The 72,089-nt window shown below is 37.7% G+C and overlaps 1 protein-coding gene across 5 annotated transcripts; it reads right to left on the minus strand.

The window, feature by feature from the left end:
• Nucleotides 1-240: 240 nt before the first annotated feature.
• EED (embryonic ectoderm development) lies at nucleotides 241-31,248 on the minus strand. Of its 5 annotated transcripts, XM_057749912.1 has the most exons (13): nucleotides 30,461-31,244; nucleotides 25,155-25,307; nucleotides 22,989-23,081; nucleotides 19,333-19,398; nucleotides 18,158-18,283; nucleotides 17,418-17,499; nucleotides 15,157-15,248; nucleotides 13,191-13,324; nucleotides 10,872-10,977; nucleotides 9,621-9,695; nucleotides 1,782-1,940; nucleotides 985-1,058; nucleotides 241-571 (listed from the first exon to the last, which is right to left on the minus strand). In XM_057749912.1, exons 1-13 carry the CDS (start codon nucleotides 30,572-30,574, stop codon nucleotides 445-447), a joined length of 1,401 nt encoding a protein of 466 aa, XP_057605895.1. In that variant the 5' UTR covers nucleotides 30,575-31,244; the 3' UTR covers nucleotides 241-444. The 5 variants fall into 5 exon arrangements, with proteins under 5 accessions (XP_057605895.1, XP_057605897.1, XP_057605896.1 ...); XM_057749914.1 differs by lacking the exon at nucleotides 25,155-25,307 and having other exon boundaries at nucleotides 30,461-31,248; XM_057749913.1 differs by lacking the exon at nucleotides 9,621-9,695 and having other exon boundaries at nucleotides 30,461-31,241.
• Nucleotides 31,249-72,089: the final 40,841 nt, after the last annotated feature.

Below are 72,089 nucleotides of genomic sequence, written 5' to 3' on the forward strand. Positions count from 1 at the left end.
TCCCTCAGTTATTAAATCATTTATCCTCTTACTTATCTAAGGTCAGTTAGTGGCAGAGCCAAGATTAAAACTGAGTTTAGTTCTAGTCTATACACTTAATCACTATATTATATAGCTTTCTCCAGTTACACAAATAAAACAATAATAATCACCGCAAAAAAGATAAGGTGTAATTTTATTACTTTCAATTTTTTTTTCATCACAATGAACAAAATAAACTAAAATAACACACAGCTTTAGAAAAATAAATTTTTATTAAAAGCAGTAGAGTCTGAGCAGGAAACAGTACAAAGAGTGTAAACAATGTAAACATCACTACATTCAGCTCAGCCTGATTGAATGCTGAAAGACAACTCTAAATGCTCTATGTGCCCTTACTAGCAAGATACATTAGTTCTATTGTACACAGAAAACACACTCTAACTTTGACTGAGAAAAAGTTTTTCATCGAAGTCGGTCCCAGCGCCAAATACTGGCATCATCACAAACAGCTATAAGAATGCTGCTATCCCTGCTAAAACTGGTTTGTCGAATAGCAGCACCACATTTATGATGAGTCAGTGTTGTGCACCTAGGGAGAAAACATGACAACAGGTTAAATATCATACACATATAATGCCGTCAGTATCTAACTTAAAACAACGGATTAGAAAATAGATGGTCCAAGTCACATAGAAAACACCTGAAACCAGCATGCTCTTCACTAAGATCCCAATCTCAAGTTTCATAAAATTTGGGTATATTTTAAATCCAAGAGGCACCATATAACTAATATTAAAAAAAAGAGAAATAACTTATAACCAAAGTACTTGGGAAAAACAATCCTTATTAGAACAGAAAAGAAATACTCTACAATACTCTGAGAATGTAAATGTTACAAATGATTTAAGGATGGGATTGCAAGTATCAATTACTTCCTCTATACTGACATAACACTTTGGAGAAAAAGTCAGAAATTATGAAGAGGAATTTCTAAATACTTACTTGGCTTTATGTGGATCTTCTACTTCTAAATCCCAAACATAAAGTTTGCCAACCTGATTGCCCAATGCAAGCATCTGTATAAACATATTTTAAAAAGACATCAAACTATTAAAATAAGATATAAAGATTTCAAGCAAACTTAAGACATCTTTCTTATTTCAGAAAAACCTCAGCTCCAGCCTAAGATAATGCTCTTGGTTATTTCTTTGCATCTTATATTACTGATTTGTAAATGAGGATAAGAGCAACTAGCACTTCACAAAGGTGTCTTGAGTAAAGTAAAAAGGTATTTTGCAAATTTATGAAGGACTTTACAATTTGCACAGTTAGTGTGTACTCTTTATTCCATCTTAAAGAACTGTCGTAAAAGTCACAGGAAATTTCCAAAGCTTTCATGTAGAAATAAATACCTAAGTAACTTGTTACCACAAAATTCCAACACCAAATTTCTTTAAAATTTTAGATAACTAATATTTTATTTCTATCTTCCATATTGGTTTTCAATATAAAAAGATTAACACTAATCACCAAAACATTAAATCTTATTAACAGATGTTATGGAAAGTAAACACCTAACTGCCACCATTGACACCTGTCAATTTCACTTGTAATAAGCACTGCAGATGGTGTGCAGAGCCACAAGGGTAGAATAAATATCAAAGGCCAAAGCAATTAATACAAAAAAAAATCAAAGTAGATTAAACTTTGAGGTAACAGAATACAGATGCACTACAGAGAAAACTAAAATTGCCATGGTTTTAAGTAAAATAATTCCAAAATGTAAAATATTTTGCTACCTTTTGCCAGAAATCCATAGAAAACCTCATGTACCAAATGTCACACTGGCTGTAATCAAATCGCCCAAGAATAGTCACATTAGACTCACTGGGTTTAATTTTATCTATATCATCTTCCATTTTGCCAGGTTTCCAGCATACAATGGCATTTTCACAAGACTTTAAAAAAGACAGAAATGAGAAAAAAAAGAAATGTTAATCATAGAACTGAATTTTAAACATTAAAAACAAAGCTTTTTCTCTACTGGCATTTCCGAATTCATACTACTGAGTCCAGCAATATACATTCATTTATATTTACAGAGTCAGTATTCACACTAATGGACAAGAAGTCTAATTATTAACAGATTTTAACAATACAAAAGCATTACACTATCTAGAGTATTCACTTCTGAAGTCACAACTTCTCTTCCAAGCCAAAACAAATTCAGCTTTAGATACTTCAGCATCCTGAGACTTGAAGTGTTTTATAGCAAAGGTAAAACCACAAACATTGCATTAGAATACACAGCTCTTCAATATGGCCCCTGCTTACTCTGCTAGTTTCATCTTTCCCCATTCCACTTCTAACCCCTCGTGGATCCCTTTATCTGGTTAACTATTCATTCTTCATCCCCAGTGTTTGCACTACATGATAGGTGCTCAACAGATATCACAGGAAAGCTAATGAATTCACAGAAGGGGCCTCAGAGATCAGATTATACAGAAGGCAATAAAAGCAGTGGTTCAATATCAAGACATTGATAAGGGGATGGGGTTGACATAGGCCGAGTTATGCCTTCCCTATCCTGCAACACTGAACTTTTACATACATTCTACTTAAGCAGCAAGTGGTAAAGAATAGAATGGGAAAAAAAAATATGCAAAACAGAGGGCACTATTTACATTACTGTGTAGGTCAATGATTTGCTGGTTAAGGGATATTTGGCAATGTCTCTGGCTTCTAGTTAATAGAGGCCAGAGATGCCAAACACTTGCAAAGCACAGAACAGCTCCTCCCACAAAAAGGAATTGTCTTACCCCGCCTCAACAGGGCCAGGATTGAGAAATCCTGGTGTAGGTGAATAATGCCTTCTGGAACTTTACTGGACACAGCCTACACAAGCACATGTGGTAGCCCTGTGGGTTAACCAGCATTTAAACAGTTTAACAGCAGAGCCATAGGGAGATTAGGGAGTGGACAACATGCTTTTTTTTCTTCTCTGCCTGTTTTAGATTATATAAAATCCCAGGACTACAGATCTGTTATACAAGTTCTTTATTGTAAAGTAAGTATCTTAGAGATCACCTAGTCTGATGACTTCTAAGTGCACAATTAGATCAACATAGACTGTAGAACTTTCTATAAAAACTCATCTTGGCCCCAACCCTACTGAACCTCTGAAAAGGGAGGCCAAAAATTGTAAAATAGTTCTTCAAATGCTTTTTACTGACTATACTGGTAAAGGATCCTTAATCAGCAGAGTTCCCTCATGGAGAACTAAAGCATAGGGAGGTAAAAAGAATTTACCCACACTAATTGATGGCTGTACTCGAAAATCATCTACAGTTTTTAAAAATTACAAATTCCCAGTTCCCTGTGCCAGATTTAGAACATCTGGGGATGAAGCCTAGGAATTTATTTTTACCATGTCCTCCCAATAGTTCTGTTGCAGAGCCAGATTTGAGACCTGCAATATTCAGTTCAGCTTTCCACCTAAAACACAGAAATCCTTTCCTATCATCTGATTAAGTTCTAAGAGCAGAAATTTTAGAGCTACTCCCTTTTTAATTTCTGCTTCCAAAACAAATGAAGTAGAAGTACTTTTCCTTATTTATCTCACTAAGTACAGCTTAAAAGACAGAAGGGTAGGGAGGATGCTCAGTGGTTAGGGACCCTGTGACATGAAGGACATTGAGTTCCTTGGTTTCTGTACCCCAGACTGGATGCTAGAGAGGGTATCAACTCAACAAAGCTAACAAGTGAAGACAAAAGAAAAGGTGAAAAAAAAAAAAAAAAGCCCCAACAAAAGCCTACTCTCTGCAAAAGGACCAGGAAACTGGCAACCTAGCATGAGAGAGAAAATTTTCAGGTAAACATTTAGTACCACAGAAAAAACTATGGACCCATCCACATGTGAACCAGCAAAGTCCCAGTGGGGATCCCTTCTCAGGTGGTAACTAAACCCTTCAAGTATATAATTCCCTGACTCCTCCCTACCCCTCATGGTAATGAGGTGACTCTCCTCCTCCTCTCGGGCTGGGGTGGTATTAGAGGAGGCCTAGCAGAGAGTCAGAATGTTCACAACCACCCACTACTCTCAATGTCAGTGAAGAACACGTAGCGGGGAGCAGTAATGAGGACTCCCAAGCCCTCCTGCCAGGGTGGTTATCACCTGAGGCCCAGTGAAAAGCCTGAACTGCCACCCCAGTAGTAAAAAGACATCACCACTAAGTCAGCCGAGTGGAGAACCTGAACTTCCCTTGTCATCTGCCAATCATGAAGCAGCACTCCCCTTCCCCAGCAGAAATCATTATCAGAGGAAGCCTGGTTAAATATCAATACAATCCAGAGTTTCATAATAGTACCCAAAATATCCATGTCTCAATCAAAATTCACCTGTCATAACAAGAAATGTAAAAATCTCAACTTTAATGAGAAAAGATAATCAAGAAATACCAACACGGAGATGACATAGATGTTAGAACTACCTGACAAGGATTTTAAAGCAGCTACCATAAAAATGCTTCAATGAGAAATTGCAAACATTTAAAACAAAGTCTCAGCAAAGAAATAAAAGATAAGAATCATGGGGAAATTTCAGAACTAAAAAAACTATAACCAAAATATAAAACAACAGAAGGGCTCACCAGCAGAGGAAGAGAAATGAAAGAGTCATTAAATTTAAAGTTAGAACACGGAAATTACCCAATTTGAACAAAAGAAAAGAGACTTATTAAATGACAGATTATCAGGGACCAAACAAAAAAATCTAATATTCATATCATTAGAGTTCCTAAAGGAGAGGGGGAAGAAAGTGGGGCTAAATAAGAATGTGAACAATAGCTGAAAATTTCCCAAATTTGGGACAAATTATGTCCCCCAAAGACAAACCTACTACAGATTCAAGATGGTAAGTGAACCCCAAAAAGATTAACTCAAAGAAATCAATATCAAGCATATCACAGTCAAACTTCTGAAAACTAAAGATGAAGAAAAGTAAATGCTGAAAGCAGTTAAGACAGAAAGAATACATTACCTATAGGGAAAACACAATTCAATGATGGCAGATGTCTCATTACAAATGACAGACCAGAAAGAGGGGGAACAACATTTTTCAAATGTTTAAAGAGAAGAACAGTCAACACAAAATCCTATTTCCAGTGAATATACGCTTCAGGAACGAAGGGGAAATGAGGACATCCTCAGACTAAGAAAAGCTAAAAAAATTTGTCACCATTCTGAAAGAATGGCCACAGGAAATTTTATGAACAGAAAGGAAATGATATAAGAAGGAATCTTGGAATATCACAAAGGAGGAACGAACAACAGAAAAAGCAAAATGAGTAAACACAATATTCTTCTTCTTGAGTTTTAAAATTCTGTTTGATGGTTGAAGCAAAAATTTTAATACTATTTGATGAAGTTCTCAATTGTAAAGGGAATATTTAAGACAATTACAAGTGGAGGACAAAGAGACAGGTAAGCTTCCTATACGTCACTGGAAGTGGTAAAATGCTGATATACTGACAACATATATATATAGTAACACCCAGAGCAAATACCAAAACAGTTACACAAAGAAATATACTCAAAAGTAGTACAGATAAATCAAATTGGAATTATAAAATATGTGCACATAATCTATAGGAAGTTAGGGGAAAAAACCCAGAGAAATGAAAAAATATTAAATGGTAGACAATATAATAATTGGTAAGTTAAGGCTCAAATATAAATGGCCTGAATATACTAGCTAAAAGACAATTTGGCAAAGTGAATTAAAAAAAAAATATGACCCAATTATATCCTGTCTATGAGAAACTCACATACACAGCATATAACAATACTGGTAGATTAAAGGTAGAAGGTTTGAAAAAGATATGCTATTAATTAAAGGAAAGTAGGAATGGCTATAATACTATAAGATAAATGTGACATAAGAGCAAAAAAACTTACCAGAGAAAGAGATGGACCTTACATAATGATAAAAGGGTCAAGCTACCAAGACAAAGCAATACCAAATGTGTATACACCAACCAACAGAGCTGCAAAACGTCACAGAACTAAAAGGAGAAAGGGAAAAAGCCACAAGTATAGTTGAAGACTTCAACACTTATCTCTCAATAATTAATAAAACAAGTAGACAGAAAATCAACAAAGACATAAAAAAATGAAACCACACAGTCAACCAACAGGATCTAACTGACATTTACAGAACACTCCACCCAACAGCAGAACCCACATTCTTTTCAAGCTCCCAGGGAACATACCCAAAACAAGGTCATAAATCTCAAAAAATTTTAAAAGAATCAAAACTATACAGAGTATATTCTGACCAAAATGGAATCAAACTAGAGTCAATGAGAATGATAACAAAAAATTTCCAGCACCAGAAACTAAACAACACACTTCATATCAAAATTTTTGTGAGGTACAGCTAAAGCAGTGCTGACAGGGAAGTTTACAGCACCAAATGCTTACATTAGAAAAATCTCAACTAAATAATCTAAGCTCCTGTTTCAAGAAACTAGTAAACAGAAGAACAAAATACACTCACAGCAAACTAAAGGAAAGAAGATGGGAGATAACAATAACAAAAAAAATGACAAACCCCTAAAAAGACTGACAAAAGAGAAGATAGAAATTACTAATTTCAGGAATGAAACAGGGGCTACCACTAGAGACCTTCCAGAAATCAAAAGGATAATAAGGGAATACTAAAAACAACTTTCCACACACAGATTTTACCAGGGTGAGTCAAAAATTACCCACACCCCGGTTATATTAAAACTTCTGTTGGCCACACTGTTTTATCAGCGCTTTCTCTTCAAGGCTACTGTCTCCCCAGTCACTGCTGTGCAGATGTGAATGTGTTACATCAGTCTGTGGCACAAGCAAAAATGGATGCCCCACTTGTGATTTGTATGAAAGAAGAGGAGTGTGCAGTGATTTGTTTTTTGTGATCTGAGGGTGTGCACGTCCACACACTTCTGCCCACAACCGACACTGCAAAAACTTCATCTTGAGGTGTTAAAGCATCCTCTCTATAGTGCTGATCTTGCTCCATCTGACTTTCACCTGTTTGGTCCCCTGGAAGCAGCCCTATGAGGATGAAGATTCACTTTTTTTTTTTTATTGGCTGTGTTGGGTCTTCACTGCTTCTCAGACTTTCTCTAGTTGTGGAGAGCGGGGGCTACTCTTCTTTGCAGTGCGTGGGCTTCTCATTGTGGTGGCTTCTCTTGTTGCAGAGCACAGGCTCTAGGCATGCAGGCTTCAGTAGCTGCAGCACGTGGGCCCAGTAGTTGTGGCTCGTGGGCTCTAGAGCACAGGCTCAGCAGTTGTGGCTTGTGGGCTCTAGAGCGCAGACTCAGTAGTGGTGGTGCACAGGCTTAGTTGCTCCTCGGCAGGTGGGATCTTTTTGGCCCAGCGATTGAACCCAAGTTCTCTGCATTGACAGGTGGATTCTTAACCACTGTGCCACAGGGAAGTCCCGAAGATTCACTTCTGATGAACTGAAGACAGCAGTACGTTCTTGGCTCGCAGCTCAGGCTAAAACATCTTTTAATGAGGGAATGTGAAAGCTTGCTGACAGATGGACAAAGTGGATTGAAAAGCAAGGAGATGATGTCAAAAAATGATGTATTTGTCTTTTCTAAAAGTTAAAATAAACTCTACAGCCAGAGCGTGGGTAATTTTTGACTCACCCTCATATAGTAGATAGAATGGATCAATTCCTCAAATAGCACAAACTACCACAATTCACCCAGTATGAACCAGTTCATTTGAATAACCTTTTCACTTTTAAGGGAACTGAGTGTTTAATTTTTAAACTCCTCCTTAAAAATTTCTAGGCCCAGAGGCCAGTACTACTGATACCAAAATCAGACAAAGACAATATAAATAAGAAAACTTCAGACCAATATATCTCATTAATACATATAAAATCATTAACAAAATATTAGCAAATAGAATTCAGCAACATATAAAAAGAATTACACAGCAAGACCAAGTAAACTTATTCCAGTGATACAATATTCAAAAACAATCAGTGCAATCCACTGTATTAACAGGCTAAAAAAGAAAAACCAATGATCATATCAGCTGATGCAGAAAAAGCATTTGACAAAATTTAACACCCATTCATGATAAAACTATGAAAAAATTAGGGAAAAGTACAGCTCTCAACTTGATAGAGACCATCTACAAAAATCATACAGTTGATATACATAATTGTAAAAGACTGAATCCTTTCCCCCTTTAACATCAGAAACAAGCCTAGGATGTCTGCTCTTAACACTGCTGTTCTATGCAGGACTGGAAGCTTGCCAGCAAAATAAGACAAGAAAAGGAAATTTTAAAAAACATCCAGATCAGAAAGGAAGATATACAAATTGTCCTTATTTGCAGATGAAATGATCTATGTAGAAAATCCCAATTAACCAAACCAAAACAAAACAAAAAAAACCAAACAAGTAAAAAAACCACACACACAGAAAAAACCCTTCCTGAACTATAAGCAGTTCAAACAGACTGAAGGATTCAAGATTAATACACATAAATCAAATTATTTCTATATACTAGCAATGAATGCAAAGAAACAGAAATCAGAAATACCATTTATTACAGTCACTCTAAATGAAGAGACATACCATAGTCAAGGACCAGAAGACTAAGCAGAGTAGAGATATTAATTCCCCACCAAACTGATATATAGGTTCAACACAATTCCAATCGAAATCTTCCCCCCGCCAAAAAAAAATCCCAGCAAGATTTTTAGTAAAGGCAGACAAGATTATTCTAAAATTTATATGGAAAGACAAAGCAACTAAAATAGCTAAAATAATACTGAAAAAGAATAAAGTGGAAGAAATCACTCTACCAACTCCATGACTTGTTACAGAGATAGAGTAATTAACCCTGTGTATGGAGTACTGGTGGAGGGAACAGAAGAGAAAAACCAGAATTAGCCTCATACAAGAATGGCCAAACAATTTTGAAAAAAGTGGAAGCCACTTCAAAGAAGGAAAGATAGGCTTTCAACAAATGCTGGAACAACTGAATAACTATAGGCAAACAATGAACTTTCTACCGAAACCTCATACAAAAATTAACTTAAAATGGACCATTAAGTTTAATATAAAACAATATTATAAAACTTTTAGAAGGAAACACAGAAAATCTTTAGGACCTATGGCTCAGTGAAGAGCTTTTAAACACAATATCAAAAGTATGATCCATAAAATAATAATGCTTTAAAAAAATCAATAAATTAATTGAACTTTATCAAAATAAAAAACATTTGCTCTGCAAAAGACCCTGTTAAGAGGATGAAAAGACAAGCTACAGACTGGAAAATATCTGGAACTATTCATCTGACATAGGATTCATATTTAGAATATGTGAAGAACTCTCAAAACTCAACACAGTAAAAAACAAAACAAAACAAAAGCCAATCCAATTAAGAAAATGAGCAGAAGATATGGATGAAGAGACATCATTGAAAGGATATATGGATGGTAAATAAGCATATGAAAAAGATGTTCAACACCACTAACCACCAGGGAAATGCAAATTAAGACCACGATGATGTATCACTACACACCTATCAGAACAGCTAAAATAAAAAATAGTGACAGTACCAAATGCCGGCGAAGATTCGAAGACACTGGATCTTTCATACATTGCTGGTGGGAATGTAAAATGGTACGGCCACTCTGGAAAATAGTTTGGCAGGTTCTTAAAAAACTAAATGAACTTAACCATGACCCAGCAATTGCTCTTCTAGGCATTTATCCCAGAGAAGTGAAAACTTAAGTCCACACAAAAACCTAAACACGATTGTTCAATAGCGGCTTTGTTTGTAATAGGCCAAAACTGGAAAGGACCAAAATATCCTACAATAGATGAATAAAGTTAAATAAAGTGTGGTACATCCATTCCATAGGATACTACTCAGCAATAAACAGGTAGACCTACTGATACACACAACACTTGGATGGCATTACACTGAGTGTAAAAAAAAAAATCTTAAAAAGTCCCATACTGTAATATTTTTTTTTTTTACTGTAATATTCTTGAATGACAAAATCATGTGATAAAATGACCTAGAACTACACACACACATTGTACAATGTCAATTTCCTGGATTTGATGTTGTATTACAGTTATGTAAGATGTAACCAATGGGGGAAATTGGGTGAAGGGCAATATGGAATCTCTCTGAACTGTCTTTGGAACTTCCTGTGAATCTAATTTCAAGATCAAAAGTTAAAAAATAGAAAGGTGAAACTACACCCTCATGGCCAAGGAAAAAATAAATCAGGCTCTGCCCAAGAAAATGTGAAATGCCCTGAAACCTATATCAAGAAAAGAAACTAGACAGCATTTCTCCAAATTTGACAGTCTTAAATGTTCAGATGACATCACCACCACCTTCTCTAAATTATCAGTAAAAAAAATATATATATAAATATATACATCAACATACTAGCACAGAGGTTGGCAAAGTACAGCCCATGAACCAACTCCATCCGTCTGTTTTTGTACATGTAAATTTACTGAAATGGACACAAACATTAAAAATAACAACCAACCAACCACACTACTGGTTTTAGATACTGGTTATTTTACAATAACACTGGATATCAGAGAACAGTATCATCTTGCAAGTTAACATTTTTCATCTTATTGGAACACAAATTATAATTTATCAGGATGTTTTATGCCTAAAGCAAGTTTCTAAATCTTTCAAAGTAACATGAGACTCAAAAAAAAAAAAAGGGCAATTCCCCATCTGTCATCCAATTTACCAACTACATAAAACACTATGCTCCCTGCAAAGTTCCAACTCACACAAACAATGGAAATACAGCTTAACAGTATTACCATACCTTGGAAAGTATCAAATCACCTAACCATCGCACACAATCGACATAATTTCTATGTATGTCTCTGGTAGAAAAGTCAGGAAAATGAATTTTCTGAGAAATAAATGGCCTGAAATGGAAATATCAAAAGTTAAGAGAAAAACGTGTAGCAGAAGCTCACTAATTTTCCTTTTTGGATTTATAAAACTGAAAAATAAAATATATGAATATGAATTCTTCTGTGTTCCCTCAAAACTAAATACCTTCTTATCTCTTTATTGGGAGCTAAAAATCTCACCCCATTTTTGTTTCTACATTTTTACTCCATTATTAGCTCTCAACTGAATTTTGTATTCATCCTATTAAATTTCATTTATAAAAACTGCAGCTTCCTGCCTTACTATATATAAGGCAAAATTAATCACTTCAATTCTGGCTATCCTAACCAATAACCAAAGACGTTTGATTACAGAGCTGAAAATTTCTCATAGAAAACATATTTAATCCTTTAAAATTAAGCATTAATGGTCTATGAAAGTAAACACATCTAGATTATTTCAAAGATAGTCATCTTAAAAAAAAAAAAAGATAGCCATCTTTTAGGAACAATGACGTGTCATTTCAAAGTCTGCTAAAGATAAAGTTAGGTGAGAATCCTGCCTAGAACAACAGTTTCTGAAGATGATATCTGACAGGAATTTGACATTTATTAGTTAGAACTTTTCCTGTATTTAGAAAAGTAAAATATGGCGTAATGTTTCCTTAAAGATGTTTGTGGAGAATACCATAAACTAGAGAAGTTGGTACCAATTCTGAAGTTAATTAAATGTATACCTAACATTTCTAATCTAGTAAGTGATTCCGTTTTTAAACTGAAGTAACTGCAGTAGTATCACATGCCATGAATTAGTTGTGTCTTGGGCAACTCACATGTCCTCTCTTTGCTTTTCCCTCATATGTAAAAACGATGTTGGGCTGAATCATTTCAAATACTCTTTCCAATTCGAATTCTGGGATCCTTTCTTTCTTTTTTTTTTTCGCTGTTTGCAGGATCTCAGTTCCTCCACCAGGGATTGAACCAGGCCACAACAGTGAAAGCCTGGAATGGGAACTCCCAGATCTTTTCTTTATTAAAACATTAAAATTCTATTAATGACCTGATATAAATTCTTAACTGCTATGTTTTATTAATTGCTTTTTAGCCAAATATGTATTATACTCTATGGTTAAACCTCTCTCAAGACCAGCATAATTCACTGTTATTTTCTATAAGCTGTAAAATATAACTTCTATTTATTCCAGAGCTCTAAAAAATATAAAAACATAAATTTAATATTGTACTAACATCTGGTGTTTTAAAATAAAGTTTGAAAATCATGCTAATTCTTAGAGGCCTGAGATCTGATGAATGTCCATGTATTAAAATATTTACTGATGATTACAAATTCAACTGGCAATCTATTAATAAACCGGCTTGATAACCAGAAAATTAACTCTGCTAAAATGAAAAGTGCAAAAAAGTTAACATTTACAAACATATAATAGTCACAGTGAAAGTGTTAATAATAGCTTGATAAAATTCTGAAAAAGATAGTAAATGAATTAAGAATTGAGGTTTTTCAAAACTAAATTAAGAAAACTGCAAGTTCCTACACCTAGTCCCTTGGTTCAAAGCTCATGCTTTTGAATTTTCTCCATTTAATGAAGTTAAGTATCACTTAAAGGAAAGTATTATGTTATCACGAATTAAAGATAAGAACCCCATTTAAAATGATGATTTACTTCTGTTTATATAATCATCTTACACAGATGTGTGAGGTTTCAAATAATTTACTTTCTTAGAAACATAATCAATATGTTTCAAGGCATGTGAAATTTAAGGAATGAAAATAAAGTTCTTTCGTTATTAATTAAAAAAAATAAAAATTATGATTTACTGTCTTGAATTACCAAATTGTACACTCTAAATATATGCAGTTTATTGTATGTTAACTGTATCTCAATAAAAGTTCTTATAAAAAAAAAAGACTTTAGTGTTCACAAGCAGTGCTAATAACATTAGCACATGTATACCTAAATAAAAATAAATGAAATGTGCTACTAAATTAAGATAAAAATACAACTGAGAGGGATTTTGAAAAATGAGCCACAAATGTATTCGATAAAAATGAAGTGCTTCCATTTAAAATCAGTGAATTTTATGGCATATAAGTTATACCTTAAGATTATTAAAAGAGGGGATTTCAAAATCAATGTTGGAGACTTCTATAACAATTCTGAAAAAAGTAAAACGCTATTCAACAGCATGAGATAGCAAATTGTTTTAAATACTACAACTGTTACCTGTTAGTTTTATTTGGGTTATAATCATAAGATTCCTTAATTGCATTCATCATTCTCTTTGAATTGATCCTCCAAAGTTTAAGAGAGTGATCCATACCACAGGACATTATTTTTTCACCCAAAAGATCATAATCCTGTATGTAAAACAGAAAAGCTTAAATTAAATATATAAATTATTTCCCCAAATTATGCTATCTACTTTTCATCTGATATCCAGTATTGTTGTGAAAATTGTATTTCAAACCACAATACTAACATTTTGGGTTTCATATCTTTAGGCCATAGTCACAAAGTTTTTACTGCTTTTGAGATTTATTTTAACTGATTTGTTACCACCACAATATATGAGCTTATATAATATGGAAGGTAAGAATTTAATTTTATCTGTCTGAATTTAATTTTATCTAGTCAATTATTATCTTTATCCAAATATTTCCTTTGCTTGATTTTGAAGGTGAATTGAATGTTGAGGTAAAAAAATTCTATGACATAAAAATCTGAATGGCTATGTTACTTTTCCTTGTCTAACCCTGATTAAGCAATGAAACTGACATCTTATGTGAAATTGTGAGTCCTTAAACAACTGAAACTTTATTTGTACATCTAAGTCACAACACTTCAGGTACCTTGGTTTTAGAGTTCACTTTCTAAATGAATAAAAGAAAAAAATGTCTAAAAAGGAAGTAACATATTTAAACTTCTTCATTTATTGTTTACTAATTTTTAATAAACTCCTAACAGATCATCCAATGCAACAATCTTGTTCCACCTCATTTCACAGATGAGACACTGAGGTGCAGAGATGATATTTATGGTACATCTGTTAATGAAAATCTCACACATCAATCCTTCTAGCAGTGACCTATTGTTACAGAGAAGAGATACAGACTATCTCCTGGTCTCATTTTAAGAAATAACAGTAGAGAGTTCTATTTAAGGAGGGCATTTTCCTCACTAATCTAGACAGTCTATGTTAATCCAACCTTTGAATTAATCATGAACCCTGTTTTACAAGAGTCTGAGAGCTTTAGGTTTGGTGTTTATTGAAGCCACATGTCTGGGAGCTGCTACTTTCCCTAATAACCTCAATGTCAACAGCAACAAGACACCCTTAGAGCCAGGGGCTCTCATTAGAGTTTTTAAGGGAAGGACAGTAGTCAGCTTTTTCACACATAGAGCCAGGTGGAGGCTGCTATTGCAACTTGTAGAAAATCCAAGTTGCAAGCTCTAGAAAATCCTTTAAGGTAAGTATGATTCTCACAAAAGCATACAAACCCTAACTATAGGAATAGTTACTACCTCCAATTAAAATGTCACATGCTTCAAAATATGGTGCACCTTTAAATAGTTTAAAAAAAAAAGGAAAAGAAACGAAGAGCTAAAAGACTACTACACAAGTAAGCTATACACGGAATATAAGCAAATCTGAAATAACACAAAATCTGAAACTTTACTAAAAACATTTATATATTACAATAGATCAACAGATTACAATACATAAGTATAAAGATAACACCATGACATCAAAAGGAAGAGTTACCTAAAACTCAGTATGAGCAACACTTCCTAGAAATGAGTAACTTATATTTCAACTTCAAATAAAAGATGAAAAAGTTTCTTAATTGCCCAGTAAGTTAACCTTTTCCTTCAATAACTGAGAAACAACAAAAGTTAACTTGGTGATTTTAGATTAAAAAAGGAAAAGAACAAGTTCATAGCATTCATTCATGAGAATCCAGGCACGGGTAAAAAAAAAATGTGCAAGAGTACACATAAAACACAAAGAGCCTACTTGCTTTATTTCTTCACCTGAAAGTTAAAATCTCCTCTGTCACAAGTAAATGAAGTAACTGTCTGCCAGGCTAGATGAAACAAACCATACACTTTCTTGTAAGGAAAGAGTTCTATGGGTATTGTTCACAGCTTTGTACACCTGAAGGTCACTGCCCTGTAGCTTTCAACTTACAGCACTTAGAACTTCATCTCTGTGCCCTTCTACACCTCCAAATATTGCCACCAGAGTGTCCGTTTGGATATTCCATAATCGTAAAGCATGATCTAGTACAGACATAAAAAAATTAATATGAACTTTTATCATTCATTTAGTGTGGACTTTCAAAAGCTCTTTAAAGAAGAAAAAGCTACCAAAGTTTAGACTTAACTTATTCACAGTAAAGACTAAGAAAGAATCCATATCATATAGGAACTTAAAATATATCACCTGTAGATTTAACTAGGTATGAGCTCAAACTTTCAAGACAAGAAAGAAATATTTCTGTGGTCCTAAATTTGATTATTGCACATGCCATAGAAAAAGGTACTAGCTCTTCCCTCCACCATACCCACATTTACAAATTGAAGAGGACAAAGTAGATTTATAAGATTTCTACAGTAAATTCCAAAACAGGACTGAAACATGCATACATTGTGACATAATTTTAGGATATTATGGACCTTTCAAAATTCAACTGTAATTTGAGCAATCTAATTTTCCATTAAACATCAGCAACAAAATAGATAGCAATATTCATAAATATAATACCGTGAAGAGCTTGAAATATAACAATGTCCATACCATACACGAATACTAGCATATTACATAGGTAATACTAAGACGCAGTAATATATTGTATTAGTTGTAAAAATTAACATTGCTACAAAAATGATTTCTTGATCCCAATTTCTGTCCAAGTTTTTGTGTGGACATTTACTTTCATCTCTCTTGAAGATATACACACCTAGAAGTGGTAATTCTATGTTTAACTTTTTAAGGAACTGCCAGACAGTTTTTCAAAGTCCCTACATTTTACAATCCCACCAGCAAAGGATGAGAGGGTTCCAATTTCTCCACAACCTAGTCAACATATTTGATTGTCTTTTTGATTATGGTCTTCCTAGTAGGTGTAAAGTGGTATCACTATGTCTTTGATTGGCATTTCCCTAATGATTAATAATACTGAGTGCCTTTCCATGCGCTTACTGGACATTTCTGCATGTTCTTCGGAAAGATGTCTATTCAAAACCTTTGCCAGTTTTTAATTCGGTTGTCTTTTTATTACTGAACTGTATGACCTCTTGATACAAGTCCCTTATTAGATACATAATCTGCAAGTATATTCTCCTGTTCTATGGGCTGTCTTTTCCTTTCTTGACAGTATTACTTGCAGAAAAATTCCTATTCATTTTGAAAAGCTGTTTGAAAAATGCTCTTACTGACACAATGCGGGAACAGCAGGGTTAAAAAGTTGTGACACTAAGAACAAGTAAGGCATTATGGCCTATGTTACTTGTAAAGGAATACCTGAGCGGAGCTACTGTCATTAAGAGAAGAGAAAAAGTTACCAGTTCTCTTCTTAGGTGTCCATTTCCAAACAAGCCTTGATAGTTAAAGAAAAATCACAACAAAACACTTTTCATGTAAGAGTTATAATTTGAGGACATCTTTTAATATGAGCAGATTGTGGGGTTTAGGTTATAGGTGTGACAAGCTGTTAAGAAAAGAATAAATTTGACTAGAATAATAATGTAGAAATGAAAAGAGAAAGGGCAATTGAAAACAGAATGTAGAAATAAGAACGCAAATTATTTTAGAGAGCTCAGAAATGATTAAAAATGACAGAGAGGACTGTCTGAACCCAAAATAAACTTATAATGCTGACACAGGCATACAGAGCAAGGCAATGCGTTCTCTTTATAAGGAAGGGAAACATTTCAAAGAGCTTATGCTGGATAACTCAGTATTTTAAAAAATTCTACAGGGAATCCTTTATAAAACAGAAGTTTTAGAGAGACAAAAAAAGCAATATGGATTTTCAGATGCATAGTTTCTTATTACATGATTGGAAAGAATAGTAAGATGATTTGCAAAACTGCCTTCAAACTATTAAAAATGTCCTAACTTTGGTGATCTGCCACTTAAAATTAATGAAGCTTAATATGATAATTCAATTCAGGATAAAGTTCTAAAACTATCATAATGTAATATGATAAATAAGGGTAATACACACTTAATCCTCAGTACCAATTATCTTATTTACATCTTATGTTAAGAGTGTATTTCATGGTCCCATCCTCCAATCCTTCGACTGCAGATGCTAACATAGCCTAATATTTTTCTAAAACTTACTTCTTTTTAAATTTGGCTTTTTTCCTCAGAATAGCTTGTCCCTAAAATAAAAAAATTCACTCCCAAATAAATAGAACTAAAGAAACATTTGCTTCTCTTACCTTTACTTACTGACAGGAGAAGATTTGGATCTCTTGGGTGGAATTTCAGCTCATTGATAGCATTTCCATGGCCAACATAGTGCTATAATAAATTTGAAACATTTCTTCAACTTTCATATAAAAATCAATAAATTCTTTTTCATTAATCTTAAGGGAATGGAAAAATAGTTTCACCTTAAGTAGTAGTTCTGAACCTTGGCTGCAAATTAAAAGCACTCAACTTGAAGGAAAAATAAAAGATGTTCAAGTCCCATTTGCAGATATTCTGAGCCATAGCAAGGATTTAAAAGAGTCTCAGGTGATTCTAATGTGTCCCCAGGGTTAAAGTGATTTGTAAAATTTCTTTTAGTATCAACTTCCAAGGCTTCACTTTTTAGTTCTTTACAAGGTGCTCTTGAGTCTATACTCCTATTTAGGGGATTTTGGAAAATGAGCTCACTCTTTTATTTTTGCTCATTTAAAGCCTCTCAGAATAAAGCAAGACAAAAGGACAAATAATTTTAAAAGAAAATAGTGCAAATGATAAAAATTTTCCCATTTATTCCTTAATTTGCATTACCCAAATGTGACAAAGGTCTCAAAAGACTTGTCTAAAGGAAGCAATAGGCAAAGTACAAACCAAATTAGAAATTGTACAGACACTGACTCAGTTTTAAATTCAACATGTCAAGCTTTTTGCAGGTGTGCATTAAAAAAAAAAAAGCAAAAAAGCGGATCTATAATTTAACAATAAAACCTACCTTTATGCACTGCATTGTTATGGGATTAATTATCCTAATTATGCCTCTAGATCCAGCTACAGCCAGCAGAGGATGGCTTGTATTGCTATCATACGTCCATGCACAAGTGTAAAAGTTTTCATCAGCCTAAGAAATGCCAGTTAAGAAATATAATTTGTTTTTGAAAAGTAAACACATCAATGATCACAATACTATACACAAAAAGCTCCAAAGAACTGCTGAAGTTTTTGACAAAGAAGTTTCCATTTTTCTTTATACTACCAGGTTTAAACAATGGAGATTTTAAGTTTAAAATCTATAACAAATGATCAGACAAATCCAGTTCTTCCACTGTTCTGATTACTATTTTGCTGTTTGCATAACTATTTACCTCTGTCTTTTGAAAGCAGCCATAGCCAATATGTAAATGAATGGGCACGGCTGTGTCCCAGTAAAAATTAATTTACAAAAACAGGTGGCTAGCTCCACAGGCTGTAGTTTGCTGACCCTGGCTCTATCTCAGTAACTTTATGTGCCTCTAGCTAAAGATCAATAACTATTCAGTTTTCCACCTTTTCCTGTGTGAGATCTTCCCAATACGGCTACAGGTCACTTCTCTCCTTATCACCAGTAGGAAGACTAAATGTTCTTGCTTTCTCTTATTTGATAGCTTTTCAAAAGTATCTGGAAGAAATCTTATCACCAAGCTTTAACTGTTGTACCCTTTGGCTTTTTAAAGCTCTCTTTTTCTTTATAAACCCATGTTTTACAATATTTTATTTCCTAAACAAACTGCACGTTAATTTTGTTGACCAGATACTTGATATAACTGCCAGGCACAGCTTCTGATCAACCCAAGTTCTCCAATATAACTGCCCTGACACAATAAAATTCAAAGAAACAGGAAGTTTTAGCCACTTTCTGCTATCACTTTCTATTACTGGATTTCCAACACTCATCTCTGCACTGTCCTCCCTCATCTCCACCCTGTCCTCCCTCATCTCCACCCTACAATGGCTTTCCAGGGATCAGGAAAACTAGATACCAGTAATCTTCTGGGTGACAGTTAAAGAAGAGCATTGGTTAACATTAAGAAAGGGCAATATAACTTTAGAGAACTAATTAATTTACAGAAGTTCTGGGAGTACTTATTCAAGTTCTTTAGCCAACCATATTGAAAACCCAGGAAAGGATACATCAGCATCCACATAAGATTGCAACAACCGGATTTCTCCTTGTGAGTGACATTCATATAAGGTAACCTAATGAAAACAAAAATACAGTAAATTTCATCTCAAACATAGAAACACACTCTTCAGCTTTTGAACTTTAGTCACAAATGTATCTCAAAGATGCTACTTTGAGAAGCAACAGAAACTAATACTTTAAAAGAACTCCTTTAAACTTAAGGAAGCCATTATAAAGCCTAGTGCATCTCATAATTTCCAGAGTACATTAAATATTATAATCATAAGTTTCTTTTTCCAATGTTTTCAACTCATATCTCATCCACACAATTGCACCAACTCTCCCAAGAAAATAAAGTTGAATATCTCCCAGTAAGGTATAATTACTTCCTAAAATTGTGATTTATCCTCTTTTTTTTTTGCTGCACCGCATGGCTTGCAGAATCCAGTTCCCTGACCAGGGATTGAACCCAGGCCCATGGCAGCAAAAGTGCAGAGCCCCAACCACTGGACCACCAGGGAATTCCCATGATTTATTCTCTTTTAAACTCTGAAGTCTTTGGGTAGTTTCAGAACATTTATTAATTACATATAAGAAAATCTAAAATTTGCCTAATAATAATTTTCTCATGGACACTGTTCACCAAATATTAACTTTCTGATGTACAGTGTTCTTTCTCATTTGTCACATAGTCTAAAATTAATAATATACACACTTTACTCAATTATGTACAGTTGTCTCTCAGTATCCGCAGGGGATTCGTTCCAGAACTCCCCACAGATACCAAAATCTGAGGATACTCAAGTTCTTATGTAAAATGGCATAGTATTTACATATAACCTCACACATCCTCTCATATACTTAAGTCATCTCTAGACCACTATGACATCTAATACAATGTAAATGAATGTAAATAGTTGCCAGCACAAAGCAAATTCAAGTTTTGCTTCTTGGAACTTTCTGGAATTTTCTCTTCTCAATATTTTTGATCCGCAGTTGGCTGAATCCACAGATGTGGAACCCACAGATACAGAGGGCTTACTCTGTAATACTAAATTTTTAAACTTTTCATTTTTCTTACAGCCTAGTCATGTTAGCAATAACCTGCTGTTAATCTTAATAAGAGTCTATAAGAACTCTATAAAGATCCTTTAAATCATCTATCATCACCTATTAATAAGATAATCTACATTAATATTCTAAAAATATTCCTTATATGGATGCTAACTAGGTTGTCTTAGGTTATTTTTATTTTTCTTTCTTTTTAAAGAAAAAGAAGTCCAAACAGCAGACCTTTTTATAATTCAATAACCAATAATTCAATGTCATTTTAAATGAGAACAGGGATTCTTTTTGTTAGAAAGCCTGGAACATCACAATAAGTATCCTGGAGCACAAATTATAGTAATTCTAATTACACTAATACGATGATGAAGTTAGTGAAGTATAATCAGGTTTATAGTAATGTCTTAAAAGTGGATTCAAATTAATTAATGGATTTTGTTCCCAAGTTTCAGGAAAAATAACCTTAATGTTTTCTTCAAACTCATCAATTTCCCTCTGAAATGTTGTTTTCAAGCCACATATCATAACCTACATTTGGCTAAACACCAAAAAAAGCTATTATCCCAGGTTATCAACTTCAGAATTTCAACGACCAATAAAAGTACCAGAGCCTTAAATGTAATTAAAACTTCCTTAAAGACTTCCAGGAAATTACTTAAAGCCAAATTTACTTTTTAGAAAACAGGAATAGGAAGGTTCTAGCCCAGAATAGAAGCATGTGTGTTTGTATGATTCTCAGCTGACAATTCCCAAGTTAATTTTGACTGAGAACAGAATACTAACACTAAGAAACAGAAAACAAATATAGGAAACAGAAAACAAATATAGTGTGCATTAAAAATCACGGTCTTTTATTTCTCTGAAAAGCTTGGCACAGTTACTAAAGAAGCATAAAATTTAATTTCACTCAAAATAACAATTCATGGAACACCTCTCAGATTCACCTCCTTCCCTTCCCCTCTGTGCTAAAGGTAAAAATAGTGACTTTTATTGTCAACTCATACGAATTCATCAATGTCCTCCATCTTTCTTTTTCTAAATACACCAATCTGTTTCTCTGTTATTCTCATAACTCTTAGTACACTATTAATGAATAACCGGAATGTCAGCTAATACAGTAAAAACTTATTAGGAGGACAATTTTTCTGAGGTGATTTCAACTTAACAGAAAACTCCTGAGACTCCCTAGTAAGCACTAGGGAATCTCCCTCTTCCCCACTCATTTAGAAGTGAATGGAAAGAAATAAACAAGCTTTTACAATCCACTTTTTCAGCCCCAAGTTTAACTAAAAAGTTAAATAATGGTTTACATCAAAACATGCCCAGCAGAAGACCTAAACAGACATTTCTCCAAAGAAGACATGCGGATGGCCAACAAACACATGAAAAGATGCTCAACATCACTAACCATCACTCGATGATGGGTGATGACTTAAGAGGGCTGGGACAGGGAGGTTGGGAGGGTGTTGTGGGAGGGAGGGGATATAGGGATATATGTATAAATACAGCGGATTCACTTTGTTGTACAGCAAAAACTGGCACAACAGTGTAAAGCAATTATATTCCAATAAAGAGCTTAAAAAAAAATGCCCAGCATGGTTTTTTCCATGCATTCTCTCAGTTCAAGATACTCTGGCTTCCTTAAATAAAAACAATTCAAAACGAATGTTTATTGCATGTAATTAAAATATTTTCAATAACTATTATATAAATCCACTGGATTTATGCTTTACATTTATTTACAGAGAGCAACTGATTACATTTATTATTTTTAAGAAATCACACACTTCTTGCCCTAAGTTCACAAACAACTATTAAAGTCACCTCTAAAAAGCAAAGTCAATTTTTTTAGCCACTCAAAACAAAATAGTTATGAAGACAAAATATTTACGAAGACAAAACCCATTTCATGAACAATTGGGAGTATATATCCGAGTGTGAGTCAAAAATTACCCTCACTCCAATTATATTAAAACTTCTGGGCTTTCTGGGTGGTGCAGTGGTTGAGAATCCACCTGCCAATGCAGGGGACACGGGTTCGATCCCTGCTCCAGGAAGATCTCACATGCCGCAGAGCAACTAAGCCCGTGCGCCACAACTACTGAGCCTGTGCTTTAGAGCTCGTGAGCCACAACTATTGAGCCCATGTGCTGCAACTACTGAAGCCCACACGCCTAGAGGCTGTGCTCCGCAGCAAGAGAAGCCATGGCAATGAGGAGCCTGCGTACCACAATGAGGAGTAGCCCCCACTCACCACAACTAGAAAGAAAGCCCGCGCACAGCAAAAAAGACCCAACACAGCCAATAAAATAAACAAACAAATAAATAAATTTATTAAAAAAAAAAAAAACCTTCTATAAATCCTACAGCCAGAGTGCAGATAATTTCTGACTCACTTTCATATGAAATAAAGATGTATTTTCAGTCATGAATATCACTTTTAATTTTTGACAGTTTGTAGAACGCTTCACTTTTACATAAAGGAACAATACTGTCAAACCAGCTATATAAAGTTTACTTCAAAATCACTGCACTTCAATGTTATATTAACATCAAAGTCTGATACACCAAAATGCCAAACAGGCCCCTTAATACTCACTCTGTTGCTTCCTACAGTTGCAAACACTAATGGATCTCCTTCTTTACTGTGCCAGTTAAATTGAACTCCAAACAATGGTTGATTATGATCTTCCTATATAATAACCAAGAAATAAGAAAAATTAATATATTTTAGAAACCAAAAAATGGTATGAAACTGACCATTCCCATTATAACTTTTTTCCAAAATGCAAGCTGCAATTTTATATGTCATACATAAACTGACTTTTGACACTTAAAAGATATGTTAGTCCAGTTCTTACATTTTAAAATACTAGTGCATGATAAAGTTTTATAACTATTAAAGATTTAAATCAAAGATTAGGTAACAAGTACTCATCAACGAAAATACTTTGATAGTTGCCTTTTATCGTCTTAAACCCAAATGCACGCTTCTGAATCAAAATAAAATGGATAATTGTGGCAAATGCATTTAATCTCTTAGGACATAAGGACACAATTTATTTTTCTAAAATAACAACCTAAGAGTGAATACAGTTTCTCCAGTACTCCATTAGGTTTAATTCCCCCCGTAAAGGGAAGCGTATCAGACTCCATTCAAATCACTGCTTTCTGTAGTTCTACAGAAACAATTTTTTTTTATTTTTTATTTTTTTTTATGGGATCTTCCTGGAGCAGGGATCGAACCCGTGTTCCCTGCATTGGCAGGTGGATTCTTAACCACTGCGCCACCTAGGAAGCCCTACAGAAACAATTTTAAACAACCTTGAATTTGGGTTCTAAAAGAAAAACAACTCAAGAAATTTTATAATGAACAAGAATACTCGAACAGTGGGGGCCAGAGGAGGCAGTGGGCTGTAACTTCACAGTTACCAGGAGGCTATAAGGAGGTGTATAGAAAACAAGTATCCAGTTTTTTGGTTTTTTTTTTTTTAATTTTTATTTTATATTGGAGTAGGGTTGATTAACAACGCTGTGTCAGTTGCAGGTGCACAGCAATGTAATTCAGCCATACATATACACGTGTCCATTCTTTTTCAAATTCTTTTCAAATTTAGGTCACAGAATATTAAGCAGGGTTCCCTGTGCTACAAGTATTCAGTTTTGTTCACAAAGTTATTTTTTAACCTTAGGATTTTACTGGCAATCTGGTATTTCCTTAAAGGCATTGTTTTCACTTCTAAAGTATAACAACATTCATTTCTTATCCTTTAAAAAGCCACGGCTTTGGAAATATTTAATCAAAATATTTAAATCGCAGTTAAAACCACCTTCCAGATATACTATGTAAAAACAGGCTAATATACCTAAATATTAATATGAAACTACAATGGACACTTTGCTTTAGAAGAAGGGGAAAAAAAAGCCCACTGAGACTATTTCCCTCCTTTTAAGAGAGTATAATCTGACACACTGAGCAATGAATTCTGCTACATAGACAGGAAAAAATAATTTCCATATAGCCATAGCTTCTTACGCTTTCTGAAGACTTTAAAGTATATTTAGGTATTTTTAAAAAGAATCTAACAAGTGTAAGATAATATAATATATATTCTTGCTCAGCAAAGGAAAACTACCCACAAATTTAAAAAAACAGGAAATGAATATACACAAAACATTTAAAATAAATATCAGTAAACTTTTTTAAAAATAAAAAGACTATTGAGGAAGGCAGTAATAGAAATAACTCCAACCTATTATTTTTCCCAAATATTGAATATTCAAAACAAAATTTATACCTTTTTCTTTGAAGACAATTATAAATAAAAGAATTAAATTTTTAAAGACTGCAGAAAGTAAGACATCTGTTTCAATTTATGTTAACTCAAAGTTAATGAGTCACATTCAGTTCTTTTCAGTAACACGTACCAGGAAGTGCCTTATGCTTTTAAGTTTTACCAAAATATGAAGAGTAACATTTCTCAAAATCAACAAAAACAATAGAGAAAAACCAGATGCAACACTAGGTACTATCCATTTAATTTCAAACAAACAAAAAAAAACTACACAAATGTGGAATGGATTATAATAACCATGCAGTCTGCCCTACAAAAAGAAAAAACTTCAAATTATTATAATTTTAAAATATTCTTGAGCATAAATATTTTAAAATATTCTTGAGTATCTTGAGCATAAAATGTTTACCACTGAGAAATAACTCTGGAGCCCAGCATTCAGCCCACAGACTGTATCTTTCTGTACATACCTTGAGACTATTTACACACTTGAAAGAATATTTGCATTTCTTTGACTTCCATTTTCCCTTCCCCCAACTTTTCCTTCCAGGCGCATTTGGCGTATTTGTAGGTGTATCAGGGCGTTCAGTGTTTGTACCACTTTCTATACTGACAGCATCATCCTATGAGCAGCAAATCAGAAAAAATTATATGAAACAGCAATACTGTACTTAGGAAATGACTTCATACTGGGTAGCTGCTGACTGACCTAAAAGAAGTAATTAATAAATTCTGCAAGAAATGAAAAAATTTATTCCTGTCTCCAAATAAGAATAAAACACAAACACACTAGGATTTGTGGATATTTGATATTTCACCAAAAATATAAACAAAAAAGCTAATCATGAGGATGACAATGGTAAGAATAATAACGCCTTTAAATAACAAGGCACTGGTCTGTGCCAGCCACTTTACTACATTGCCTCACTTCATCTTTACTGCTATTCATACAAGGTACTGCTAGTTAAGGAAGTGTTGCTTAGAGAGCTTAAGTGGTGCCTTGCTGGTTAAGAGCTGCTGGGATTCAAAACCTAAAGCTGTGACTCCTAAATTTAACTGACCTGCATGTCTTCACAATTTATTTGCCTGCTGCTCAGTTTGGAGCATGGGGGTGGGTGGCCATTTGAGGCTAGAGTGTTAGTGCTTCCTACTTTAGATGAAAATCCTGATTACCATTCAAACTCTGCTTATTTATAACACTTAACCATTTAGAATGTTTTTAGGTTCTACATATGTGTGATTTCCAAGTGAAATTTGACTCATAGCTCTAAAATACTCATATAATAGAGCTCCAGAAACTCACTGTAAAGTAAAAATCCTTCCAAATGTAGAAATGACTGCAGGAAACCTTGAAAATTCACCTGATTTATACCCTGTCTCCAGTCCACAAGCTACACTAATGGTCCTCTATTCCCAGAAGAGGATTTCACTAACTCTTTCGATTACACATTCCAAAGTGTTCTTTGGAATAAAGAGATTTATTTAAACCTATATCACCTTAGGGCAGTAGTTACTAAATTCATTCCAGAGGAAGCTTTTTTTCATGGAGTGCCTATTAACATCTATGAGAACACATACTAGGAACCACTACCTTAGGGGGTATTTTTAAATTACTGTTTCCTAAAGCTGGTTTTATGATATTACAGAAGGTTAAAAATTAACTAGGGTATCAAAAAGTATATTAAAAATTCACATTAATTCACTTAAAAACTATATGGCATTATACAGTAGTTCTCAGGGGTGGTTTTTCAAACAAATGGTTCCTAACAAAATGAAACACTTTAAAAAAATACACAAATTATTCTAAAATATACTGGTTATCTAGGGTGAAAAAAAGAGAATTAAGTGGATAGATGGCACACAGTAGTGCTCAATATCTAGACTGTAATTTAATGAAAATATAATCAGCTTTCATAGACACAGAAAATGTAAAACTTTAGAGTTCAGTTCCTAGGTTCAAATCACTGTTTTTTTGTTGTTTTGTTTTTTAATATTTATTTATTTATTTAGGCTGTGCTGGGTCTTAGTTATGGCATGTGGGATCTTTAGTTGTGGCATGCAGGGCGAATCTAGTTCTGCCACCAGGGATCGAACCCTGGCCCCCTGCATTGGGAGCGTGACGTAGATTCCTGCCCACTGGACCACCAGGGAAGTCCTGAAATCAGTTTTTTAATCTCTATTTCTCCCTACCTTTCAGTTGTATTTATACAGTTAAAACCTAGTGCATAAAACAATTTTGTGTTTTCACTGGAAAACTATATATCTACCACATACTCTTCCATGTTATCAGATTCTAGCCCCCTTCACTGCCTTTGAACAATCTTACATCTCTTACATTGTGAATAATCCACAGGTAGAGGTTCAAAATGTCTTCCCTTTCACTCTTCCTTTGCAATTTCATCTCTACATTCCTTTAATCCATATACATTTGTACTGTTTGACTTATACTTGCCCAGTTCCCTCACATAAGTAAAATGTCTCTGAAAATTACCTTCTTTTTCTGAAAATTATCTTTTAACACTAGAGAAACGAAATAATAAAATGGTTAGATGTATTCACCAGCTTCTTTCCACTCTGGCTAAAAATTCAACTGCTAATCAAGAAGCCACACAAAACACTGTTAATAATTGGAGCAAAAAAAAAAATAATTGGGGCACATTACATATATATAAACTTTCAATCACTTAATTTACCCATCTCCTCAAATAGGCAAATCCAGACAGAATCAAATGGAAATGCAATACAGTCACAATGCTTTCATTTCATCTTTAAATTCAAACCTTTCCTGAGTATCTAATATGTGTACAGGCTGATTTCCACCTTGACCCCCCCTCAAAATACAGAATGGTACTATGCAACAGATATGGCACTACATCTTCACTTGCACAACAAGGAAACAGGGACAGTAATTTCTCCCTTAATCTTGCCACAGATTGCTTAAACAAAAGACAAGTCTCCAGATTCAGCCTTCTGATCTTACTACCAGACAACAATTAGTATTCTTTCAGAAGCTAACCACTTTGCAGTTATATGAAAAAGTTAATAAAATGGCAGATATGTATACAATAAACTTAAAATAGGTCGGATGTTAACTAAATTTATTGTGCTGATCACTGTGCAATGTATACAAATATCAAATCATTATGCTGTGCACCTGGAACTAATAATATGTTATTAGTCAATTATACCTCAATTAAAAAAATTTTAATGTCCTTTCAATTCTGATTCACTTTAAAAGTAGCAACTGCTCAGATTACTTTCATTCCAACTCAAAAACACCACATTCTTTCCTTCACTTGCTTTTGACCTTCCTGTCATTATTTGGCTCCCTCAAGAGTAAAACCACCGCTCTTGTTAGCTTTTTCTAAACTCATTTTTATACAGTTGTCTACTCACTTCCCTTTACCTGGATCTGGGTCCCTGGATGAAATTCAGAGGGCCTGTGAACTTGACTGGCAAAATAATTAAAGACATGAATTTAAAATTGCATTTTAATTTTCACCATCTTTACGTGAAATCTATTACTTCCTTCTATAATACATGCTAATGTTACTGTCGCTGCGACTTCCTCACCAATGGAAATCAGGTGATTTTATATCACATTACAGTTGTTGCAGCTCTCAAAAATTGTCTATGCCCATCATTACTAACAGAGGCACTGCTAGATCTAGTTACTGTGCTAATAAAGAAGCACTTTACATTAAAGCACTTTCTTATAACAAATCTTAAATTTGTTTTAAAAAATTTTGTAACTTTTTAAATAATTTTATCACTGATTTTGTTTGTAATCTTATATATTGTGTTTTATAATTTGAAAATACTATTCTGAAAAGCTTTCACGGATTCATTATGGTGTCCAAGGCACAAAAAAGGTTAGAAGTCCCAGCCAAATGCAGGAACACAAACAAAGGCTTAGTCCAATCTTCTAGTTCTGAACAGCTTTAGGATGCATCAAAGGGTACTTTCCTCTTAAGGGTCTATAAAAAGAAAATACCCTTTCTATTTATTTGGTCCCCTGAAATCTTCCTCAGTCTAAACAGGTTATCGACATTTTCATTACTTTTCTGCCTGATTAATATGTGGTAGGGCCAGAAACGTAAGTCTAGACAATGTGATTACAAAAGAAGTGATAGTAGTTAAATAACACTCGCATGGTACTTATTAAGAGGCAGGCACTCTTCTCAGCACTTTACCTATATTACCTCATTTAATTCTCACAAACATCCCATGAGGTAAATACCGTTATTATCCACATTTTTAAGAGAAGAATCCAAGACAACTAGGTCAAGTACCTTGCTCAAGACCAAGCAACCGGTAAGCAGTAGAGTCGGGACTTTAACCTAACAGGTTAGATCCAGTTTGTGCTCCTAGTCACTAACCTAATCTACCTAGAGAAATTTAAGAAGAGGTCAAAATCAAAGACACTAAGGGCTGGAATGAAGAGGGTCAAAAATGTTAGATCCCAATATATAATACGACAAACAAGAAAAAAAAAGATTTAAAGTAACATTCAACACTTTCCAGAAATTTCAAGTCCAAATCCCGCAAACTGACAATCTCCCAAACACCTTTCTTCTTTCTGCAAAAGGAATTCTTTCCCATCTGTTCAGTGAAAATTCTGGTCTTGACACCATGCCATATATATTCTTCAATCGGCGATGTAGGATATAAAATTTGGGAACCGGCTGTGTAACATACAACAATTATTCTTAAAACTAGCCAAACTGAGAAAAAGAACTTACACCACTCTCCTATAACACTCCAAAGATTTTAAAAAGATAATCAGATATTATTACCTAGGAGGGTTCACATTTTAGAATAATTCGTTGAATGAACTGTCAAGACAACGTGCTGACTTTCTTGAACACAAACTTAAAACATGCGACTGAAAGCTAATGTCAATTCGGTCATTACTGACGTCTCACCTAAAAACAGTGTAATCATCTGTTGGGACAGACTAGAGTATTACCAAGACCCATTCCAGAGTTTAAAAAAAAATCTGATTCCAAAACACCTTACACATGCGAGGCCACGAGCCCACACCTAAAGACATCTACCTTTACCCCAGCTGCCTAAAATGTTCCAAGTCATGCCCTCTACCTTAGTGAAAACTTACAAAAGAGTACCCGTCCCTTCTCATTCCTTCCTCAAGGGTCGTTTCCCCCTCCAAGTCAGCAGACGACCCTCGCAATTTTCCTCCTCCTGAAGAGAAGCCGACTGTCAGGCACGCCCCTTCTCCACGGACAAGACAGGAGCAAACACAAAAGCCCCTTTAAAAAGAGTCATCGAAATCCCTCACGTCTAAGAGCTACCCATCCCGGACGGTCTGTAAGGGTCTAAGAGTGACACGGCCCCCAAATTCCTTTCTAAAAGTCCATAACACACGCTAGCCCCTCCTTCCAACTGTCTTCGAAAAACCTCTAACTTGCCTTTTAAACGACTGGAATCTCAGATCCGCACTCTCCCCCAATCTCCCAAAGGCCCAAACACTCCTCATCCACGCAAAAGGATCTCAGAGCAGACCTCTCCGACCCTCCGCCCCCACGCTCTCCCTTGAACCACTCTCCTTCGCCAAGTTTCCGCTCGCTCACGGCCCCAGCTCAAAACCCCTCAGAGACAAGTTCGATTTTCTCCTCCACGCCCGCTTTTTCCTGAGTAGAGGGTGACACCTCTCCCTCCCCCCACAGCCGCCTGCCCGCCCCCGCGTCTGCAGTTTCAAAAGAACTTGAAACTTTCACTCCAAAGTCCCGTCCGGACTGCTCAGGGCTGAACTCACATTCTCGTCTCCAGAGAGGTCCGGGTTGCTGTTCTCGTCGCTGCTCAGCTTCTGCTTCTTGGCCGCAGGCATGTCCGTTCCCGCCGGCGCTGTCGACACTTCCCTCTCGGACATATTCCTCCGCCTCCCTCCAGGTTCCTGCCGCCTAGGGCGGGGCCTCCGCCACACCGCCGTCAAGCAAGCCCGGCCGGAGCTTGCCGCAAAGTTGCCACTGCCGCCGCCACCACCCCCGCTCCCCCCACTGTCGCAAACCGCGCCCAGCCGCCGAGGCGGGCGTGCGTGCGACCCCGCCACACTGCTGAAAAAGGGGCGCGCGCGCGCGCCCTCCCGCGCGGCTTCCTGGATCCTTCCCTTTCCCCACTCCCGTCTTGCCCTTTTCCCGCCGCTCCCCCCCGGCAGTTTGCTCGGAGAGGTGTGCTCCGTTCGCTTTCGAGGGCAGTATTTCGTACGTCCCCCTTCCCCACGGCCGCCTCGAAAAAGGAGAGGCGGAACTCAGAGGGATGCCCCCTCACCCCCTTCCTCCTTCCAAAGACGTTTCAGCCGCAATTGGCCCAATCCTTCGATCCCCGACCCGCTGCGAGGACTCGAAAGTCTGTGGAATGGACTAGCCTATCAATGTCCCAGAGGACGGGGGACGAGACGAGAAGTCACCTCTTGGTTGAGCGGTATATGCCAAGTGTCCTTAATCTTGAACTCGGAGAATAACGCGCTCACATTATTCAGGGAGCTGATCACAATCTAATTTTCGGTTGAGGAGAGAAGTTTAAAAATTGAAGACTGCTTCTCAGTTGCCTTCCCTACCTAGCAAATGGAAGTTACCCGCTAATAGGTGCGCATGCGCTGGGGCGTATTCTCGCGCTTGGTTGTCCGGACCCGCCTCCTCCAAGCCCCTCCTCTCCCAAATCTAGTTTGCGAACCAGGTAGTCTTCCACCGGGTTTCCGTAGTCCAGGATGGATTTCAAAGCGCTACCGAATCGTAATCTCTGAATGCGTCCTAATTTCTTGATGAATATTTATTCTAGTGAATACTTATTGCAATGAATGATTATTCTCGTGCAATTGGTGCCAATATTGGGTAGGGTTTAGGTAGGACTATCCTAAAATTGTAATTCTAGACTCCAATGAGTTACATCCCAAATTGCTTCTTTTACCTGTTAAAGAATTATCAAGAATCTGAACAACGTCAAGGCCTAAAAATCAGTGGTCATCTCCAAGTATGTATGAGACTGTGAGACAAATGACGGACAATATTTTTTAGCACACCAGAGACAATAAAATTCGAGGGGAAGGCAACAAAACTGTTAGTGTTTCACCAAAATGTTTGGGTTACCATGTCTGGGTGCTTGACAGGTGCCAAATGCGTTGGTGAGCCTCGTGGATTTGTTAGATGGGTCATTAAGTCACTTAACCAAATGAATAGCTCAGAAAAGGAGAACTATGACAAGAAATAAAAGCCAGTTCCCCCACCTTCCCCCTTTTTCGGAACTTAGCTGTGACGACTAATATTTCTGGGCCTTATTGTCCTCATCTATAAAAATGAAGATGTAGGAAGGGACCTAACATTTCTTGAGCACTTACCTGATATTATATATATTTTTTGTCTCTTAGACCTCATTACAGCACTCATCGGATAATCAGTATAGAGTCCCCATCATAAAATTCTAGTGTACTTGAACTACTTCTGCATGCTGTCTTAACATAGAGAATATCATTATCTCTGTTTCATTAACTGCAGACTGCAAGTCACTCTTCCTTTTGGAGATAAGGAGAGAACTCAGTTGAGAATGAGCAAGGGAAGGTAAAGGAAAGGCAGGGCAGAATAAGAAGTTTTTGCAATGAAGACTCAGGAAAAATAAGGAAGCTGGAAAAAATTAAAGTTCAGATTTGGATAATAGTAATGGCACATATTTGTTGAACTCCTAATGTGCCAGGTGCCGCTAAGCACTCCTTAGTTGATGACAGAGAGGTGAGACTGGTATGGAATCACCACTGAGAAAGTGAGATGTGCTTTGGTATGACATTTTCACGGGCAAACATACCCCACTTATCTGTTGATAAGGATGTTTGTGAAGTATAGTTCTACAAATAAAGGATAATCGACTAAAGCATTTCCAATCCAAATTACTCTGTGTATTGGGGATCAGTGAGAGTCACTTTCTACTCATAAAACTAGAAGAGTGCTGAATATTTGGATAAAGGACATATGGAATGAAAATGTCTTTCAGCATTCATGTTTTGCATGACAGCAAAGATATTTTTTTAAAGTTTTATTAAAACTTGGAGGGATATTTTAAAAAATTTGATGAGTCAGGGATAATAGAAATTAGTTAATATTCATTATTGTGAGTGTTAAAAATTATTCTGACAGTTGTTAAAACAATAAGGAATTTTATTCAGGACTATTATAATAACTGTCAAGACTATCACAGTAGGGGAGAGAGAGGGCTCAACTCTGAATACAGCAAAGATTAGGTGGGGATTTATAATCAAGAAGAAGAGTTGGGGGGGTGAAGAAGTTCAGGACATGCCACCCACAGTATGTTGCTTTGGTATACTGGGGGTGGCATGTCCTGAATTCCTTCACGCCCCCAACTCATTATTATTTTGAGCTGAAGGCACCTGAAACACAGACTTCTCTGAGCTCCATTTATCTGCCTAAAGACAGATCCTCCAAAAGGAACTCAGCTGTCATAAATCCCCCCTCCAAAAGTTTCCTCGACCGGGGAAGATTGACTCTTATCACAGAAGAGACTAGAAGTCAGAACTCAACATCACACCCAGAGAAAATTTGTCACAAACTATCACTATCTGCCATGTATCCTAAGGGTCCATTCATCTTTAAAAAACATTACTCTCCCCTAAGCGGCATACATCCTCCTTCCCCTTCCTCTACTGAGATGATATAAACTCTCAAATACTGCTTTTTTTGAAAATTAATATTTTTAATTTATTGGCTGCATTGGGTCTTTGGTGCACGTGGGCTTTCTGTAGTTGTGGAGAGCAGGGGCTACTCTTCATTGCGGTGCATGGGCTTGTTATTTCGGTGGCTTCTCTTGCTGTGGAGCATGAGCTCTAGGCCTGTGGGCTTCAGTAGTTGCGGTGTATGGGCTCAGTAGTTGTGGTGCACGGGCTTAGTTGATCTGCCATATGTGGGATCTTCCCGGACCAGGGATTGAACCCATGTCCCCTGCATTGGCAGGAGGATTCTTAACCACTGCACCACCAGGGAAGCCATCACTGCTTTTTTGAATGTTCACTCCCTCCGCCCCCCCCCCCCCCCGTAATGCCCCTGTGCATGTAATATTAAAAATTAATAAATTTTTATACCTTTTCTGCAGTTAACTTGCCTGCTTTTAGTTTATTTCATAGATACAGCTATCAAACCTAGGACAGTAGAAGGAAAGTATTTCCTCCCCTACAGGGGGGTTGGTGAATGGAAATTTACTAGAGGAGACATCAAGGGTAGCGGGTTTCTTCCTAAACCGACTTGCCAGGGTTATCAGATATCAAAGGTGAAGGATGCTTTCTAAACCGACTTAGCAGAATTCTTGCTACAACTGAACTAGGCAGGTCAAAAGATAAGGTCTAGTTGAGATCAGGGCTCAGAGGAGCCTAACTAAAGTTTGGTTAAGGAGTCTTTAGTCAGGCTCCCCTGAGCCCCCTTCTTCTTCTTCTTCTTCTTCTCCCCCTCCTCCTCCTCCTCCTTCTTCTTCTTACTTTTCATTGGAGTATAGTTGATTTACAATGTTGTGTCGGTTTCTGGTATACAACAAAGTGAATCAGTTATACATATACATATATCTGCTCTCTTTTCGATTCTTTTCCCATATAGGTGATTAGACAGTATTGAGTAGAATTCCCTGTGCTATACAGTAGGTCCTTATTAGTTACCTATTTTATATGTAGTAGTATGTACATGTCAATCCCAATTTCCCAGTTTATCCCTCCCCCCGAGCCCTCTTCTAATTTAACATATATAAAACATCACAGGTATGTTATTTAAAGTGCTATTTTTAATGTATTAGTTTAATAAATACAAAAGACTAGTTACCTATTAAAAGTCACACTTTTGCAACACTGAATTCTCTTACTGTGAAAGATTTCTGAAACCATTACAGTTGGAGAGCTCCTACCACCTCCATTTTATAAATGTGGAAATCATTGTGTAGTGTAATTAAACAATTTGCCCAAAGACACACAACTCTTCAAAGTGACAGAGCTGGGGATCATATTCAAGTCTGCTTGATTGGAAAGTACTTTTGCCCCAAGATGAAGGACGGAGGCAGCTCTAGGTTTATGTATTTCTACTCAGAGCTTGATATTTAGAACACACAATCTTTTATACACCACTGAAGAACATCAAAAAGGAACCTCACTTGGGACAGAAAGAGGACATAACTGGAGAAATGGGAAATCCAAATGAAGTCTGGAGTTTAGTTAATAGTTATGTGTTTCAATTTCTTAATTTTGACAAATGTACCATGGTGATGTAAGAAGAGAGAAAATCTGCAACTATTCTGTAAAATTATCCCCTACGAAAAATCTTTTCTAAAAAAAATCTATTTCATATTAGACTGTTGAGAACTCAAGTCAGAAATAACCCTTAGCCCTCAAACAAGTAATTGATTTCTCTTGGAAAACTTTAAAAGATCATCTATTTTTAAAGAAAAAGAAAATTCACAGCCTCCCTTTGTATTGTCCTCTAGTATCTTGTAAGCGTCATATCAGGAAATGAGTTTCAAAAGCTAAATTAAATCCTTACCATTTCAATTGAAGTCTATTTCTCATTCACTCAACAATCTTTATCCCTTCTGCTTCATAAATAGCAGCTGTTCATCATCACTCAGTCAGTGTGTAATCATATGCTTGCAGATCCACTTTCTGTGAACAGAACATCATATGGCCTCTCTGAACATTTTTTAATCAATCAGGAGGAATTTACTGAATGCCATTTATGTGCAAAGCAGTATGGTAATTGTGAGGGATAGGGGCGGGGAGGAGGGAAAAAGGGAAAATAAGATATAGACTCTACCTTCAAAAAGCAAAATATTCTCCCAGCAGTAAAAAATGTCTCATGCATTTCATAAATATTTACTGAGTACTCACTCTGTGCCAAGCACTGTTCTAGGTGCTGGAAATACTTCATAACAAGCAAAACTAGAGCTTACTGTCTAGTGGGGGAAATAAACATTGACCAAATAATCACACAAATAAATGTAAAGTTACGACTGTGCAGTACTATGCAGAGGAATTACAAGGCCAGGGCTGCTGCTAGCCTGCATAGTACCCTTGTGCTATCTTTAAAGAGGCACTTCTATAGACAGAAACAACCTAGAGTAGGCACAGCTTGACAAGCAGACTATGCCTTTGATGAATTAGAAAAAGGCAGCCCTTCTTCCAGGTGACACAGCCTTGCTCCTTGTGCAAAGCTTTGCAAGTGGAGTGCAAACTAGATTTCAGCCACTATTACCTCAGCTGGGAACCACTTTTTAGATGAACAACGTGCACAAGTATATACAGCAGCCCTGCGAAGTTTCCATAGACACAGAGTGAAGTGAGATTTGGTAGGGTTTCCCTGAGGAACAGACAAAAGAATGGGAACCAAAGACGAATAGGAGTTAACCAGGTGAAAAGGAAGAATGAGAAACATTCAAGGGAGTAGTAACAACATGTGCAAAGGCCCTGGAGCAGGATAGGAATATATGCCATTGGGAAATTGAAAGGTCAATGCTGGTGAAGGACTGAAAAAGTGACAGGAGCAATGGTGACTGATAAGGCTAGAAAAAGTGGTAGGAGGACTTCCCTGGTGGCACAGTGGTTAAGAATCTGCCTGCCAGTGCAGGGAACAGAGGTTTGATCCCTGGTCCGGGAAGGACCCACATGCTGTGGAGCAACTAAGCCCGTGTGCCAAAACTACTGAGCCTGCGCTCTAGAGCCTGTGAGTCACAACTACTGAAGCCCACACGCCTAGAACCCCGGCTTCACAACAAGAGAAGCCACCACAATGAGTAGCCCACGCATCACAGAGAGTAGCCCCCACCCTGCAATTAGAGAAAGCCTGCCCACAGCAACGAAGCCTCAACACAGCCAATAAATAAATAAATTTATTAAAAAAAAGAAGAAGAAAAGAAAAAGTAGGTAGGGGGTCAGATCATGCAGGATTCTGTAGGCCATCTTAAGATTGCAATGTAAAAATAGATCTCCTCCTGATATGACATACAGAAAGAATGTAAAGGGCATTACTTTATATTATTTTAATTTTTTTGTTGGCATTGCATTTAAATACATATAGCAAAATGCACAGGTCTTCAGTACACAGTTTGATGAGTTCTGACTTAGGCATACACCCCTGCCATCCGCATTCCTCATGCCTCTTTCCATTCAAACCCCCGTGCTCCAGGGCAACCACTATTCTGGTTTCTTTCACCCTGTATTAGTCTTGCCTATTCTAGAACTTCATGTAAAAGGAATAATTTTTTTGTCTCTGACTTCTTTTGCTTGTCATAATGTTTTTGAGATTTATAAAATGGTGTTAACTGTCTGGTCAGTGGTTCTCAAACTAACAGGCATAAGAAGCAGCTGGATAGCTTGTTAAATCACAGTTTGCTGGGCTCCACCCCAAAACCTCTGATACACTATGTTGGGGTGGGGCCCCTTCATGTGCATTTCTGACAAACTCAAGGTGATGCCCAAGCTGATGATTCAAGGACCATACTTTGAGAACCACTGCTCTAGATGATAAACTTGGAAATGTCTTATGAACAGTTTCTAGAAATTCATCTATTCATTCAGTAAACATATTTTTAAGGATATGTGCCAGGTACTTTCTAGGTTCTGGGGATTAAAAACAAAAACAAAAAACTATGTGCCAGGTACTTTCTAGGTTCTGGGGATTAAAAAAAAACCAAAAACTAAAACATCATGCCTCTCCTCTAGTAACTTACAGTCTGGTAAGAAGACGGAGGTGAACTGAATGAATATTTCTAGCTGTCTGAGAAAGTCTCTTCACTCAAGAATGGACAAAATATTTTAAAAGACAAAGTGCTCTTGCTTTCCCAAATTGATAAACCACTAAAAGTAAAAGCAACGCTGTATAACCAATCCCATCCTAGACACAGGATTCCTCACTGCCATGATGAATGCAAAGATGACCAGTAAGATCAACTTTACTGAGTGTGTGCCAAGCATCCAGCACTGTGAAAAGTGTTTTCCATGCAGCTTGTTCTTTAATTCTCTTGATAACTGTATGAAGCTAGTACCACATTATCTGCATTTTATTCATGAGGGAACAGTAGCTCAGAGAGGTTGAGGGACTAGACAAAGGCCACTCAACAAGTAAGTGGGAGAATCAGAATTCAAACCCACATCTGGATGACCCAAGTACTAGTCCTTTTCATCACTAACACTCACAACTTCCTAAAAGAAAGCATCCTTCATAAATAATCATAGTGATAAAAATACTAATGAGTCCTATAGAAGAAATACCCAACACTGAATAAAGAACTGGGATAAGATGGGTAGGGGAATTTATAATTTTAGCTGGGTGGAAATATGAAAAGGCTTCATAAAGAGGTGGAAATTAGCTTGGAAAATATGTTTTTTATCAGTCTTTCCTGAGAGGCAGAGACAACACAGTGGATGCAAATACTGTATTCCAAACACTAGAAAAGCACATTCTATGTGGATAAAGGAAAGTTTATTAGGATCAATTATAGCCTGAATGAAATCTCCCTCGTGATTAAGCAGTGACTTTGCTTACCAAGTACTACCTTATGATCGCTAGTTCAATCTTCTGGTTTCCTTGATAACAGGAAGCGAGTGCCCGAAAGAATGGATATTTGTATTTTAGTCATTGGAGAGGTATATTTCACAGCATAACATTAATACTTGGGCGTATGCTTTATAAATAGGTGCCTTGTTAGTTGGGAAGGGGCCGGATTGTAAAAAGCCTTCTGCCATTAGTCTGTGAGTAATGGGTGGTCAAAGAAGAGTTTTCCCTTTGGCAGATATCAGCAGGTAAGACTGGAGGCAGGGAGGGGAACTCCAAAGTCACTGCAGCACTACAGACCTGAACTCAGACAGTGCCAATGAAGATGGAAAGTAAAGGGTTGTTTCCAGAGGTATGTAAGAAATATAATCAACTGGACTCAGTAATTCATAGAATGTAAGGGATGAAGAGAGAGGAGCCTAGAGTGACTCAGGTTAATAGTTTGGGTGTTTTCCTGGGTGGTAGTATCTCTAAAAAGGATAAGAAAAATAGGAGGAAAATCAGGTGGAATTTTTAACGTTTAGCATTGAGCAGAGAGAGACATGTAATTTTACTTCTCCCTGTATCTAAATATAGCCTCCAAGGGCAAGTGGAAATGACAATGATATATCATTAATCTAAGGGAAGAGTTAGCTCAAAAAAATGGAAATAATTCTAATGTCTTGTGCTTCCAAAAGAGTTTAGTGTGAGTATTAAATGAGACAATCTGTGTGGAAGAGCTTGAAACATTTGTTATTGCATGAAAAATTGTTGAATGATAAATTTATTTTGTTCTTTGAAATAAAAACTTGCTTGTACTTTAAAATAACCAGCCTTGATTTTAGGAATAATAAGATTTTATCTGGGACTTCCCTGGTGGCACAGTGATTGAGAATCCGCCTGCCAGTGCAGGGGACATAGGTTCGATCCCTGGTCCAGGAAGATCCCACATTCTGCAGAGCAACAAAGCCTGTGCGCCACAACTACTGAGTCTGCACTCTGGAGTCTGTGAGGCACAACTACTGAGCCCATGTACCACAACTAGTGAAGCCCGCACACCCTAGAGCCCCTGCAGCCCAACAAGAGAAGCCCCCGCTCACAACAACTAGAGGAAGCCCATGCACAGCAACAAAGACCCAGTGCAACCAAAAATAAATTAATTTTAAAAAGATTTTATCTAGAATTTCCCCCTTATAATATTTTAGAAAAGCCTGAAGAAAAATATATTTTGATTATAACTATCTTCTGAGACACTGCTGATTATAACTATCTTCAGTGACTACTTCTGAGACACTCAGTGATCTTTTCAAATGTAAATCAAACCCAGCAATATCGCTAGATTAAAATGCTAAGACAAAAAGAATCTAGAAAGTTGAACAAAGAGTTAACATTCATTGAAGCTTTGCTATATGCCAGGGACATTGCATGATTTATCTCATAATCTTTACCACATCCTTGCACCTCTATTTTACGGATGAGGAAGAGGGGAAAGAGAAATTAAATTACTAGCTCACAGAGGCGGTAAGTGGTGGAGCTACGTTTGAATGCACACAGCCTAACTCTGGGACCTGAGGTCTTCATCTCTGCACCAGGTGGCTTCCCACTGAATTGTCAACATGTTTGTCTCTGGGTGGGTGGACCTGAGTATATCCTTGCTTTCTTTCTTTCTGCTTCTCTATATTTTTGGTAATAAACACGTATTACTTTGGGGTTGAGAAAAAAGGTTATTTTAATTTAAAAAGAAATCAAATATATGAATTTATTTTAAATAACCCAATTCTCACTCATTCCCTGAAAAAAGCACCTCTGTATCTAATTTTGATTTTAAGTATTAAGCACCTTGCTGTTTGAAGACCAAGTTTTGTCTGGCGCATGGTTCATATTGTGTGCTTAATTCTCTGAAAAATAAACTGCAATTATTGCCAGGTTAATTAACTGTTATTATCTCGAGTCTGGAATATTAGAGATAAATGCACAATTATGAAATAAAAGATTAGTTATCAAAGCCAGAGAAACAGGAGGGTTTGTTTGTTTGTTTGTTTGTTTTTTAACATTTATAATCTTTAAGTTGTCTGAAAGACTATTAATCAGCTTTAAGAAATTCACTACTATCTGTAAGTTAAAGTCAGTGTGCAGTCCTGAGATCTGATGTTTAAGTTAAAAATGTGAGTTAGCATCTTAGAGGTGCAAAATTGCATTTCTAGTTTCTTTGCCAATATTTGGTTTTCCTTTTCCCGTGTCCATATTGGATTGTTATTGTGTGATGTCTCAGGAGTATTAATCTGTTGGATCAGATAGTGCTATTTTTGTTGGAATAAGGCAACATCAGGGAAGTTTTTGTGTTGAAAGGGTAATTACACAGATTAAATTTCATGGGCTTTGCAAAACAGCATGAGGCACTTAAAGGGGAACAAAAGACAAAAAACAACCTCTAAAACAGGATTCACTGAACTTGACACAGTCCACCATCAGTACATATAACCGAAGCAAGAAAAAAAATATACTTAACGTAAATATACTCGATACAAAAATTACTTGCTGCTTTTGAAGATCTGTATATATTTAAAAATATATCTGAGAGAGAACCTTCAATAGATTTTAGGTACAAGGCAGTTTTTTCCTAATGAAAATGTGATAAGTAAAAATAAATGTGCTTTAAAAAGGGAGTAAGAACTAAATTAAAAATTATACATTTCAAATTTACTCCAACTTGGGTTCTTACTTTATTTCATTTCTTTGAGCAAAAGGTGACTTCTGGTTCTTAGAACAAAGACTTGATAGAGCTAAAGCATTCAGAACACTCAGAGTGAGAAGACCTTTTGATGAGTTAAGTGTAAATTAATCAGAAATGTATGAATTACACTCCTCAAAGTGCCCATGAGTTTTAAAATGTAGAGGAAAACATGCTCAGTAAAATGCTCAGGGGCATTCTAAAACTCAAATACTTGAAATGTTTAAGATTTCAAGTGTGCAGTTAATGAGACCATGGCTATCCATATCTAGGGTAAATGTGACAATTTCCCTTAACTTCATTTATCCATTCCACATTTCCTAAAACTTATGCCAAAGAACAAGGATGCTATATTAATGAGAGTTCTCCAGAGAAACAAAGGCAATAAGTGGTGTGTGTGTGTGTATGTGTGTGTGTGTATAGATATATATGGGCTCAGGGGTGTTTAAAGCAATTGGTCCACTCGGTTATGAAGGCTGGAAATTTCAAAATCTGCAGTTCAAGTTCAAAGGCCATCTGCGGGCAGAATTTTCTCCTGCTTGTTGGGCGGTCAATATTTTGTTCTATTCAGGCCTTCAGCTGATTGGATGAAGCCTACCTGCATATGGAGGACAATCTGCTTTACTCAGGGTCCACTGATTTAAAGGTTAATCTCATCCAAACCGCCCCCCCCGCGCATGTTTAATCCAGAATAATGTTTGTATATCTGAGTACTATTGCCGAGCCAAATTGACACATAAAATTAATCATCACAGATGCCTCATGGCTGATATTGTCTGTCATTTTATTTGACATTTAGAATAATAAAGCAATCAATACCAGTTTAAATGAATGACTAGAATTCACTAACAAACTTTTAGATCTGGGAAGGCCATTGGAGACCTTCTAATGCTATTTCTCAATGTGGATGCTATTAGCATTGAGGGCAGAGAAATTTTTGTATGCAGGGGACTGTCCTGAGCACTGCAAGGCATTTAGCATCCCTGGTCTTAACCTCTGAATGCAAATAGCTCTCCCAATCATTGTGACAACCACAAAACCATCCCTCAGATTTCCAAACACCCTAGGGTAGGGTTCCTCATTAAGAACCACCCCCTACCCTCTTTTAGAGGAGGAAATAGGTTTAATAAGGTTACTTTTACCATATCTTATATGTAGACTATTACTTTCTCTCTCTTTTTTTTTTCCTGATTTGACAGTGTAATTAATTGTATCAGATTATTTCACAGTAAATAATGTGTAAATCTATAATTATATAAAATGAGGTTTAGCATATAAACTGCAGGGAAGGGATAAATTTGGAATTCGGGATTAACAATACGGACTACTATATATAAAATAGATAAACAACAAGGACTTACTATATAGCACAGGGAACTATATTTAATATCTTGTAATAATGTATAATGGAAAAGAATCTGGAAAAGAATGTATATATATGTATGTATATATGTATAACTGAATTGCGTTGCTACACACCTGAAACATTGTAAATCAACTATATATACACATATACAGTACATATAAACTCTGAAGAGTATAACAAGCTCTAATGTGCAAAGTTGGGTCAGGACTTCAGTCATGAAACTACTAGGGTTTTGGTTAACACACATGTACATTTTTGGTATTAAACTAAAAGCATGGATAAATTATCCCCCATTTTGAAAAACTTTTTGAAAGGCTGGTTAGCTGGAGAAGCATTAACCCAGAGCAGTATACACGAACATGTTGGCTGTCACTGTTGATGCTGAAAGGGATCATTTCTGGGGTGACAGTTAGCTCTGTTTTGGTTCACTAAAACTCACTCTTTCAATATGAGCTTGGTTGTTACCTGCTCCAGGAAGTCGTCGCTAACCACACAAATACACTTCATCGACATCCTATATTCTCCCGATCACGGAAATCATCATTGTAGATTGTATTTGACATTGCTACAAAACTGACATTGCCCCCATGAAACTGGAGGCTCTGGGAGGTCAGGAACCTTGTGAAGATTGTTTACCTGCCTTTGTAAACTGCTAACTTTGAGCCAAATGCCTGGCACGCAATTGGACTTTAAAAAATATTTGTTGGATAGGCAAATTGGGAGGGACAGCATAAATAAAACAAACTTCTATCTTTACTGAACACTTTGCACATTTTTCTACTGTGAAGCCTGGGGAACTGTAATACCTAATCATCTGTGTGTTCCACAAGCCCCTAACATTGCACCTGGCATGCATAGTTTCTCTGATACTTTACTGAGTATAACTTACATATAATAAACTGCATTCATTTAAAGTATACAGTTCAATAAGTTTTGACACCTGTGTAACCCCTGCCACCAAGATACAGAAAATTTCCACCATCCCAAAAGCTCCCTAGCACCCCTCTGCAGTCATTTTCTTCCTCTGCCTTCATCCCATGCAGTCATTTGCTTTCTGTTGCTGTAGATCAGTTTATATTTACTAGAATTTTATATAAATGGAATCACACAGTATGTACTGTTTTATACACACATACTTCTTGAGATTCATCCGTGTTGTTGCATGCATATGTACTTTGTTCCTTTCTATTGCAGAGTAAGTATTTCATTGTATGGATATATAATAATTTATTTACTCATTTACCTGCTGATAGACAGTTGGGTTGTTTATAGTTGGGGCTATTATGAATAAGGTTTCTATGAATATTTGTGGACAAGTTTTTGTGTGGACATATGCTTTGATTTTTCTTGGGTAAATGCGTAGGAGTGGAATTCTCAATTATATGGCAAATGTATGTTTATCCTTGTAGGAAACTATCAAACCATTTTGAAAGTGGTTGTATCATATTTTATCACTACCAGCAAATGTATGAGAGTAACATTTACTTTACATCCTTCTCAGCACTTGGTATTGTCAGTCTTTTTTAATTTTAGCCATTTTGGTGGGAATGTAATGGTATCTTATTATGGTTTTAATGTGCATTTTTCTGGCGACTAACGACATTGAACACATTTATTATCCATATATCTTCTTTGGTGAGGTGTCTATCCAAGTCTCCAGTCCACTTTTTCTTTTATTGTTTGCCTTTCTTTTATTGAGTTATAAGAGTTATTTATATGCCCTGTCCATAAGTCCTTCGCCTACTATACATAAAATGTTTTCTGTAGTCCATGTTCTTAATGATACTTTTCACTTTCTTAATGACACCTCTTAAATAGAAAAAGGTTTTAATTTTGATAAATTTCAAGTGATCAATTTTTAAATAATTTCTCCTTTTTGCTGTTCTCTGAGAAATCCTACCCCAAGGTCACAAAGATTTTTCTTTTATGTTTTCTTCTAAATGTTTTATAATTTTTTAGCTTTTACATTTAGATCTATATAACATTTTGAGTTAATCTTCACGTATGATGTGAGATAAAGATTGAGGTTTAATTTTTTTCCATTTGTATATCCAGTGGTTCCAACACCATTTGTTAGAAAGACTTTCCTTTCCCCATTGAAAAACTTGGCTCCACTGTCAAAAAATCAACTGATCATAAATGCACTGTTCTGTACTGGGCTTTCTATTCTATCTCATTCATCTGTATGTCTATCCTTTCACCAATATAACATTGTCTTGATTATTCTAGCTTTATAGTGAATCATGAAATCAGGTGTTTTCTGTCCTAAACTTTTGTTCTTTTCTGCATATATATTTTTTATGTCATTTAAGTGTTTATCCCAGACATGATTCTATTCACAAGGACTAAGTATAACCTTGCTTTTTTTCATAGCCCTTATTGCCTTAAAATGTCTCTAAAGCCATAAAATGAAAGGATCATGCTTTCCTTACTCTGCCATTTCTAGTTTATTCCCCCGTCCCAGAAGACCACTTGATGCTCTGGCCAGGAGCTTCTTTGGCTTACCAATGGCTAAAACTTGGTTTTAACTAGATAGTGTAGAGAGTCATGAGATGCGTAGACAGTGGTACTTCCACACATGCTCAGGTGAATTGCAAAAAGAGATTTCTGTGTAATTTTACAAAAATTATTTGGGGATGAAAATGATGACAAATAGATGAAGCCTAGCCTTATTATCCATAAGATAAGACTAAAATTCTTTACCCGGCATTCTTGTGTCCTACAGACTTCTTCATGTATGTGATACACCAGGAAAACTGTTCAACACTTATATTCTTACAGCTTCCTCACCTCTGTGCTCTTATATTGCCATCACTTGAAATGACTTTACCCCTCATCTCAGAATATCTAAATTTCTCCTCTACAAAGCTTTATGTAATCTTTTCAACCAGCAATAATTGTGCCGTTTCTAGCTCTCCCATGACACATATTTATCTCTTTATTGCAGTTATGATAGTAATATAACATCTTGTATTTATTGATTACTTATGTGCCAGACATTGTATTAAGTACTTAGCATGCATTATCACTTTTAGTCATCATAGAAATATTATTTAGGTAGATATTACATTATAGGTAGATATTATCATGATCTAATTGACATAAGGGAACTGAGACAATTAGTAAATTTTAGAGTTGGGGTTCTAACTAAGGCCTGTTTGACTATACAGTCTGAATTCCTGACTGATATGATGTCCTTTCTCCAAATAGAGCCTATTTTGCCTGCCTCTCTGAAATTCTAGGATACCACTGAAGGCCATCAATAATCCTGTTTGCACCTGGCCACCTAAGATACAGGAAGAGATGACAAAGACTTTAGCTTTACTCACGAGGCCCCAGGGGTACCATGATTAAAAACCCCTGAACAAAAAAAGATGTAGGAAAGATGCTCTCCACAGCTCTTGTGTCCCTGACAGGATGGGAAGTGACTCTTTTCTTTGCCTCTAGATACAAGTTCTGTGAGTAATGTTTTGAGTTGGCACAGTTGGCATCACTAAAATAGCCTTTCGTTCTAGCCCTTGGGGAATTTGGTGAAATTTCTTTATCAAAACGAGCTACAAAATAGGAACAGCTAGACCACTTTTTGGCCCTTCTTTTTGAAAATATATTTGTTTCAAATATTAAAAGTAACACACGTACATTTTGGATAATTTAGAAAACACAAGGAACCCACGAAGAAGAAAACTCTTTTGTAATCTTACCACCCAGAGATAACCACTATTAATATTTATCTTCTAGTCTTCTAATCTTGCTCTGTGTACAAACATGAATATACAAATATTTGAAAAGTATGCCTAATACCACGTTGCAGTTTTGTAAGCAATTTTTGCAACGGTTTATAGAATATTTTCCTTTGTTTTCCTGAAGCATCATTTAAATGACTGTATAGTATTTCATCATAAGAATATCCATAGTTTATTTAACCACACTCCAATTGTTTGGCATTTAAATTGTTTCTGATCTTTTCACATATAAGCACATACATGTTCACATCCGCATCTGAGTGTTTCCTTAGGAGAGGGAAGGGGGACGGAGGCTAAGTCACTCATTCAAAGTTACAGTTTCTCTCTGGCAAAGTTGTACCAGTTCACACCCTCCGTGGGGTTGGGTTACCATCTGATGACTAAAAGGTCTGTGATGCCTTAGGGGCCAGGTCCTGAAAGGGTTGCCAGGATTGTAAGGAAAGATCCCTCCGCTGGGAGCAGGAAGAGTAGTGACGACAATGAGAAGATCGTAACCCAGCTTTTCAACCAAAATGCCAGCTTTGCCGCACGCCACGTGTGTGATCAGGCCACCCAGGATGGCTCTTTTCTTGCTCTCTGTATACCCCTTGCTCAACCACCGCCGGCTTCAACTCCACCCCACTCACCTAACTGACCTTCCTACAGGCTTGCCCCAGGCCCCAGCTAATGACTGTTCTAACTTTAGCCACCACGAGAGCATCTTAATGGGGTGGCAGGGCACATGCGGTTCTGCTAGTGTCCCTGGTAACCAATGGGCCAATCTGCTGTCAATTCCCCCTAAAACTGGCAACCTCCCCCTGCCCCTAGGAGTGAAGGCAGCTGCCATATGCTACCCGCTGTTTGCCACACATGGTGGGCTGGCGCTCGAGGACCTTGCTTCAGACACATAAGATCCCCTAATCCCTTAAACCATTGATGTCTCTGTTGCTGACTCTGGGCTCTCTCTTCGGAGCTGGAACTGGGAAACGTACAGGCCTTGTAGGCCTGCGGGGTCTGTTGGTCTATACCACAAAGGTTAACGTGGATCAGCAGTACAAAATGCTGTTCTTCAAGTTCTTAATGGAAATGTCAGCCTTAACATAGCTAGTCAGCTATGCCACAGCCCCACCCCAGGCTAAATTACTTGTGGGCAGAATCCACTTCTGATTCATCTTGATATCCACAATGCCTTCACACTCAATAAATGTTTTCTGAATGAATGAAATCAATATTATCTTACTTACTACTCTAATTTATATTGCCTTCTTTAGAGAATTTTAGGGAGGCAAGCTCCTAGAGTTGCTATCACAAGAATTGAAAGACTTTACCAGGTGAGAACAGAATTAGACCAACTCAAAGCACTTTTACAGGTTGGAGCTTCTGGGCAGAGACCTCTTCCACGTGATCTCGGCAGCGAGGAAGCAGTGAGCAGTGGTGTGAAGTGAGATCTTAGTTCCCTACCCAGGAATTGAACCTGGGTAGCCTGGTTGAAAACCAGGAGTCCCAGCCACCAGACCAGCAAGGGCTAGAGGCGAGAAGCTATTTTTCCCTGGCTCTTGCCCTCAGTGAAAAATGCATATCTCACGGAGGCTAAAACTGTAAAAGCAGGTACAAAGTTTATCATTAGAGACATAGCATAACAAGTGGGAGAGCACACAGAGAAACAATTTCTTTAGTTAAGACAGAAGCAAGGCAGAGATGCACACCCAGAGAGAAAGGATGTGGGCGTCCTCCCTAATGAGGAGGAGCCCAGTAAAGAGGCAGTTAGGTCATTTAAATAGGGCAGTTCTTCCGGGTCTTTGTTTACCTTTGGCCAATTATCTGGTTTCTTTTTCCACACCTGACCTGTCCTAGGACCCTCCCCATCATGCGTGCGCAACATTTTTCCAAGATGGATTTCAGCCCAGAGGCCTATGGGAAAGGCTTAGCATGACATATTATGGGGTGGTGCCCCCTCCTTTTTGACCTCCGAGGAGACTTTCTGTGCATGTGTTTTGTCTCCCTGGTGCCAAGGATGGGGAGTGTATGACCTCTTGATCTCTTAACAGGGTATAGCCCCTCCCTGTCCCTGCCAGAAAAGCGTCCGATGTTGGGTTATTTACCCTATTCCTGCTGCTCTTTCTGACATCGAAGTGCAGATATCGAAATATAGACAGGAGTCCAGTCATAAACATGTAGTCCTGGAGCCCGTTTGTCTCTTGCCTCAGGAAATGTAAACAGGGGGCTGGTAATAAATGCTGGCCTGGAGCTCATCTTCTTCTCTGCCTCATGAGATGGAAAAGGGGGGGCCAGTTGTAAATGGAGCCCATCTCCTACCTCCTACCTCACACAGGCTCAGTAATCCACCTAAGTAAAAAGACCTTGAACTAATTGTGTTCAAACCTGCATTTGGAATCTATCCACTTGCAACAGGCTCGTATAATTGGGTTTTATAATATGTATCAACTTTTTAAAACCCCTATTCATGTCAGCAGGAGAAAGGTACTCTTTCTGAAACTACACAACTCAGATGGGACTCAAACCCAACCCAAACCCAGACTGGGACTTGAACCCGTGGGCTGAGACTCAAACCCACTGTTTTTTGATTGAAATCTCACATCTGGTCTCAGGACTTAATGAAGCTCAGGTTCTTTATGTCTCAGCACAGAAGGAATTCAGTGAGAGGCAAGGTGATAGGCAAGAAGTGAATTTATTTAGAGAGAGACACACTCCGTATACAGAATGCAGTCCATCTCAAAAAGTGAGAGCAGCCCTGGAAGAAACACCCTCCACAGACAGAGTGTGGGCCATCTCAGAAGGCAAGAGGTCCTGAAAAACAGGGTGGTTAGTTTTTATGGGCTGGGTAATTTCATTGGCTAACGAGTGGGAGAATTATTCCAATTATTTTGCAGAAGGGAGGGGATTTCTAGGATTTGGGCCACCGCCCACTTCTCTGGCCTTTTATGGTCGGCCTGGGAACAGTTATGGCACCTGTGGGTGTATCATTTAGCATGCTAATATATTACAATGAGCATATAATGAGGTTCAATGTCCACTGGAAGTCAAATCTTCTACCATCTTGGACCTAACCAGTTCTAACCAATCTACATCACAGCCTCAATAGCTGTGTCATTCTTTTAAAGTTTGTGCTCTGCCTCCTTCCCTCCTGTTTCATTTCCACAAGATTTGTGTTGAAACTTGATGACCAAGTTCTGTTCTTTCAGGTCGAATTCCAGGGAAACGAGTTTCACTATCACAGGATGGATTATAAACGTGAAAACGTTTCTAAGCTTTCACAGGCCCATAATAATAATGCTGTGTTAATATCTTTATAAGGAGATGGTTTACTTATCTCTAACACTCATTCATGTCATGCTAGTGAAAACTACATAGGGTATCTCCCATGGCCAGTACATTTGCATGAAATAAAGAACACTGTATGGGGCAGAACGAGGCCTTAAAGAAGTCCTGGGGTTCATGCTTTACTGATTATAATACAGAAAAGACGATATTTAGTTTCTGTTCTGAGCACATGTATCTTTATGCAAACCATTCATGCCTTTTTGTTTGTGAATGCTGAAAGATTGGAGTTTTAAGTCAGTTCTGGTAAGAACTAGAGTTTTAAGGTAAGGTGTTGTCAACTTTAAAAAAAAGTACGACCTAAAAGTTGAGAATTATGTTTTATTCAGTGGACATTCTGAGGACTTCAAGCCTGGGAGACAGCCTCTCAGCTCTGAGGGACAGCTACAAAGAGGTAAGGGGGCGGGGGGGAGCCAGGATGTATAGGAATTTTGCAACAAAAACCAGGTAGTCAGAACAACAAAAGACTACTGTTAATTAAAGAAAACCGGACATCTCAAGTTAATGAACTTAGTGCTTTTCTATGCACAGGAAAAGCAAGAGTCTGGACTCAGTGAAATTATTCCTTTGATATGCACCTTAGCTGTCTAGGGCAGTATCCTGCTGTTTCTCACCCCCAGTTTCCTCAGGGCTCACTGCAGGAGAGAGGGGACTGCAACCTGACAGCCTGATAGTCGCAACATCTTGTTTAGTTTATGGCAGGTAGCATCCTTAGTCCACAGTGTCTTTTTAAACTTCTCTGAGCCTTAATTTCCTACTGTAAACAAACTTGGAAATAGGGGCTACTGAGGGAGGTTGATATTGTACTAGCATCATCTCTTTCCCACTTCTGCTTTCCTGGTTTTACTAGTCTGTAAATCTATGAACCATAAGCAAGTTAGAGTCAGCATGGTGGAATGAAGATCTGTAGAATCTGGGGAAGACTTGGGTTGTAGTTCCAGCTCTGCTGTTTAAAAACTGTGAAATCTTAGGTTAGTCATCTAAGTCAGCTTCAGTTGCCTGTAAAATGGGATTCTGATAGTGACATCTGCTTTAAATACCTTGGGGTTGTTGTGAATTTCAAATAAGATAAAATTATTTGAATTCTTTATTATGCCAATAGTTGAGTCCTTTGTTATGTCAGTTTTATTTAATTTTTGAATGTTGATTAAAGGCCTTTTTTTTTTTTTTTTTTAATTTCTTTCCTTGGCTCCTTTTCTTCTACCTACCACCTGTCTCCTTTCCTTAAGGTTCCATCGTCTCTTCCTGTTGTTCTATCAACGAATATGTAACCCTTAGGTGACCTATTCCAGTCTCATAGTTTCAACTATGGAATACGTGCTGATGACGGCTATTGGTGTGTAGCTCTCTTGTTGAGCTTCTGACCTATATATTCTACTGCTTACTGGACATAACCACCTACATGCTCCAGAAGGTGAAGGTCAAATGTTCAAAACTCACTAAACACCTTTCTCCCTATACTTGCTCCTTCTTGCCTTGGTGACTAATACCATCCACTGAGTGAGCCAATCCAGAAACCTGGTATTCATCTTAGATTCTGCCCATTCAATCACATCCTTGTCCAATCAGTCCAAAGTACTGTAGCTTTTACTCTCTATAGTTCTCTAATATCATATCCCTCCTCTTCAGTCCACTGCCATTACTTAGTTAAAATCCTCATAAATTATTTCCTGGGTTACTCAAATAGTTCTCCTTCTGGTCTCCCTACTTCTTTTCTGGTTCCACTCTAGTCTATTCTCCTCATTCTTGGTACAGTAAGTTTCCAAAACATAAATATAACCATGTCATTACCATTCTGCTTAAAATCAATTGGTGATTAAATATTTTTCAGGATAAAGTGAAATTCCTTAGGTTATCACATGAGGTCCTTTATGATCTTGCTAATTTTGAATTAAGTTTCCTAGCTAATCATTCTGCCACATTACCTGCTTTCCAGACACAGATTCTCCTCTTCTTATGAACAAGTTCATTGCCAAATGACTGTTCTTAGGTCCACTTGTTCCCAAGACCAAAAGGACTGAGATGTTTAAGCTTGCAGGCCTAGGATACAGTTTACCAAAAAGATTCTTTGAAGATTTCAAAGCAGACAGACTAATTGTTTATAATAGCAAGAGACTACAATATAAATTCATCCATGGAGTATTGTTTATATAAGTTACGGCATATTTTTATAGTAGCTTTTAAAATGAATAAGATGTATCTATATGAATTAATATAGAACAATCCCCAAAATACATTAAATGGGGAAAAAGTTGCAGAAATAAATGTATAATATGTGTTGACTAATATGAAAGGAAATACAAGAAACTCTTAATAGGAGTCACCTCTAGGCAGGAGAACTGGGGGTTTAGGATGCAAGGAAGACTTGTTTGCTACTGTATATCTTTTTACCTTTTTTTCACCTTTATTGGAGTATAATTACTTTAATGCTGTGTTAGTTTCTGGTGTACAACAAATTGAATCAGCTATATGTATACATATATACCCATATCCCCTCCCTCTTGAACCTCCCTCCCACCATCCCTATCCCACCCCTCCAGGTCATCACAAAGCATCAAGCTGATCTCCCTGTGCCATGCGGCAGCTTCCCACTAGCCATCTATTTTACATTTGGTAGTGTATATATGTCAATGCTACTCTCTCACTTCGTCCTAGCTTCCTCTCCCCACTGCCCCCTGTGTCCTCAAGTCCACTCTCTACGTCTGTGTCTCTATTCCTGCCCTGCCAATAGGTTCATCATTACTATTTTTCTAGATTCCATATATATGTGTTAGCATACAGTATTTGTTTTCCTCTGTCTGACTTACTTTACTCTGTGTAACAGACTCTAGGTCCATCCACTTCACTACAAATAACTCAATTTTATTCCTTTTTATGGCTAATATTCCATTGTATATATGTGCCACATCTTCTTTATCCATTTATTTAAACTATTTGTATTTTTAAACATTTACAACATTTGCTTTTAAAAAAAAGTTAGTCTTTAAAATCACAAACCAGTCATGCTCTTTTCTCCTACCTTCTAATAATCTATAAGTTATCTTTTCCTATAGACCAGTTTCCACTATGTTGCATATATGCCAGGAGAAGTAATTCCCTTCCTTGGTGATGGCTGCAAGTGTGGGAAACTCCCTGGAGACTCCTTAAACTGTGGAACTTAACTGTGGATGTGTCAGAAGTTCTCACAGCAGCATTTTTATCATGTTCAGTCTTTAAGTTCCTAAACAAAATGCTGGTCTTTGTCCAGAATTAACTTTATTCAGGCATTTAGCATTGATCTCCCTTTTCTAGTTGCGCACTTGTTAAAGCCTTTCATTCTGACAATCACTTTTCATTCTTTTCACTCATTATTGCTGATGGCATTGGTATAGGCATCATTGAATGAGTGGATCTTTGTTCTTCAGAACTGTCATTATTAATGAACAATTTATCCTACAAGTACATACATTTGTCACTTTCAATTTTTTTACTACATCTATTTTTGTTTCTGTACTAATTGTATGTTTCTTCCTTTCAACACTGTTGATACTCTAGCTGCATTTGTTCTAACCGAACATGAAGGGTTAATACCACTTGTAGTCTTTGTGAAAAATTGGAAACTAAGAGCAAACACATCAAATATACAGATATCGAAGGTAATAACGTGGTGGTCAGCAGACTGCATAAGTTGTTTGGCTTCTAGAACTTTTAAAAATGTTGAGTTAGTTATCAACATTTCAAAATTGTAGGAGATTTCTGGTTTGCCTCGAGAGAGTGAAAGGGAGAAGGACCAGATGGCCCTTGCCCCACCTGCACACCATGTCCTCAGCCTGCCTTATGTTTGTGAAAAACTTTAGTCAAAGGGTAAGTTTAATTAGAGAAGTAAGAGTAGCAAGGCAGCACTGAGTCTACACTCTGGGGAGGTACAATCAGCTGGTGTCTCAGGCTGCCTACCCTGTTGATGGAACATAGTTCCCCTTAACCCTCAGTCCAGTTCACCTCAGTCCCTGACCTACCAGCTTCACTCATGGTAGCTATTTGAATTTGCCACCCTGCAAATTAAGGAATTAATGAAAATGGATTAAGGACTAGCCCAATGGTCACTAAGGCTAGTGACTAGGACTAAAATGAACTTGTCTGACCACTAACTGCTTCTGACATATCTGAAAAAGTTGACGTACTTTTGCTTGGGCACAGAGCTTTGTATTTATTTATTTATTTTAATTAATTAATTAATTTTTATTTATTGGCTGCGTGGGGTCTTCACTGTTGCGTGCGGGCTTTCTGTAGCTGTGGAGAGCAGGGGCTACTCTTCGCTGTGGTGCATGGGCTTCTCATTGTGGTGGCTCTCTTGCTGCGGAGCACAGGCTCTAGGCACGCAGGCTTCAGTAGTTGCAGTGCGTGGGCTCATCAGTTGTAGCTTGCAGGCTTAGTTGCTCCAAGGCTTGTGGGATCTTCCCAGACCAGGGCTCAAACCCATGTCCCCTGTATTGGCAGGCAGATTCTTAACCACTGCACCACCAGGGAAGTCCCCAGAGCTTTGTATTTATGAATGTTCATAAATTGAAAGTTTTTATGTGAAGACCTGTCATGAATTGTAGTTTACTGATTAAGTTGTGAGCTCTTTCATATATATGTTTCCTTTTGCATAAAGTACTCTCATCTTGCCCTTGTTTGTTTGTTTGTTTGCTTGTGCTCTTATTTTTTGCCTTGCCCTTCTTATTCAGCTCATCCTTCAAAATTTAGCTTGCTGGGAAATCTTTCCTAACCCCCATCTGATCTAGTTAACTTTTCCCCATATTTCTGTAGAATGCTTCTTTTATCTTAGTATTTAATTATAGATTTTGTTCTATAATATTTTGTTCTAACAAGATCAGGAGCTTCTTGAGGGCAGGTTGTGCATTGAGGTCACTTCACATCCTCTAGGCCTCCTATGCTCTTTTCTTTTTTTTTCCCTTGTTGGTTATTTATTTTAAATATAGTAGTGTGTACCTGTCAATCCCAAACTCCCAATCTATCCCTTCCCCACATGCATCCCCCTGGAAACCATAAGTTCCTCCTCTGAGTCGTGAGTCTCTTCCTGTTTTGTAAATAATTTCATTTGTATCATTTTTTTAGATTCCGTAGGCCTCCTATTTTCATTTTATCATAGAGGTCTCCTACCTGCCTAGTGTCAGGCATATAGAAGGCATTCAATAAATAATTGAGAGAATGAATGACAATGTCTTAATCTATTTGTTGTACACGATTTGCTTTCTATTACCCTGTCAGCAACAGTTTTGAGCAGCAGTGTGTAGATTGACAAGATGTGATTTTTTTTTTCCCTTAAATTATCAGCTTAGTTATAGGTTGTACTGGAAAGTATCTTTTGATACGTTAAATGTTGGAGCATAGGAAAAGGAAAGAAAGTTCAGATCTAAACTCATGAGCCTTGTATGGGGCCTAAGGATATTAAAAGGCATCCACCCCTTTCTTCCTAGAAAAGCTATCGGAGTGCCAGAATATTTAATTCAGCCACACATTCTCATGAGTGTCTGTAACATCTAATTATCAAATAAATGACTCAGAGGAAGATGGTACTGGGGCTAGATGAAGTAGGGAGGGGAGTGCTGTAATTACTGAGTGAAGACATGCTGATGTCATTAATTTCCCTAGTGAAGAAGTTAGTGGGAAGTAAATTGCAATGAAATACAAGTGTAACCTAATGACATTACTACCTTTGAAATCTTGGTTAACAATATTGTCGGCATCATAATTACAAACTACTTATTAGCTTTATATACCCTTAAATTTATGCCCTTAAATTAATTCCCACTGTGCAGTATCATAGAAGGATATTTGTTTTCATCCCTCGTTCCTGGCATAGCTCCTAAGACCCTTGGAATTTCCGGAGCGATAAGGGTGAGAAGAGTGTTTTTTAATGAGGCCACTCTTAGCAAGCCTCTAGATACTGGGTTGGCCAAAAAATCCATTTAGATTTTTCCATAAGATGTTACAGAAAAACCCGGGTGAAGTTTTGGCCAACCCAATAGCTTCAGGATGGGGGCTGGTGTCCAGAAAGACCAAACCTTGATTGGAAGTAAGGAATTTTCAGCCGCACCTCCTGGAAGGGGAAAGGGGCTGGAAATAGAGTTTAATCACCAATGGCCAATGATTTAATCCATCAAGCCAACGTAATGAAACTTTCATTAAAACCCCTAAATGATGGGGTCCAGAGAACTTCTGGAGTGGTGAGAACATCAAGGTACTGGAAGGGTGGGAAACCCCAAATGCACAGGGACAGAAGCTCCTGCACGGGTGAGACCGTGCAACTCAGATTTGGGACTTGAACCCACGTGTCGGGACTTGAACCCAGCCAAAACCCAGATTGGGATTTGAACCCACAGTCTTTTAACTGAGAACATACACCTGGTCTCAGGACTTAATGAAGCTCAGGTTCTTGATGTCGCACTGCTGAAAGAATTCAGTGAGAGACAAAGTGATAGGTAAGAAGTGGGTTTATTTAGAGAGAAACACCCTCCACAGACAGAGTATGGGCTATCTCAGAAGGCAAAAGGCCCCAAAAAGGTGGTGGGAGGTGGTTAGTTTTTATGGGCTGCGTAACTTCATAGGCTAATGAGTGGGAGGATTATTCTAATGATTCTGGGGAAGGGTTGGGGATTTCCAAGAATTGGGCCACCATCCATTTTTTTTTTTAACTTTTTATTTGTTTATTTTTTACAATAAACTGCATCTATTTAGAGTGTACAATTTGGCAGCCCAGTCTCCCAATTCGTTCCCCCCCCAACCCTCCCCGCTTTCCCCTTTGGTGTCCATATGTTTGTTCTCTACATCTGTGTCTCTATTTCTGCCTTGCAAACCGGTTGATTTATACCATTTTTCTATAGTCCACATATATGTGTTAATATACAATATTTGTTTTTCTCTTTCTGACTCACTTCACTCTGTATGACAGTCTCTAGGTCCATCCATGTCTCTACAAATGTCCCAGTTTCATTGCTTTTTACAGCTGAGTAATATTCCATTGTGTGTATGTACCACATCTTTATCCATTCATCTGTTGATGGACATTTAGGTTGCTTCCATGTCCTGGCTATTGTAAATAGTGCTGCAATGAACATTGGAGTGCATGTGTCTTTTTGAATTATGGTGTTCTCTGGGTATATGCCCAGTAGTGGGATTACTGGGTCATATGGTAGTTCTATTTTTAGTTTTGCAAGGAACCTCCATACTGTTCTCCATAGTGGCTGTATCATTTTACATTCCCACCAGCAATGCAAGAGCGTTCCTTTTTCTCCACACCCTCTCCAGCATTTACTGTTTGTAGATTTTCTGATGATGCCCATTCTAACCGGTGTGAGGTAATACCTCACTGTAGTTTTGATTTGCATTTCTCTAATAATTAGTGATGTTGAGCAGCTTTTCACGTGCCTCTTGGCCATCCGTATGTCTTCTTTGGAGAAATGCCTATTTAGGTCTTCTGCCCATTTTTTGATTGGGTTGTTTATTTTTTTGATATTGAGCTGGATGAACTGTTTATATATTTTGGAGATTAATCCTTTGTCTGTTGACTCATTTGCAAATATCTTTTCCCATTCTGAGGGTTGTCTTTTCGTCTTGCTTATAGTTTCCTTTGCTGTGCAGAAGCTTTGGAGTTTCATTAGGTCCCACTTATTTATTTTTGTTTTTATTTCCATTACTCTAGGGGGTGGATTAAAAAAGATCTTGCTGTTATTTACGTCGAAGAGTGCTCTTCCTATGTTTTCCTCTAGGAGTTTTACAGTGTCTGGCCTTACATTTAGGTCTGTAATCCATTTTGAGTTTATTTTTGTGTATGGTGTTAGGAAGTGTTCTAATTTCATTCTTTTACATGTAGCTGTCCAGTTTTCCCAGCACCACTTATTGAAGAGGCTGCCTTTTCTCCATTGTATATCCTTGCCTCCTTTGTCATAGATTAGTTGACCATAGTTTATCTCTGGGCTTTCTATCCTGTTCCATTAATCTATATTTCTGTTTTTGTGCCAGTACCATACTGTCTTGACCACTGTAGCCTTATAGTATAGCCTGAAGTCAGGAAGCCTGATTCCACCAACTCCATCTTTCCTTCTCAAGATTGCTTTGGCTATTCAGGGTCTTCTGCCTTTCCATACAAATTGTAAAATTTCTTGTTCTAGTTCTGTGAAAAATGCCATTGGTAATTTGATGGGGATTGCATTGAATCTGTAAATTGCTTTCAGCAGTATAGTCATTTTCACAATGTTGATTCTTCCAATCCAAGAACATGGTATGTCCCTCCATCTGTTTGTGTCATCTTTGATTTCTTTCATTAGTGTCTTACAGTTTTCTGAGTACAGGTCTTTTACCTCCTTGGTTAGGTTTCTTCCTAGGTATTTTATTCTTTTTGTTGCAATGGTGAATGAGATTGTTTCCTTAATTTCTCTTTTTGATCTTTCATTGTTGGTGTATAGAAATGCAAGAGATTTCTGTGTGTTAATTTTGTATCCTGCAACTTTACCAAATTCATTGATTAGCTCGAGTAGTTTTCTGGGGGCCACCACCCATTTTTTGACCTTTTATGGTTGGCCTCAGAACTGTCATGCGCTCATGGGTGTGTCGTTTAGCTAATGTATTATAATGAGTGTATAATGAGGCTCAAGGTCTACTGGAAGTTGAGTCTTCCGCCATCTTGGACCTGGTTGCTTGTAACCAGTTTTTGTCATGTCCTGTGGCTGTGTCATTGTTTTCAAGGTTGTGCCTTGCCCCCTTCCCTCCTGTTTCACTGGGACCCTTCCAGACCTTGCACTATGTACTTCTTCATCTGGCTGTTCATTTGTATCCCTTATAATAAACCAGTAAATGTAAGTAAAGTCACTTCCTAAGTCCTGTGAGCCATTCTAGCAAAATATTGAAACTGAGGAAGGGGTCATGGTGATTTTTTATTTATATCCAATGGGTCAGAAGTATGACTGGACTGGGACTTGGAATTGGCATCTGAAAGTGGGGCCAATCTTGTGGGAGGGAGCCCTCTAGCTTGTGGTGTCTGATGCTAACTCCAAGTAGATAGTGTCAGAATTGAATTGTTGGACTCCCCATTGGTGTCAGAGAGTTGGAAAAGACATCAACATATATACAGTCAGGGGACTTCCCTGGTGGCACAGTGGTTAAGAACCCACCTGCCAATGCAGGGGACATGGGTTCCATCCCTGGTCCAGGAAGATCCCACATGCTGTGGAGCAACTAAGCCCGTGAGCCACAACTACTGAGCCCATGCACCATAACTACTGAAGCCTGCACACTTAGAGCCTGTGCTCTGCCATAAGAAAAGCCACTGCAATGAGAAGCCCCTGCACTGCAACAAAGAGTAGCCCCTGCTTGCCACAGCTAGAGAAAGCCCGTGTGCAGCAATGAAGACCCAATGCAGCCAAAAGCAAACAAAACAAAATAAAAAAATTGTTTACAAAAACCAAAAAACATATATACAGTCAGGAAGAAATAAGCCTCTGATGTCCTCTCACCAAGTCCTCATACCTGTAAGATTCTGTTATTGATTATTAGCAATATGCTAAGTTACTTGAAGCAGCCTCTTTATTTTTTTTAAGCTCTTTATCGGAATATAATTGCTTTACACTGTTGTGCCAGTTTTTGCTGTACAACAAAGTGAATCAGCTGTATTTATACATATATCCCCATATCCCCTACTTCCCACGACTCCCTCCGCTCCTCCCTATCCCACTCCTCTAAGTCCTCACCCATCCTCGAGCTGATCTCCCTGTGTTATGCAGCAGCTTCCCACTAGCTAGCTCTTTTACATTTGGTAGTGTATATATGTCAGTGCTACTCTCTCACTTCATCCCAGCCTCTTCACCCCCAACCTGGTGTCCTCAAGTCCGTTCTCTACTTTTGCATCTTTATTCTTGCCCTGTCACTCGTTCCAATTTTAGTATATGTGCTGCTGAAGCGAGCACTGCCTCTTTAAATCTGTGTTTCACCTCCCTTTACCCTATTGCCTTTCATGCAACAATATTCATTTATTCCACAAATATTGAAATCCTATTATGTGCTGGGCTCTATGCTAGGACCTAGGGTACAATGGTGAGCAAAATCAGGTATGAGACCTTACTCTCATGAGCCTAGTGGTAGAAACAGGAACAGATATGAGAGTCTTTACAGTAAATGCTGTAAATGAGAGGTACAAGATGCTGTGATTGTTCTCATCAGAAAGAGCATGAGACACTTTCCTAAGGAAGCTGAAATCTGAAGAACTGTAGGAGGATTACTAAGTGAAGCTGTGGGAGTGGGTAAACTTAGACCTTGCTTCTTACAAAGTCTTCTGAGACAGAGCATTCTTTATCTCCACCCTCCTAGTTCAGCACCCTCCTCCTCAAGTTTTTTCCCCACAATTTGGCTTCTGTGAAGAGCCACTCAGAATATATTGAGAACAGCATCAGGAGAAAACATTTCTTAAATTTTTTTTTTTAAAAGATCATAGTATGTATTAGATGCTCAATAAAGTAAGGCCCCTAACCGCTCATAATTGAGTACTGCTGTCCTGATAAGTTTCCTCCTCACTTTCCATGCTGGTGCCAACTGGGTGTACCTGCCTTCACCCAGCCAGAGCCCCAGGGATTATGAAAATAACAGAGCTCTGAGCCAAGACTGTGGGACAACAGTGGGAGTAACATATTTTGTTGACTGGAGTCTGGGATGTCTTCACAGAGATTCGAAATAGGTTTTGAAGGATGAGGGAGGAAGGAGGCCACAATGGCCCAGAGGACCGAAAGCACGTCATGTATTTGCAGGACAGTGGGTAGTTTGGAATTCTCTTAAATAACTGAGGAAAATGTCATAATAAAATATTGAAATTTAATCAGCCTTTTAGAAATCAAAAGAACTCAATGTTAGGGAACTTTAAAAGACCCACAGGTAGAACTCCTCGTTTCTATAAAATCCTTGATAAAGGAGTTGTTACCACATGTATTAATCTGAATTTCTGCTATCGTCCTAGATTTCAGAAACTTAGTTTAATCCCTTAGAATCTGTGTATTTTCCTGGCATACCTTATTTAAATTCTTCCATTTTTTATTGGTTTCCAAGTGTTATCCTTCTCTTTTCTTGCTTACCATTTAGAATCTTGTCAAATGATTTTCCACATCTTCCTAGACTATGACGTGGCTGACTAAGAATTTGTTTTGGCATAGCGCTTGTTCAGTTTCTCTTTATTTGCTGGAATGGAAGCTTCTACCGAAAATGACATATGGCAAGAGCTAGAGGAAAAAATGATAAGAAAACAGTTTCAGCCTAATGAGAGACCCAAGCACCAAAAGTTCTTCCATAAAGTACATACCCAGAGGGAAGACAAATATCTCAGCAATATTTTTGATTAAACAAGTTGTACAGTTCTTTACTGCCATATGACCAGACACATATTCCTGTACGCACCATCCTCAATGGATAAAGGCAAAGTTTTCCCTTTCTTAAAACTGAGAACGTTGCAGAATGTTCCCATTATGTGTGAAGAAAAGAGTAACTACTATACCATTTATTAGCACACATGTTATACTAGGCTCTGTGGTAGATGAATCTGAATGGTATCTTGTTTAGCTAGCTACCAGTGCTAAATAGGGAGATGGTCATACAACTTCAGCATGGCGATAAACTACAGAGATCATATAACCCACTGCCTTGGTTCTTTAGAGGATAGTTTAGTGGTCATTTAGTTTATTAACAGCCACGTGGGGCTAGAGCCAGGGTCCCTGATTTTCAATCCAACACTCTTTCTACAAGGCTGAGAGTCTCAGGACACTTATCTTCTCGTCCCTTTTCTCTTCTTTCTCTCTCTTCCCCTCTTCTTTTTTTTTTTTTTGTTAAGTGCAATCATCTTGTTCTCTGAAAATGGGATGTTTGAAATCCTCCTTCAACAACCAAATTCAACATTTATCTAAGGGTTATTTTTTGCACACTAGTCATCATGCAGGGCATTTGGTTGGGTACAGTAAGATAAGCTATGCCGAGATACCTCGAATACAAAATAGCATGCATAAGTGCTTTGTAAACAAGCTCTACAGGATTGCAGAGGTGGGTGTGGGGAAACTGCCCTGGGACTTGGGCTTTTAAGGGATGAAAAAGATTTTCAGAAAGGAGATAAGGGCTAAGGGTAAGGAAAGGAATTCTAAGTAATATGAAGAGTAATAATAAGGTTATAGAGGAAGAGAACATGTTAGGGGAATGTCAAGTAGAATCATAGGATTCTATTTTAAGTGTTTGTATTAGAGGAGAAAACAGAAGACACGACCAGGAAACAAGCTGTGCTGTGTGTGCAGCTGGGCAAGGGACCCGTCCTAGGATCAAGAGTGGAGTAGCTAAAATGCAAAGAGGGTGGAAGCCCCGTTCAGACGGCTCGGAGGTTGTAGACAGGTCACCTAGAAGTTGACTGGAAATGGGCGAAACTCAGCAACAAAGTTAACTAAAGTCACTGCTAAGAGGAACTGGGTGAGATGAGTCAGAAGCCACAGTCCAAGGAGACTCTTACTAGCACACTCCTACCTCCAGGGGGAGCTCAAGGTTTCCATCCTTCATTCCCAAGTACAAGGAACTCAAGTGAATCTAGAACAAAATGGAGATTTTATAGAAACAGTGATTCTGTGGGAGATTCTGTTGGAGGAATGAAGTCATTATAAGTGAAAGTGGGCTGAGAGAATATTTTCCCCATCAGTCATCTCTGGCGACTCTTAGCTTTGGTTGGCTCTTGTAATGCTCTTATCTTGTCACCTCTTCTCTGCCTGTGATTAGTGTCTGGGACATTCTTAAGTCAGAAGGGCAAAAGAATCCATGGGGGAGTCCACATTGTCCCGCCTAGCTACTGAGCAAGAGGCCTGATAGGGCTGGCGGCCAGCATGAGCTGATAACAAAGAGTGGGCGTTTGCCCTGAGGGCCCTTGGTGCACATCTCCAGTGAGAAGCTTATGCACCTACATGCATGATGCAGGATACTGGTCAGACTGCTGCCACCAAACTACGTGATTACCATCTGGTGTGGTCACACAGGGGACTAGGATTTCGAAGGCCGGATTTCATGGGTGGGATTCTTGCTGAGAGGGGATCTTGCTCAAATCTTCAGCTGGTGATTACCAATAGGCGGAGATGGAGAACTATTTCTGGCAGCAGAAAACGCTGAGACCATAAAGACACCTAACTGCACATTGGTGCAACTCCATTCCTTGTGGTGGCAGCAAGATCTGGCCTTGGTCTGCATTCACATCTGGGACTAGAACAGTCTCATCAGCAAGAGCCTGGAATTCGAAGAAATGCAAAGCCACATGGGAGGCACATACCTTCTCTAAAATAAAGTCTGTCTTCTTGGCCCTCACTTAATTCAGGAGTAAGGAGCTGGAAAAGCCAGGAGAAATGGCATGAATCTAGGACCCTGGAAAGGTGTTTAACCTCCAGGAATGAAAGAGACCTGTGAATGACCTAGGGGAGAGGGATGCCAGTGCTGAAAATTTTTAGTATTGCTAGTTCACAGTGATATTTAGGTGCAAATCTCTGGGAGGGCAAGCAGCCTTCGCAGGTGTTGGACTTACCCTAGCCTGTGAGTATCAGGATGTCACAATTTTAACCTTATTTTTTTCTGCATACATTCAGAGAACATTTTTGGTTTTGTTTTTGTTTTTTTATTTCCGTCTATGTTTAAGTTATAGGAGCTGCATTATTATTCTAGCACATGATCTGATATTCTAACATGAAAGCCTATGGGTTCTAACCCAAATAATCTCTTATCCTATCATTTATGTACTTCTAACTTTTCTTATTTATTTGGTAACATTTCTGTCTCATTATAGAATTTATAAATGACTAATGCAGGATATTTGAAAACACAAAAAACACAGTGTGGAACAAAAATTAGCCATAATTCAACCACTTAAATATAAGCACTATTCTCTGTAATGACTTATATGGGCAAAGAATCTAAAAAAGAGTGAATATATGTGTATGTATAACTGATTCACTTTGCTGTACAGCAGAAACTAACACAACATTGTAAGTCAACTATACTCCAATAAAAACTTTTAAAAAAGAGATAAGCACTGTTAACATTGTGGTGTATGAACTTTTAGTTTCTTACTGTATATGTACATATTTTAAAACAAAAATCATCATAACATTTACATTTTGTTTTGTAGTTTTTGGTTTTTTTCACTTAGTAATCTATTTGTGAAACTATTTCAACATCAATAAATAATCTACATTATTATTTTTTCTTTATATTTTTTTATTATACAAGTACTATTTGTGCATTATGCGAGCTTAGAAAATAGAGAAAAATTATACCAAAAGAAATATCAATTGCTTTTGATATTTTAGTTTACATCCTGGCAGTTTGTTTTTTAAAGTTCCATAAGTAATACTTAAATGCATTCTGGCTGTAGTATTTCAAATAATAGATATAGTTTAGTCATTTTTCTTTGCATATCATAAAAAGTGGTTTTATTTGGTTTTTTGAGTAATGTATATATATTTTAATTAAATACAGGAAAGTATAAAAGAAGGCATAAATCACACCAAAACCCACCATCCTAAGGCAACTATTATTAAAATTTTAGTAATTTTTCAGACAATTTTCTTTGCCATTACTGATAACTTTGCTTAAGTCTTTTAATTTTCACAACATACCTAAAGTGTAGATACTGTTATTATCCTGAATTTACAGATGAGAAACTAAGGCTTAGGTGGGTCACATTATGTGCCCAAGCTTCCATAGCCAATAAGTGGCAGATCTAAAAGCTTTGGGTGCATGTCTGTCTGATGTTGAAGCCTTGGATTTGACCCACTAAATAACACTGCCTCTCAAATTCGTGTGCCTGAGCTCATTTGATACAGGCTGTTTTGAAGCTGTTTATAATTTGACAGTATGATGTAGAGATCTTTTCATGTCAATGAATTATAAAATATTCATTACCATTTTTGATAACTTTATAATATTACCTCATATGGTATCCTAGCATTTATTTAATCAATCTCCTAGATTCAGATTATTTCCTATTAGTTTTTCTTATTATAGTTAAGACTGCAATATGAATCCTAGTAAGTTGCTAATTCCTCTGAATTATTTGCTAAGAATAAATTCCAGGAAGTAGAACTACTAGTCAAAGAGTATACATATTTTAAGGTTTTCGATGTATGCTGAAAAATTGCCCCATGAAAGGTCACAGTCATTTACACAAGAACAACCAGTGTAGGAGAGTGTTCAGTGCCCACACCCTCTAGATAAGTGAGTATTGGCATTTCTTTTTCATTTCTTTGATTCTTATTCAGTTTGAATGCTTTGAGTGTTAATTGCCTATTAGTATTTCTTTGAATCCCCTGTTCATAATCGTTGCTTATTTTTCTGTTAGAATGTTTGCTTATTTCTTCATCAGAATACAAAATCTCCTTTTACAGTGAAGATTCCAACCCTTCAAGCATCATAATGTTGCAAATTTATTTTTCCAGATTTCTTACTGTTTATTTTATAATTTTGTCCTTTAAAAGACATTAAATATGTTGACATCGTTTCACTTTGCTTTTTAATTTTTTTTTTATTAAAGAACTGTATAGTTGATTTACAATGTTGTGTTAGTTTCAGGTGTACAGCAAAGTGATTCAGTAATACATACATACATATTCTTTTTCAGATTCTTTTTCACTATACATTATACAAGATATTCAATATTTCACTGCACTATACAGTAGGACCCTGTTGTTTATTTACCGTATTTTGTATAGTATGTTATCTGCTAATCCCAAGCTCCGAATTTAGCCCTTCCTGCCCTCCTCCCCTTCCCCTTTGGTAACCATGAGTTTGTTTTCTACGTCTGAAATTGTTTCACGTCTAATATACCGCAATAATACTTTCATAATTTGATTTTTCCACTTTATGAATAAAATTGTAAAATTCATATTTCTGCTTAATATTCTGAAAAAATATTCTGGAAAAAATGCACTCAATATGATTATAAACCAATTGACTCCACATCTGAGGGGTGAAGTCACTTATTGTCGTTTGTTTTAAATTAATAGACTGTTTTCTGAACGCTTTAAGTTTGTAGAAAAATTTAGCAGAATGTACAGAGTTCCCACATACCACCTCACTCTCATCCTGGCCCAGGTCCCCCTGTTATTAACATCCTGCATAATTGTGGCACATTAGTCACAATTAATAAGCCAATGTTGATACATTATTATTAACTAGAGTCCAAATTTACATTAGGGTTCACTCTCTGCTGTACATTCTATGAGTTTTGACAAATATCCACAGTTACAGTGTTACACAATAGTTTCACTGACCTAAAAATCCCCCATGCTCCACCTGTCCATTCCTCCCTTCCCCCAACTCCTGGCAACCACTGATCTTTTTACTCTCTCTGTGGTTTTGCCTTTTCCAGAATGTCATAAAGTTGGAATCATACACCTGCAGCCGTTTGAGATTGGCTTCTTTCATTTAGCAATACACTTTCAAGTTTCCTCCAAGTCTTTCTGCAGACGGATAGCTCATTTCTTTTTATTGCTAAATAATATTTCATCATATAGATGTACCACAGTTTATTTATACATTCAGCTATTGATGAGCATCTTGGTTGCTTCCAAACTTAGGCAATTATAAATAAAATATCTATAAATATTTCTGTGCAGGTTTTTATCTAGACCAGTTTTCAACTCATTTGAGTAAATATCAGGGAGTGTGAGTGCTGGTAAGAGTATGTTTGGTTTTGTAAGGTTTACCTTATTTTGATTGTAGTGTTTACGGTTAATTTTTTTTCTATTTCATTAAACAGCCTGACGCCATTATAGTTAATCTCTTGATAGAAATAGTCTTTGGGTTCACAGAAGATGAAATCTGAACAACTACCATAGATTGATGGGAAATCTGGAGAAACCGAATTAATAAAGACATTTCCCTTTCCTCTTCTGTTCTTGCTTTCTAAAAAAGCCAATAAGGTCATAGGTAACCAATCAACCCGGTTTGCCTGGGATGTGGGACTTTTAGTGATAATAACCACCTTGTGACTGATAACAGCCATGTGGATGTAGATTGTAATATACAATGTAAATTGGATTCTGAGGACTCAGCTTTTACTTTGGAAATTCTATTATGGCAGCCCAGCAATTGTAATGTTGGCAGTTGTCTGTGATATGGTTCTGTGGTTTCATTGTGTTTATGTTTTGGTCTTAAATTTACTGGTGATGTGGGCCTTGTATAAGGAAATATTCCAATGGGCTTTATTAACTCCCTGGATCTTTGGGTATTAATAGAGACTTCTTTTTCTCTTGGAATTAATTCTCTGGGTTACTGACTCATCCTGATTTGCCTGGAACTTCCCCAGCATTAGCACTGAAAGTCCTGTATTCCTGAAAAGTCCTCAGTCTTAGGTAAATGAGAAGGGTCTTGGATCACTTTCTTTTGGGTAGTTGACTTGACTCTCTGCCAGTAGGGTTTTGACCAAAGAAGCGACATACTCATAATACATTTAAGGAAGATTTGTCTGGTGGTGGTAATCTGGACTGGAATGGAGTGAAGTTAGAGTCAGGGAAACCCATCTTCATACAAGGCAGCAAAAGCCTGAACCACTTTAGAAAGGAGAAAAGAAGGGAGAAAGATTTAGAGGATATTCTCTAGAACTCTGGTTTTTCTTACTGTGGGGTAACTGCTTTTTTGAAGTTCACTAATAACCTCTTTAACACAATTTCAGCAGTCTCTTTTTAAATTCTCCTTAGTTTCACTTCTCTAATTCATTTCACATTATTTAAAAACCCTTCTTGAATCCCCACCCACCCCCACCCCCCCTTGATCTAGCATCCTTCAACATCCTCATTTAGTGAGAATTTTTTCATCCTGGTCACAATGCTTCTTTCTCCTCCCTCCCCTCTATGTCCTAAATTCATGCATCCTAGGCAAACAGCGCCCATATGGAAGGTCAACACAACATCCTGAGTTCCCAGTTCCACAACCTCCTGACATCAATGCCCTCTGCCATCACCTTACTTAAGCTACTTGAGTCCTCCTTCGGGACCTTGACATCACCCACAATGGCTCCAACCCTTACATTATGTCAAGTCTTAAACTCCTCTGACCATCTCATTCCACTCCAGCTTCATTCCTTGGCTTTTACTGTTATCTCATTAAGATCTATAGTTCCTTGATTTTTCCATTTCTTTTCCATCTTTCAATCTTCTGGCTTCAAGACCCTCTCTGGGTAGACCAAAGAGAGTCCTATGATCCAGACAGCTTAAATGGCTATGCCTTTTCTGAAGATATAGAGAAACTGGTAAACTTAACCTTTCTTTCAGTGTCTAAGGAAAACTTTTCAGGAAAACTTTTTAGGATTTTGCAAAGTCTTAAGGACATCATTTTAAAAATCATCATCATACTGAAGACCTTAGAAATATTGGTTAATTAATGGGGAGTTTTGGTTGAGAGAGTAGCAAGTATGCCAGTTTTTACAATACTTGCTTTTCCATTAATTATTTAGACTAAAAGAAAACAAAGAAGAGAAAGTAACATTCTAGAAGCCTAAAATTTCTAAAGAATTCTTGGGAAATGTCATGTGCTGTTGTTGGCAAAAATGGCTTTCTTTCCTGGAAAAGAGAGGAAGAAGGGAGATGGTCATCAGAGTTACTTGAATTAAACTGAACACGCAGCAGTTTAAGCTGTTTGGGGCATGGCTGCTGTATTACTTTACTGTGGCTACTATACCAAATTGCCACAAGCTGGGTGGCTTAAGACAATCACCCAGAGAGTAGATTATTCTCTCACTGTTCTGGTAGCCAGAAGTCTGAAATCAAAATCATTGCGCTGAAATCAGTTTCAGCAGGGCCACTTTCCCTGCGCGAGAGGGCTGTATGGGAGAATCAGCTCCGTGCCTTTTCCAGCTTCAGGTGGCTTCCAACATTCCTGGCATGTGGCTGTGCCACTCTGGTTTTCAAGGCCAGCATCTTCAAATCTCTCTGCTTTACCTTCACATCACCTTCTTCTCTGTGTGTCAAATACCCAGCTTCTCTTTATGAGCACACTTGTGACTGAATTTAGGGCTCACTCTGATAACCCAGGATAATCTCCTCGTCTCAGGTCCTCAAGTTAATGACACCTGCAAAGAACCTTTTTCCAAATAAGGCAACATTTTCAGAGATATCTTTGGGTGGCCATTATCCAGCCTGTTAGAGCAGCATCATTGGACAGGATGGAGTTTCCCTGAATCAATAGGAAGAAGAAATGGGGAGAATCTTCCAAGGGAGCCAACCCTCAAGTTTTTTCCATTTCCTGGGGAGAAAAAAACAAAAAACAAAAAACATGATAGCTGGGGTCAATATATCAGATCAGGGAGAAGAAAAAGACAACAAGCCTGAGGGAACTAAAGTACAGATTTCAGACTTCTTGTTAGTTTAGAGCTTGAGTGTTCTGCATTTAGGCTGTGGGCTACAATGTTTTTAAGTTGCTGGATACAGAACTGCAAGTGTGCCTGAGATGGCAGAACTTAGAAGTGGAGCCCACAGCTGTGTCCAAGAGAAGAGCTAGAGGCACAAGTGGATCAGAGGCCACTGGCGGAGGCTATAGATAGAAGCTGGAGCAGGAAGATTCCTGATCTTGTCAACTGCCATGAGTGAGTGGAGGGCATTCAAAAGATAGGGAGTGACTTCCCTGGTGGCGCAGTGGTTAAGACTCTTCACTCCCAATTCTGGGTGCTGGGTTCGATCTCTGGTCAGGGAATTAGATCTCACATGCATGCTGCAATAAGAGTTTGCATGCCACAACTAAGAAGCCCACTGGCCGCAACTAAGGAGCACATGTGCCACAACTAAGGAGCTGGTGAGCCACAGCTAAGGAGCCTGTGAGCTGCAACTGAGCTCACCTGCCACAACTAAAACCCAGTGCAACCAAATAAATAAAATAAAATAAAATAAAATAAAATAAAAATTTTTTAAAAAGATAGGGACTTCGGTGGCACAATCTTCAGCTTTAACAGTCTATGTACTGATTTAATGCTAGTTATTGATTATATGGTACCAATTAAGCTTTTTGATAACCTTGTTTTAAGTGACCAGACCTGTCTGTCTCTTCATGTGCTATTCTCAGGAGTGTAGGAGGGGATGTAAACTGATAACTGTTAATAGGTGATGGGTGACTAGAGGACTTTATGGAAAGAGTATGCCAAATATAACTATTGCATGTATACACCCTTCTGAAGGCTGAGTCTGTCATCTGACTCATTTGGGGAATTTATAGGGATGGTTTATTTTTCTCTGAGAGGATAGAGCATTTTGGCAGGTTCAAGTAGATGAGCGTGAAAGGTTGGGTGTGGGTGGGGACAGTTGCTTCAGCCACCTCTCCCCACCAAAAGCAGCCAGAGTGGAAGCTCAAGCTCTTAATTCGAAGGTCTTCAGAGATGACTGAGCTGGAATTCCCCAGCCACAAACAGGAGAAGCCTCAAGTGAGGGGTAAGGGCGAAACTCTGTGTGTGACACTGAGGTTTTCGCCCAGGTCTTACCCCTGCACTGGGCATTTCCTCCAGAGAGAGGCCCTGCTTCGAGAGTGAGCACTGTGGGCTGTGCTCTTGCTGCCCTCAAAGGGGCTCAGCTATTTTCTGAGTAAGATGGAGAAAGATTTGACAACTAAGTGAGGCAGAAAGGGGGCTGTGCTAGGATAGTGATGGGCCCCGCGTTGGGACATTCCAACCATGAAGTTAAGAAGAGGGGAGCTGAAAGCCTCTGCGAGGGAAGAGGAGGAGGACACAGGAGACTCAGAGCTTCGGGACAGTTTATGAAAGTCATCTAACATTAGATGCCAGAGAAAGGAGGAGTAAGGGATCTCTCCTTTACCAACCTCTCTCTTCCCCAGTTGATGCCAAGAACTCGGCCTCTGTGCACTGGTGCTGAACTGAATATCAGAGACAGAGTTTTGGGTGCAGTACAATAGAAAAGAGTAGCTTTATTGCTTTGCCAGGCAAAGGGGGACACAACAGGCTCGTATCTCAAAAACGGTGTGTCCCAAGCCGGTGGGGAGGGGGTGGAGGGGAGGAGGGGGGAGGTGATGCATGGATTTGGTGAGGAGTTTTATAGCAATTGTGCAAGGGCAGGGTTGCTGAGAAGGATCAGGGTGTGTGCAGGGCTTGCACTCCTTTAATCTGGCCTCTAGTGATCTCCTGATGAGCTTCTCTGGTTCCTTTAATCTGGCCTTTGGAATTCAGGGAAGGTCATGGAGGCTGGAGTCTATTCCCTACAAGCAAGAAATGGGGGACACAGAAAGGCTTCCTTGTCCAGGAGCCCCACAGGGTCCTGTTCCGTCTCACTAATATCTAATTTTGCATCTCTAACTTGCATCGTATGTCAACACTAAGTAATTCTAATGAGAAAATATATGTGATAAATCTTTCTGAACTTTAAAGCCATAATAATCAATAGCATGTATTGAGAATTATTGACCTAAACACTTTACATTCATCTCATTTAATCCTAATAACAATTTATTGTGCCCCTGGCTCTTGCCTTGGACCACAGCTGTGGGCTCCACTTCCAGTTCTGCTGTCTAAAGCACAGTCTCGTTGAGTGTTCAACAACTGAAAAGTTTTGTAACCTACAGCCCACAGGCAGAATAATCAAACTCTAAACTGACAGAAGTCCAAAATCTGTGCTTTAGTTCCCTCGGGGTTGTTGTCTTTTTTTTTTTTTTTTTTTCCCTCCCTTGACGCTTAGTGAAATCAAGGTTAAGGAATCTGCCCAAGGACATATGGGGAGAAAATGGTAGAGTCAGAATTTGAACCCTTGTAGCTCCAGAGCCCAGACCTTAACTACTTTGCTATACTGCCTCACCAGACAGATACCTGTTAACATATTTATTTTTACCTTCACTAAATAAGAGTAAATGTGGGTAGAACACAGACACCAGCAGAACTCAGATTTGATTAAAAACAACAACGGTAAGAACAACCTAGTATGTAATGGATGAGAACAATTCAATGCAAAGTCACTTTAAGGAAGCAAAATGGCACCGAGGCCAAAATCAGGAATCTTGACCTCCAAGTCTCTTCTTCCCAGGCAGAGTCTTAGAGTGGCCTCACTCATCCCAGGGCCTCATAAAATGCCCGGAAGCTAGGGTGGCATCTCTCAATTTCACTGCCTCACAGGCTCTTCTCCTGCGGTGGCTCCCAGTGATACTCTCTAATTATGGGCTTTAACACTGACCAGTTGAGTTCAGGCCTCCTGGCCTCAGGTGCACAGCCCTGCTTGGCGAGGCTGCTTGCCCTGAAGTAGTGGGGAGTATCGGGCAGGCCGAGTTGTAACTACTGTTCTCAAACAAGCTAATCTTGCTCTTGGGCTCTCATAGCCTCCCTACAGTTAGCATTTTATTAGGTGTATTTCCTCGGTTTCTCAAAGAGTTTGGTCAAGGAACTTGGGGGGGCCTTCCCTTCGGCCTAAGTGAGAGAATATTTGAGTTGCTCTACTCAGTGTTTGACTATAGAGAATTCCTGCCCATCAATGGTCAACTACTGTCCTCGGACTGAGCTAGAACATATGATGCCTCTTCTGTCTTGAGGAGAGTCCTTCCATCTAGGTCATTACCTAGAGGTAAGGGACAGTCTCTCCCCTGGAACTTCCGCTCCTTCTAACATGTCCAAATTCTGCTGCTTCTACCCATTAACCCCATGATCTTGGACCTTGCACCTTCAAGCGCTGGTCTCCTTATCTGTAACAATGGTTGTGGTAGGGCGAAGATTA

The sequence above is a fragment of the Hippopotamus amphibius genome, chromosome 9 (assembly GCF_030028045.1).
Source record: "Hippopotamus amphibius kiboko isolate mHipAmp2 chromosome 9, mHipAmp2.hap2, whole genome shotgun sequence".
In the NCBI taxonomy this organism is placed as follows: Eukaryota; Metazoa; Chordata; class Mammalia; order Artiodactyla; family Hippopotamidae; genus Hippopotamus; species Hippopotamus amphibius.

Excerpts from the sequence above, each read along its gene's own strand:
- EED (XM_057749912.1), bottom strand. The coding sequence starts at position 30,574 with ATGTCCGAGAGGGAAGTGTCGACAGCGCCGGCGGGAACGGACATGCCT. Across the intron at positions 18,284-19,332 it reads AATCTTATGTGGATGCTGAT|GCTGATGAAAACTTTTACAC; the intron begins GTATCCTTTCCT and ends GGCATTTCTTAG. Across the intron at positions 572-984 it reads GAAGATCCACATAAAGCCAA|GTGCACAACACTGACTCATC; the intron begins GTAAGTATTTAG and ends TTTTCTCCCTAG.